The sequence below is a fragment of the Coloeus monedula genome (genome assembly GCF_965178545.1).
Source record: "Coloeus monedula genome assembly, chromosome: 2".
Lineage (NCBI taxonomy): Eukaryota > Metazoa > Chordata > Aves > Passeriformes > Corvidae > Coloeus > Coloeus monedula.
Genome location: NC_138782.1, coordinates 46,034,761 through 46,106,638, shown reverse-complemented (window position 1 = coordinate 46,106,638; position 71,878 = coordinate 46,034,761). Strand labels below are relative to the sequence as shown.

Below are 71,878 nucleotides of genomic sequence, written 5' to 3'. Positions count from 1 at the left end.
ACCTCAGCTCCTTCAGCCCTCTCCATCTACCCTGATCGGGTAATGGTTGTAAAATAACATTACTGAAGGGTTAGTTTCCTTCTGCAGATAGCCTGTCCATAGTTCAGCTGAGTCAAATTTTGGCCTGACAGTGAGGACTAGAGTGAAAGACTGGAGAAAAAGACCTGCAGGAAGAACAGGTCATGATCAGCAATCTACTGTCAGTCCTCAGACATTTCTATGAGCTTCAATGGAAGTTAAAGGCCCGTTGCAGATATGCTTCTCTGAAGATGTTTCTTACAGTACAATACTTTTAAATTTTGAAAGAAAAATACTGCTCTGCAGAAAATAACCCTTCATGTGGCACAAAACGCAATTCTGAGCAACAACCAGATTTGCATATGTTTGATTCTTTTGCACAATGTCTTACATCACCTTCCTCAGTTCTCTAGAAAATGCACAATGAAATACAAGCAAGTATATATATTTTATTTTTGTTGTGAAGCAATTCTTCTCATGAAAGATAGGAAGTCTGGAGAGTACTTCAGACTGTCTTTTATAGTTTCTGTAACTATAACTAAAACAGGTTTTCAACATAAATCAGAGTGATATGACTATTTACAAATCTTATACAGTGCATTTTTGTTCTTTCTATGCAAAATTCTTACAGGATCCAATAGGAAATTAGTCTTTTACATTCAGCTTCAAAGACAACATTCTCATTTATAGCAAACATTCTCATTTCTTGAAAAAAAAAAAGAAAAATATGAGAGCAGGTGATGGTGAAGGAAGCTGGGAGACTTGGGGTATTTGAGAGTTTTCCCTCTGTGCAACACACACATTTTGGTGAGGCTGTGAAACCATTTCATTATGAGGTGCCAACAGAAGCGCATGTTCCAGATTTACCCAGCTGGGTCACTGGAAGCCAGGGTGCAAATCCCCAGGTTATGCTGCATAGACTTTTACATGTGGCTGGTGTAGCCTGGCTTCCATCACTCTGATGGGAGAAAGGGTTGGCGACTCAGATATTGCAGAGAGGGAGAAGCACACATCATTAAAGGGTCTCTCAGATCAGCTTTGCTGCACTGTCCCACCCAGAGGCCCTGTGCTCTCTAGGTGAGTGATAAGGCAGGCATGTTTTGAAAAAGGTGGCTGTGATGGTACAAACATCCTCTGGTTGCTCTTCCCCTGCAGGGGTGAAGTCTCACTGCAGGCATGCATAGCCACCATGAGAAAGGGGAGTGTGGGGGCCACACAGCCTGGGCTTGGGTGGAGGAGCTGCCCAGCTGGTTCCTGCAACAGGGACTGAGAGAGAGCCTGTCCCACAAAGCTGAAGCACAACACTTTCTGGAAATGCATGACCACAAGATGAACTGGGAAGAGCTGTCAGCAGCAAGAAAGGCAAGAGGAGGTGGGGCTGTTTGACTTGGCTCTGGAATACTGGCAAACAGAAGGAAATGTCAGCAAATGTAAAAATGTCACTCTTAAAACAGTAATGGACATTGCTGCTCCCTCTTTCATCAGAAATCCCAAGCACTTGGAGGAATGATAAGAAGAACATTGTTTAACCCACCAGAAGCAGGCGGACAAATGCGAACCACAGCATGGGCAGTCTGGACACAGAAACACCTCAGATATCAGTGCAGAGACCACAAGAAAACACTAGAAACACCAGTCTTACCTTCATTTTCAACAACCAGCAGCAAGAGAATTTGAGACATGCAAAAAAGTAGAATGCAATTTTTGGGTCTAGCCCAAAAGAGTCTCTTCAGAGAGAAGGATCAGGAATTTTATTATTGGTTTCTGTGGGGCAGTAAGACATAACGTTCTCCAAGCTATCCACATTTAATGTGGAAAAGTATTTTGCTGCCACTGGTTGATGGAATTGCACTTCAGCAGAACAACAATCAGCTGTCCTAAAGGTTTTGTTTTCTTGCTTTTTAGACCACATTGATCCTCTTCCCAAAATCATACTCTCAGGCTTGACTGCTGCACATGGTGAAAGCTACAGCATGGAAATGTCAAAAGCGTCTCTGTGAAAGACCTGTTCTGAAACGATGCCCGGGCACCACTTTACCAGCAAGTGCCATTCCCGCCCATCCAGTTGCCAGGACACCTGGGGGTGCTGAGAACCTGCTGCTCCTGCTGGAGCTCTCTCAAAGGGGCTCTGGGGCAGTGACAGTAGCACTGACAGGACAGCGTGCCATGGCACAGCTGCTCCCTGTCCCCTGGCCTGCAGCACACAGCACATACTGCATTTGGCTGCCACCTGTGTGGAAGCAAAAAACTTCTGAGCACCCTCAGTTTGCTGTACCCAGAAGGGAAGTCTCCCTGCATTGTGGATGCTCAGCTGTTCTGAAAAACAAATGCACAGCCAGGAAAGCACATACATTCTTTTTCATGTGTTTTTTCCTTCAGACAGGGCCTATGGATGTTTCAGATCCAGTAGATGTGACATTTTGTGACAGGACCAGAATTGAGACATACAGCTAGCATGCACTTGTTAGAGATAGCCGTACTCCTGGCCATGTGAAAGAGCTAATATTCAGAGCTATTATTCTGGCAGGGAGCACAGAGGCAGCTTGCACCTCTGAGAGATATTCTTAGAGAGCAAGGAGTTTATATGCTGTTTACACTTGAAAGGATTTTCTTTGCAGCCTACACAAATACAAGCCTGCATATGTATGAAGGGTTGAGAAGTAGCTGTACGAATCTTCAATGATGAAAGATGCTAGGCTGGCATCCTCTGAAGTTTGCCAGCCAGACTCAGTCAGGCCTTTTCCTTGCTTTGTTCCTGCTCCCCATATATCTTGCACTGCATGATTTATTTATTAAGAATATTATGTTTCATTCAGTATATACACAGAGAGTGCTGAAAAAGGGGAAGGCTGCTCCCCGCTGTTGTGTCTGCAGCTTGCTGTTAGGACAAATGCACGTAAGCAGAAAAGCTATGTGAGCAAAGTGTCAGACAATAAAGTTCTATTAGAGAAAAAGCAATGCCACTGTGCACATTGAAATCAGTGCTAATATTTCCTTGGAAAGAGCTTGCAAGGTAAATGCTCCTGAGAAGTGCCTAGCAGACATCCTGGCTCACAGGAGCGGGCTATATTCTTTAGGGCTCCCAGGAACTTACTGATAATACTTGGATGAGACAAGCAGAGGTTTCTTGTTTATTGAGCTAGAGAAGAATATCTGTTCCAAAGTTTTCAGTGCTCATAATTTAGTTATGAATCTTATAATATTCTTTTTTTTCCTTCCCTCAAAGTCCATTCAGTTGAATTCCTGTGAATTCTGGTATCAGAGTCAGGGCTTTCCTTTCTTGGAAGGAGGAAGTGTGCATTTCTCATGTTTTGTGGGGGAAATCTTTAAAGGATGACCCATAAGCTAAAAAAACCCAACCAAACAAAACCCAAACAAGTGCACAAAACAAATCAAGTAAAATCCAATAATCACCTTCATCTGACAAGACTGAAGCAATATACACACACCATTTAGTCTGTATGAAGCAACTGATGGAGCTCTAATCTGCACATCACAATCACTCTGGTTCAGAATAGCAAAAACTATTTGAAATTATTGAAAAGATTACTCCAAACCTTTGTTTTGCTTCAGCTCATTTTCCCATTGAACATCTAGGTGCAACTTGAGGTTTTGTCTCCTGCACCTACCCTCCAACCTGCTGAGGTTTCCGTGGTGCTGGCCTGTGGCAGCCTGGTTCTCCCCCTTGCCGTTCTGGTCCTGCTCCCGCTGCTGCCTCCCAGCTGGAAGTACTGGCAGCCGTGCCAAGGGATGGTCCTCTCCAAGAGAGGGAAAGCTGAAATAGGAGTGCCAAGCCTGGCAGAGCAACAAACAAGGACAAAATGCCAAGGGGCCCAAATTCATTCCTCTCAGGGGTAGAACACTAATGCTCTGATTGGCATCTTTAAAAATGTCATGCACTATTGAACTCCTGGTAACCAAAGCATCTGATGGAGGGACATGAAAGATGTCACCACCGTGTGCCTTTTAACTTCTTCAAGGTTCCCTAAAACATGATATAAATGTCCCTTTAAGTGCAGCAGAAAAGTTTTCTTTGGTCGTTCTGCAGGGCGGGAGGGACTCCAGATTTCACAAGTTTATTGTCTTACTTTCATGCACTGTTAATTTTCTGTAGCATAGAGGTGCTGGAAAAAAGCACAAAAGCACTATTACATATTCTGAAAAGATGGTTTTGTATGCTGGGAATGGGCTTAGTACAACAAAACAGTCTCTGGTGCCCTGTGACCATGGTTCCTGGTGCTCTAGAAATTTGGATAGACTAAAAAATGGGGATTTTGACACACTGGTCTGCACAGTCTCATCAAAAAACTTGTCCTCTACCTAGGTCTTTCATATCAAGGGGGGCTGTGTTTTCCTCAGGGTCCATAAGAATGGGCCCAGCTCTGTCTCCTAGTCCTTTGGGCAGGGTTCATGACAGCTTCCCTGGGTAATCATCAAGAATATTTAATTATTATTCCCTGGTGGCATCATATCCTACTGTTTGGAAAGTGATTATTTCTGATGGATTAAGGCAGTTAGACATCTAATAGCAGAGAACTGTGCTCTCTCACTTTGCAGCACCAGCAGAATTTTGCCTTGTGAGTTAGAACTATGTCTGCACTCAAGGACTAAGGAATTGTCTCAAGGGCAATACAGGAATACCTGAAAAATTCTGGAGTCTGCACATAATGCAGGTCCCAGAGGCCTTAGCCTCCTCAGCAGAGTGAGGTTTGCCAAAACACATCATCTGCTGCTGGTGGATAGACAGCAATGGCAAAAAGCAGTGGAGTCCCATTCCGGCTGTTCGACTAGACAGTTTGGGAGCAGGAACTGTAGTATCATGATTTAGCCTTCAGCCACCACCTCTTGAACTGCTGGCTGATGCCCATGACTGTCATCCAGAAAAAAACATAGCAGTGCATTACTCAGTTAGTGTTAATGAGCCTTGAGTAATCAAAATTTTCAAGACAATTAGGTTGTCTCCATTTCTGGGCTTGTACCACAGCATCCTGCCTCTACAGAAATGAACCACAGTCTTTTCCTGTGTTATCCATGGCCTTTCCAGCTTATTCTGTAAAGACATCAACAGTGTGGCAGGCAAAAACACTCTCTGACTCCCGTTTAGATAGTGCTGTGTTCCTAAATTATAGTCTTCAGGTCCGTATCCAGATTAATAAACAGAGAGATCAAGGACTGCTCTCTGGCACTGAGGACAAGGTCCCAATGCAGCCCACGCTTGCTGGGCAAACTCCCCTTTCTAGGATAGCAAACTGCCCATTGGGAATGACCTGGGACATCCATATCCTAAGTCACACTTTGGGTGGATCCATTCCTCTAAGCGAGCTATTCACATGAGCACTTAATTATGCCTCCTTTTTTCTAACAAACCTCTTGGATCTAAATCCCCTTTCATAATGCTGTAATCTGATACCATAGAGCATGAACAGAGGAAATAATGAATAAAGCCTTGTTCTCCTGTGACACAAGCAAGTTTGTCTTTTTTAGGCATCTAGGAAAAAGATTCTTATTTCATTTTGATTTCTTCTCAATTTTTTATAGTTTTGCAACTCACAAAAATCATTAGTATTATTAGAATGCAATGCACAGAATGCTTTCAAATGAGTGATGACTGGTTGTATATGTATCCGCCCCAACATCTTGGCCTTGCTTTCTGTTACATGACAACATAAATCAGCAAAATCTCTATATAAAACCAGTGTGAGATCAGAATCGAGTCTATGTGTGGTGAACATTATTAAAGGGGGAAGAAAAAAAAGTGTTTCCTTCCCATCGTATCACACAGCATCATTTGCCAAACAACATGCCATGCTGCCTTCAGGCATATGATTAATGCCAATGCAGTTCCAATAAAGCTTACAAAGCACACAGCCCGGGTCTCCCTGGAGAGTTAACAGCAACAACGAGCAAAGCCTAAATGATGCTGTTCTTCATTTTTCAGTCACCAGGGTCTTCCAGCCTTTTCTTCATTTCTGAGCATTAATCTTTATTTCTTTTCCAGAGTAATGACATTTCTCAGCAGTGAATAATTTTATCAGCTGGCTACATCCACAAGACACAGAGTGTTGATAGGAGCTGTCTTGTTGAAAGGATTTTGCCTTGGAGTGCCTCTTCTACTTCCCTTTTTTCAATTTGCTTATTCTCTTATTTGCATATTGGTTTACAATTTGTTGTTCTCTGGGTTTTCTCTGCTCTTTTGCTGGGGCTAAGGGCTTTCTTTCAAAGTTATCTAAGGTGTTCTGTGTGTCTTTCCTGCACAGCACTAGGTGTAAGTCCCTTTGTGACTGGGATAGTAACTAGTCAGGGTTAGAACCAGCTAGAACATTAGTTTTAAATACAGTGAGGAGCAACAGTGAACCTAAATATATATTGAAACATGGGTTAGATCCAAGTACTTTAACAGTGGCAGAACTCCCAGGGCCCAAATTCTCAGTGCAGTGGCTGGATGTGGATGTAACAGTAAGGTCTCTGAAGTCTGAAAGACAAGAAGGAAAAAAATGTCTTTTCCCTTTGAATTTTCGGGGGGGTGTGTGAGGGCATTAATAGCATGCTTCCTCTGAGTCAATGAAATATGTTTCATTAGCCATTGACTAAGTCATGTGTGGCTATTCTTGTTTCTTACCCATTCTTCAACATGCTTATGAGAAAACTGTCACAACCTTGCAAGAAGAGATTTTTACAAAGGCTTCTAATAAAAATCTCCTAGCTGCTGTTTCCTGGGGAGCCCTGCATATGCACTGGAGACCTGTAGGGAATCAGGCACTTAAATCCTTGGTGGTACAGCTCCATGGAAATAAATACAAATTCAGTATGTTTGGTACCGTCAGCAAGATCTGACTTGATGCAAGACACTAGAAGTGCAGTGAAGCTTAATATGTTAGGGCATTAATTGAGCATGTGCAGGTGGTGAGACAAATAGGTAGCATTGTTTCACTGGATACATAAATTTTAAAGGAGCAAGTGAACAGCTGTTTTTTACAGCACTATCCACTGTCCACCCCTGGAGGCAGAAAACAAGATGTGATGAGCCAAAAGTCTGATCTAGGGTGACAGATCCATCTTTACCATGGGAAAAACAGACACTTCACTATGAAATGACATCATCTTTAATAGCGTGGGATCTGTCACCAGCAGTTGTAAACAGAAACTGATTTACAAGTCAAACAGCCTCCTTAGCCAGCAAGACTTGATTCAAATTTGCAATCCTAGACCATTTTAGAAGAGATCTTATAGTACCCTGATTTTTGCACCTCCTTTACTTAAGGTTACCTGGCAAAGAACTTTTGCAGAGTCAGCATATATGTCCATCTCACCAGGAGATTTCTACTTTAAAATAAGTTACTCAAGGAAATTTCCCTGATGATGGGGTCTTTAAAATGAAGGATCACAAGATGGGGGGGCAGCACTTCAGCACCTAAGGCTCCTGCTCAGTGCACACTATGCCATTTGTAGGACTCTAGCATGACCCTGTAACACATGGCGATGAATTTTGAACCCTGAGCACAGGCTTGAGCTCCAGCACTTGAAGTCCATGCTGTGGACTCCAGCCTCATACCTCCCTGGGGCTGGGAACACAGCTTGCACATTCAGAGTTCCTGTGACACAGCCTGTCCCCTGCTGCAGGGCTCTGCTGTCAGGCTGTGCTGACGTGGTCTGCCAACCCTGGTGTCCCTCCTGGTGTGTGTGTATAGTCACAAAGCGGGAGAACAACAGAAGTGCTGCCTTGCAGTTACAAGGGCTGCCCCATAAATTATCTTATGAGCCATCCTGGAAATCACCCTACAAGCCAGCCTGCCCCTAAGGGGCCACCAAGAGCCATTGGCCCTTTGCACCAGAGATGTCTGATGTATCCCCCACTGTGATGCCTCATACAGTGCTATCTCCCAGAGCACCGAGGGTAATGCTCAAGACAAATGTGCTACAGCATCTCTCTGAGAATGTGGTAGTGTGCAGATATGAGAAAATTGTCATCATAAGACAAGTTGCCGATTATATCAATGTTTTATTGCGCTGGAGCTTTCCAACTGAGCAAATGTAACGCTGTAGGAGTGACTTTTTTTGTCTTAGCTAAAGTTCCTCTAAATTTGACATAAGAAAAAACAGCATAGCTCTCATCTTAAAATAGCTTACATTACCAGATTGCCATAGATTTACACCTGAAATTATAGCAAATATATTTATATGTCAATATCTTACTTCCAAAAAACCAGTAGCATATAAAGGGAGACTCAAAATCAGCTCCTGACATTTTTAGAGACTATTCCCACAAAGAGGCTTATTAAATAAACCCTAAGGAAAGCCAGAAGGCAGATGACCCTCTACAGAAGATTGTTACTGATGATCTCTACCCGGTAGGAGGCTACGAGTGGAGAGCTTGAGCAGTGCTAGTGTTGCAGTTGAATTTTGAAATACTGCCACCTCATGTCAGTTTAGCACGAAGGTACAACCTAGGCCAGCTTCCCAGTGCCTTTTCCTCTGCTGTTTGCCTGGCAGCATATGGCAAAGCCTCACTCCCAGAGGCACTGTTGTCCACATCATTGTTGTTATTTTTCAACTGAAAATTAACTTTATGTTCTTAACACTAGAGGCAACGTCAGTTTATGCTCACTTTAGGAGGTATAATTCTCTCTTCACCTTGAGTAGTCACCTCCTTGATTCACTCTTCAGGCTTTCTGAGACAGCCTGGCACCTGCAGAGCCTGCAAACGTGACGTGCAAGGAGCACACTGAGCCTTGAAGTGCTCCTCTGGCTCCTGTGAGCAGTCGGTGAGGACAATTCCCTTTGCTGGCTGGCTCGTTCCCTGTCCTGGGGACTGCAGCCATGCCCAAGTGCCACCCGCCTGTGAGTGAGCAGAAGTGGCTTGTGGGATACAGGAGCAGAGAAATCCATCCGAAGAGAAATGGGCTAAGGGTCGGTAAATAGAACCTGCAGGAGCCATGAGATGGCTCTGGGGAACTGCACAGCACACAGAAAAGCCAGCAGATTAGGATGTAATTCAAAAAAACAACCTCAGGCTCTGTCCCAGACCTAGCAGCCCCAGCTAGGCAACAAACCCTGACTAAAAGTGTACATAAACAGCCTTGGAAGTTTTGTCAACAGCCTGAAGGTGGGAATTAAGGAGAAAGCAGCATCTTAACGCTGAATAGAGAGGTGTTTAAAATCTGCCTTAAATTAGGGAGATGATTACACAATTCCCAGAGCAGGTGTTGGACAGCCTTATCTCCTGGAAGGCTGCATTTTCCAGTCACCACACACTTTTCAGAGGGTCCGCATGGATGGCACCCATGGTCCCTCACTCTCAGACTGATGGAGAGACTCCTGCATGGAACAGTAAGTGTATTTGAAGGCGGGAGCCTGTCACAACCCAGCGTTATGCCAGTTTAAAATGTCAGGGAACTACATATTCCAGCAGCAAATGTTTTAGAACTAGAGACAAGAATTTTTGCCATGGAAAACTGAAGAATAATCTGCCCATCTGGCCATGGGGAAAATGTTTTCCAAACTCTAATCTGTTAGTAGCTGCCTTAGGTCATGCAACACAGTGATTCATATTTCCCATTACCCTATCAAATATAACAGCTTTCATTATCTACCTAAATGGTTAATTTGTCTTGACATACAGCCTCTATTACTGGACAGATCCTGACATGTTGTAGCTGCTTTGGGCCATTCTGTTCATCTCCAGTACCCAAAAATCTGGATTATCCTGCTAGATGTGGAATTTCCAGGTGGAATAGAATGCAACTGCCCTTCCATCCATGCAAGGATTGTTTGTGCCCTCTGCACAGGGATTCCTGTAAGAAATAAACTTGTCTTAGGTGGTCATTCTCTTACAGGGTCTCTGCTGTCTTTTTGACAGTAGATAGTCAGAAAAAGCAGAACCAGGATGAAAACCTAACTTCCAGAATGATAGCTTGCAAATACCCATGTCTGAAATCATATGCAGGTGTTGTTAATACCTTTGCCTGGACAAACAGGTTTTCCTGCTGCAATGAGACAAACCTCCCATGCAGGTGTGCAGAAGTTCCTTTTGCACAGTGGAAACATCTGGTAGTAGCTGTATTAATTAAGCCAGAAAATGACCTGGGAGGAGAGGAAGGAGACAAGGATAGGAAGGAAGCAAAGCCAGCAATTATGCCCAGAGAGCTGTTACTGTGCAAGCTGAAGTGGGAGGAGAGGGAATGAAACTGTTTGGATTGTCACAAAGAAGAGAAAATAAAAGCCATGGCAGAGGGGAAAGGACAATACATATAGATGGGTTCAAGTAGTCTACGTACCAGTTTTGAGACTGAAAAAGCTCACATCAGACCATAACTTCTCTGTCAACTCATCACAGTGACATCCTATTTTCAAAGGCAGGAGAAGAGTGACAATCCCCCCCTCAAGGCGAGTCCTGGAACTCTGTAGGCTGTGTACACACAAGCAAACAACAAACACACACAGGCACACCTTGTGATGGGAAAATGTTTAGAATTGCATCGAGGATCTCAAGGAGCCAAGAGATTACAGACTGGACTGTGAAAATAAATCTGTCCAGCCTGCAGTGGTGTTGAAAATCTATATCCACCAGTCACTGGGTAGCCACTGGTTCTTGCCACTGCATTCCAAGCAGGAGCTCTCTATATGTACCAGCTCAATTGCAATTCTGCTCATCTTAAGTTTGGGAAAAGCAGCAAATGCCATCAGAATGAGAAGCTGAGAGCAACAATACTACAACAGTATGCTGTGGGGGGAGGAAAAGGAGAGAAAGATAGGGCATTCCTAAAAGAGATCAAGACGTGATGTTGATGCTATCACACCACAGGGGGAGGACTGAAATCATACAACTTATTTCATTTAAAAACCTTACGTTCATTCACATTTCCATACCCAAAGGTAAGCAGGCAATTTCCTTTCTCCATGAATAATTCAGCCTTGCTGTGTATTTATTATTTCATATATCCTCTTCACCTTAGTGTGTACTAGTTCATTTTGGGCAATATTTCTTAAACATTCTGTAAAATATCTTTCTCTTTCCTATTACAAAACACTTGCAAATTTCTTAAGTTTCTAGATCAAAGCTATTTGAGTGAATCCAGGAAAAGTGTGGCATTTTTTAGCCAGTGGCTGTATATCAGTCAGCAGGTTACCAAAGGTTTCTGAATGAAATGTTATCATTGCTTGAGAGGACATCCATAAGTTATTGAACATTTCAGCACAGGAAGAAAGAAACAAAGAGTGACTCAAATAGAATCCAGGATTTCTTGGTTTTAGTAAGAGAGAACCAAATTTCTTCACAACTTTGCCAAAACCCCTGATTGAAGGCACATGGAAACACATGTCATAGCTTAAAGTAAGCTGTCCCTGAAGTCAATGAAGACGTCCTCATAAGGTGTTTGTGGTCTTTGGCTTGGACACAAAACCCACATGAAGTACAAATCAGAAAAAAGACTGTGCAGAACTCAGTAGAGAAATGAAACCCTACCAGGGCAGGATAATAGGTTAAAGATCAAACCAAATTGCATGTAAATTTCTCTGAAATGTAGGTTGAAGGGAAGTTTTTTATTCCTAGAGAAAAATGCTCTGAAAACTTTGGGGCCAGGTCCGACTTACCTCAACATTTGTGTTTAGGATTCTGTCTTACATTCATCCTAAGTAGAAGTAAGGGGAGTACCAAGAGGAAGAGTCATTTCAGTAGCCTAGCCAGTGGTACTGAGCACCAGCTGAAGCAAACTGGAAATTTGAACCAGATACCACACTTCGTGTTCAAGCTTGAAATTAAATTTCTGCCATGCTAAGTTTTAGCATCCAGCTCTCCCGAGTGTGAAATAAACCACGTTAACTGAGCCAAGAGATTCAAAAGAAGACACCCTTCTCATACTGATGGTATGAGAAACTGGTTGCATAGGACAGGTGTGCTTATTACTCTCTGCAACTATTAAAATAAAGGCCTAGCCATACCAACATTTGAGGTAACAACAGAGGTAAAATTCCCAAAGCTGTAGTTGAAGGATGTCTTTCTCTTTTTATGCTAGGACTAAGTTAGCCTTATAGAAACCAAGCTGGAACTTGTTGGAAGCTCCATCTATTTCCCAGACCAAAACACTTTCCTCCCACCCAGTTCATAGAAGTTCAGATAAGGATCTGCTATTTCTGTCTTTAAGCCTAGAGCTGACTGCTGTCAGTCTCATTAAATGTGTAACATGCTTGAGAACTTGTTCAGGGCAGAATTTTGCCATAGGGCAAAATCTGGACAAGGGTATAAAAGCTCCAAACATACAGGGCAGAAGAAAGCAGGCCTTGTGGTGAGGCATCCCTGAAAGCAGTAATAAAAAGGTAATCTTCCTTCCTTCCTTCCTTCCCATAAAATAAAGCAACAAATGGTATCTGCAGTGCTGACAGAACTTGCTGTTTGCCAAGGCTGAGATATAGCCATTGGCTGTTTATCTAATGCAGATTAAATAAGCAGATACTGGAGTAAAGGTCAATGAAGTATTTGTCCTATCCCTAAATTACACAAGAATGTGTCCTCATGCAGATCAACGTAGTTACCCTGGCTTGTGTCTTAGCTCATTCCTTTCATCCCAGAAGTGAACATTCCTGCTTTCGACAGGGTAGTGATCAAAGTTCAAGTGGAACTGCACAAAAGGAGAGCTTCCTAACGTTGTCATGGGAAAAGGGCTGCTGGCCAAAACAATGGTGTCAGCAGCATGTGTACATATTCAAAAAGTACATTTTACAAATCCATGGGTTTATATTCACAGAATGTCAGAAATAGAACACAGAAAACCCCTCTATGTAGTTTACTCAAATATGTGGCCCAGCATAGTCCAGGAGGAGAGGGGGAACTGGGAGGGAGGAGATTTACGTGACTGAAGGAGCATTTTTTTCAGTGTGTGGCCATACTAAATACAAAAATCATGAGTAAGAGCCATGGGAGAATATGAAGAAATCCCTTTGGAGCAGTTAGAGGTCAAACCCTGTTTCCTTGGACATGAATCTAAATGCAGGGTGCACGCTAGTGAACTTGCACGTGGGTGTGGTCCACTGGCTCTGTATTGGCCAGGACCAATGTGGCTGGACACAAATGCCAGTGTGTCACTCACACCTCCTGAGAGAGCCCTCCTGGGCTACTACAGTGCATTGTTTTATTTCTGCCTCACATACAGGGAAATTGCTACATTGAACAGGATATGGAAAAAAGTATTCTTACTTTTTATTTGACAAGTGCCACTGTGCCTGGAGGCCTGACTTGAAGCTGGAGCTGTGCCATGCAAAGCATCACACCACGTGGAACAAATACCCATTCTGGCTTTTGGCATCACTCTCTACCTCTGAGGCAGAGTCCCTCTCAGACTCTCACACTCCCGCTGTTCAAGATGAGAGTCCTCAGGTGGGCTCAGGACTCCAGCACAAGCCCTGCTCCAGGACGTGTTTGCGACCCCATACTCCAACTTTGCCTCTTCTCTGTTCAGCATCTATGACTTCCCAGGCCCTCATCAAAAAAAGAAAAGTAGCTGCTTCTTACCTCCCCGACTTTATGCAGTGAATTTCCTCCTACACCTGGCTCCATTTCCTATATTGCATCACTAGAAGATGGGATAATACAAGGACAGTCTATCTTCATACTGTATAAAGATGTTTGGAACAATAATGTTTTCCAAACCTCCTCCACTCATCTTTAGGAACTCCGAGCCTTGGAAAATCAGAGGGTCAGGCATATAATTCAGGCAGAAGGCTGGTGCAGTGAATTAAAATCAGACTCTTACTACAATGAATGAGTGAAAACTGAAAACTGTGGCACAAACCCTCAAGCATTTGTGCTCTGATATAACTGAAACCTCGCAGGAGATCCTGGGTCAAAATAGAAGAAATAGATCATTTATGATATTCCTAATGTGTCCATGTCCTCCCCCAGCACATACCTGTCATTTACATTTGTTGTGGACTTTAGTCAGACGAATTATTTTTCCTGCAAGATACTACGATGTTTTCTATTTCTTTGCATGAGAAACAAGAATACACACCAGAGAAGTGTCACATAGGAGTGAATAGAAACAAAAATAAACTTCATTAAAAATGATTATGTACTCACACCAAGAAGTTATTATGGAAGATATCAATAACTTCAGTCAGGGTGAAAAATGGTAGAGCAGTTACATGGTGCCAGCTGAACAGATGTAGTTGTTCTCAGAACCAAAATCTGCAAGACAGACCAGAACTGTTAAAATAACACCTTCTAACAACCAACATTCTTCTTCCCTAAGAAAGAAGATAAGAAATCACTTGCCACTTTTTTCTGTAAAAGGTCCTGCTACAGAAACTTCTCAGAGGCATGCTGGTGACCTCACGCCAGCAGGATCTGCAGGAGTCAGGTGATGTCTGTGTGGTGGATGCACTAAGGTGCTGTGTTCTTCCAGCTGGTGGGATGCTCAGCATGTGCTGTGGTTAAGAAAATACTACTTCCACCAGGAAACAACTTTGTAAAATTAGAAGCTTGCCCTTTCTGCCTGTCTGACCCCCACCCTGACTTTGAAGCCCTTATCTGTCAAAAGCCACAGCGCTTCTTCCTCTTCTTCCCTGTAAATGATTCATCTTCTGCCCCAATTATCTGATTGGATTATTCAGATCACTTACAGTGCCCAAGAGTGCCCAGTATCCCAAAGCTGGCCTCATGGTTCCCCTGCAATACCTCTTGCAGACTCATGTGAGAGCAAGTCATCACTCAGTCCCCAAAGAGGAAGGTTGTGCTCCTTGGCTGTCAGGAACATATCCCTCATACAGCAGAGTAGAAAATAACCCACTAGAAAATCACAGCCTTTTGTTTTACCAATTAACACTTCCCACTACAGCTGATCCAAGGCAATTGCTGAGTTATTTGTGGAAGGGTTTTTTTATCTCCTGCACTGTGGCAGCTGCCACTTCTTTTTCAGAGTCTGGTTTCTGGTCACCATTCAGCAGATGGCCAGTCAAGGAGTCGGGAGAGCCTGGAGGAGCAGGTTTCTTGTGCTTTTCTACAGCCTCACTTCTGAGAAATTACTAACATTGACTAAATACAAACACTTTGTGGATTTCACAGATACATGTGCTGTATATGCTTTCACAAAGGCTAGAAAAATTTACTCCTAGGACTTTCACAAGTTTCTCTTAATTAGTAAAATTGCATGAAAGAAGAGGTAGATTGTAGTTCAAGATTTTTCTCCATTTGCACATGAAGAAATTATTTATTAGGTACAATTAAAAAATATCATTACATCTCTTAAATTTCCATAAACCTTTCAGAAAGCAAGACCCAGCAGATTTATGAAGGACGTTCTGTTTAAGACATTTATATTTAACAAGAGATTGAGGTAGCAGCATTTTTGTTCTTAATAAATGTAATGTCATTAGACATTTTTCAGTTTATTAGGATGCTAATGAGAGATTATTAGCTTGATAATACACTTATGATTTCTCTATTTGAAAATGAAGTTTTGTTAGAAGAGATGTACAATTATATGCATCCACACAGGGAGTTCAGTATGTTTTATACGTAAGCAAGGCAAGCCTGGCCGCAGCTAAGGCATTGTTGAACAAAGGTTTGGGAGCATTTTTAGGAGTATTTGAGGAACTTTTCTTTACGGGTGATCACAATCATTCCTGATTCCAATCATAGTGGCCAGGTGTCTGAAACCACTGGAAGCCCAGTCTAAATTACCTGTTTTCTATGAGCCTTACTTTTCTGAAGGATGGATCAAATTAATCATATTATTTGAACAACAGTGAGGAAACCAGTGACTGCAAGCACAGGGCATTGGTCCAGGGAGAGTAAGATAATTAACAGGAGTTGCTATAAGCTGACTTGGGCACACCTGCTAAACCCAAGAAGCCAAACTAGTATTTATTTTGACACATTTTTGTGGAAGAATGCTTGGAAAGCTAAGGGTTTGTAACATTACCAGTTTATGTAGTCTGAAGTATGAAATGTCCACAAATGATTGAATTTCACTGAGTTGTTAATACATGAGAGGTGCATGTACCCAATTGGGGGTATTAAAAGCAAGAGCATTATGGATACAGTTTCCACTGTTAATTAATTGAAATAGAATCAGTTGGAGAATGCCCCTCTCAGAAGCTGCCTCAGCCAGCCCAGCCCCTATGCACTATGATTTATAGCCTCTTGGCCTGGAGGTGTGGAAATTTTGAAGAGCAAATTACTGCTGCAAGCTTATTCTTTAGCAGTGAAATTAGACCATAATTCTATACAATTTGTTAGGAATGAAATAAAGAAATATTTTTCTTTTAATAATGATGTTGGTTTATGCTGCTGTAAGGAGTTGCAAGTTGAAGCCCAAAGGATTTCTGTGATGATTACTTGAAGCAATCAGTAGGTAGCCTAAGTTTATTTAATTTAATTGAATCGTAGAATAGCTTGGGTTGGAAGGGACCTTTGTATATCATCTAGTCCAACTCCCTGATTCAATGGTTGCTGTGAAAATCAAAGTCACCAAGGGGGGAAAAAAAGGATCTCGAATTTGGAATGTACATGTTCAGCATTAGCTGGGGCAAGGGAGGGGCTTCCTGCATTTTGCCAAATACAAAGAACATGTATTAAGAGCCTATACATTGTGAAATACTTGAAAGAGCCTGAAACAGGAAAAAGATGCTCATTACTGGAAAACCTGAGGGGCAGGTTTTCTTTAACCCTACAAAAGGTTTGAGGCAAAACCATGAAGACATCCAGTAGGTGTTCTTTGAACAAAATTCTCATTTTAGATCGGTTTTGAGTTATAGAATCTGCTTATTTTAAAGGATTTTTAGATAGGAGAACCTGTTGTATACATTTGTATTTAAGAAGAACCTTTCCTGAAATTTCTTAGGCAAAGTTTTATGTGTAAAATGCATCAGTCACAAGGACAAACTTGTAATGGATTCAGTTTATAATATATCATCTGAATAAAAAAAGGGGATTAGGATAATTATTCAGCCAAATATAAATGGATAGGGAAATAAATCATTTACTTAGTTGATAATAGTTAAGATAATATACTAAAGTTTTACAGCTTAAGAATGAAAGACCACTTTCTAATTTTATTACTTATTTAAGTAATTTTAAATATAATTACATTCCCACGGTTTTATTATCTGCCATGTTGTTTCAGTACATAATTTAAGAATTATTTGCATTTTGGAAACCCTTCTACTTTATACAAAACAGTTCTTGCTGCTGCGACAAGAAGATCCTGTCTGTGTGTAACATTCTGGAGCTTCTACCTGTTCATGAGATGCTGACATTTATGCATAATCATCCATTTATGCTCATTTTGAAACCAGCACATTTAAGACCAAGGGCTAATTCAATGCCTCTCTTTTAAGTGAGTAGCAGGAAGATGTAAGCATTGCTCCCCAGCTTGAATTTTACATAAATGTACCCGGTTTAGAGGGGCAACTAAAGGGCAAGCTGTGCAAGCTAAGAGAAAAGCAATAATCAGAAAATATAATTAGAAAAGTTCTGCTCAGTGGTGTGCAATATATCACCCCAAAAAAGCTGGCAAAGAAAAAGACCCAAGTAAAGGTACCATTGGCATATTTGTTTAAAATACAACAAAGCCAAACAGAAAGTTTCAGCAAGTACTGTAAGTTTTCACTGACATTTTTAGTAAGCCCTGAGCGTATTGTCACTGCAGAATTTATGATTTAAATTGGAATATTAACAACCAATTGAATAGAAATACTTTAATAACAGTAATTAATAGTGACATGAAAATCTGATTACTATTACAGGACCAAAGTTGTTACCAACAATATCAAACACTGAAGATGTCCTAAAATTAATTCCAAAGAAAAGCTGCCTATCAGTGTGTAATCTTATCGTCAGCCCAGCCAGGACTCTCCCAACTCTGAAGGAATACTCTAATTTTTCAGAAATACAAGTTGGAATTATTTAGAGTTGAGATATTCACCTAATCTCAGTGAATATTAATGCAAAGTGTGCAAGTATGTTACTCAGAAAAGACAAAAGAAACCATTTCTCTGGCTAAGAAGAAAAATAAGTATGTGCTGGTCTTGTAAGTTTACTAGAATTCCTTTTGGTTAGTCACAAAGACAAGATAATACGAAAACATTGCCATGATTTATATTTTGTGGAAACCATTTGTAGAGTGACAAGACATTAACCACCTTGACTGATGTTAATTTGAAAGGGGCAATATAAAATCAAGAAAGCAGGGCCTAAACAGCATATTTAGGAGCAGGGCTCTTTTAAACCCTCCTAATGATGACACTTCTGAACTGCCCAGTAGTGCCTGGCTGTGTTGGAGTAGCCCAAGCAAACATCCACTTTGCTGATAGCAATAAAGAATATAAAGAACTCTATATTTAAATGTTAATGAATCCTCGAAGTTTCTCTAATAATTTTTCAATGACGAACCAGAAATGAAGATAGGAAAGGCAAGAGGTCTTAATTGGCTGGGTTTTTAATCTGAGGATGATACAGTGCAATTTTTGCTAATGTCTGCAACAGAGAAAGCTTCAGTATCCTGGCTCTGGACTTCTGCCTGATTTGTGTCTGGAATTTTTAAAGTATCTACAAATTGTTTATTCAGATGCAGGACCTTTTCCTATCACTATGGACCATGAGCATCATTTGAGTTATCCTATTAGATCACAACTGGAAGTCCAGACTAAGACTTTAAATCTTGTTAGAAGCCTTTCAGTATAATTTTAGCGTTGACAGGCTATAGGCAAATCTCCCAAAATCTCCTTTTACAATATCAGATGGAATGGCGTTTTAACTACTACTAACAAAAACATTCTGTGCTCTTCTGTGAAAGAAAGGTACCCAACCATGCACAAGGTGCAGAACCTGAAAGAAGAACACAGTATAAAGCACCCCAGCTGTGGAGCTCTCCCCCACGAGAAACAAGACCAGGCTTGTACTATGTACCCTTATCCCACGATGGAAACTATCTTTTTATATGTATGCAGCAGAAACCACCTAGGAGATCATCCAAAACAACTCTTCATTGGTCTCTGAAGGAGGGATTGAAATCAATCTTCTGTCTTAATCAGTGTGAATCTCCTTGATATACAAGGTGCTTAAACACTGCTGTAAAAGGCAAATTACAAAATATAGAGTCAGGCATGTTGGATCAATTGTAGCTTCTGCACAACTAACTCTGGTTGCTGCTTCAGGAAATAAATCCACTGGATTTATACTTTTATAGGATTTCCATTAAGTCCCACACTGTTTACATTAGCTTTACATTTAAGGACCTTATGCAGACCTAAATTTGATTTCTGGAACAGAGAGAGAGATTTTAAATCTCAGTAGCAGTAAAATTTAATCCTGAGCCAAAGCATTAGGCACAGACAGTGATATGTAGAGCATGGGCATCACCCCATTATTACCGCAGGCCTAGGCCCTAGGGTATATCACCGTGTCCTGCAGCCATAGGGAGGAGGAGGAAAGAAGATCCAGCAGGCAGGAATTGTGCAGCAAGATTGATTTATTTAATTATTTTACAAACTCTTTATAGACTTTTTTCTTCATAGTGTAATTGGACAAAGGATCAGCCGCCCCTTGGGATGATTGGCTAAAATCCTAAAACATGCATTGTCAAAATATTTTTCTACTGTACCATAAACAAGACTTTTCAAGGTTGCAGGTGGCTTGGTTGTTTACATAACTCTGGTACCTCTTATGTGAGAGAGAAAAGTCTCTCACGGACTTGGAAAATAGCAAGAAAATCCTTGCTAGCAGCATTTTTGTATCTACACTCCATCACCAAAGTGATGTCAGAAAATTATCCTCTTTGGTCTCCCAGAAGAAGCTGACCTACCTTGCTTCTCTTACATAGAATTGTTTTGAGTTTGTCCATCTAGACACTGCTGAAATCAACACACAGAGATTTCATGGCTTACTTGACAGAAGCCTGTAAACATGTATTTGTATAGCTTTAAAGGATGATGGTGGTCCTGTAGACAATCAATTGCAATTGTTATTTTCAGGTGTGACTAGAATTTTGTTCCATTCCACTTCTTTTTCACTTTACTTTCCAGCACAGAAAATCTCTACTGTTCTTTTGCTTATGGACAAGAACATCTATATTCTCAGGCAACACTTCATCCACTCAGCTATCAAAGAGTTCAATTTGTGCTTTGAACTCAGCATGATTTTCTCATTTTGTTTTTTAAAGTCACTGGTCTCCTATTGCTATGGACTGACAGTGGCATGACCTTCCTTGGAAAGGCCCAAGGCCTTTTCTGGCAAATGCTACCTCTCCCTTAAAAGCGGAAGGCTTGTGAGAGCTTTCAAGCTGCCTACTGCAAGGCAATGTATGTATCTGGCTAATGGCCCAAGCTCCTCAGTGCAGGGGAAGTCAGGGAAAGTGTGTTCAGGAGTGAAAAGACCTTGTTCAGATACGTATGTGGTAGCTGTTTGAGGAGTCACTTGCCCGGTTACGGAGGTCAGGCACCAGACACCATGTCTGGCACAGCAGCAGCGCCTGCGAAGAGGATCCAGCTGGTCTGGGCTCACTGCCATCCTGACAGATGGGCACATGTGCAAGTATCCAAGTAGATGTAGGCAGGTATCTGTTTTGAGATGCCTTAATGGAAATCTGTTCTGAATTTCTTTGGCCATGACTGAATGAAAGCACTGTCCCTGATCCAACATGGGACACAGCTACAGAAAAGCTACAAGCTCAATTCTGGACTCTGAGTCTTCCACCTATACCTGCTTCCAGGATATTTACATTGCCAGAGTGATCCAAAGAGATATTAATACAAAAGAATCAAGCTTAAACACATGGTTTTAAGCAGAAGGAGGGACTGCAGAATATACTTGCCCTCATGGCTGAGAAAGGTATTTGCTCTTGTCGTGGTTTAATCCCAGCAAGCCACCAAGAGCCACACAGTCGCTCACTCACTCCCCAACCAGTGAGACTGGAGAGAGAACAGGAAAGGTAAAAGCTGGAAAATTCATGGGTTGAGATAAAGACAGTTTAATAGGGAAAGCAAAAGCACACAAGGAAAGCAAAACAAGGAATTAATTCCCCATTCTCATGGGCAGGCAGGGGTTCAGCCATCCCCAGGAGAGCAGGGCCCCACCACACATAATGGTTACTTAGGAAGACAAACGCCATCAAACCAAACATCCCCCCACCTTCCTATTCTTCCCCCCAGTTCATATACTGAGCATGATGTCATATGGTCTGGAATATGTCTCCAGTCATTTGGGGTCACCTGTCCTGGATATGTCTCCTCCCAGCCTCTCGGGCACCCCCAATTCCCTCACCAGCATCAGAGTACAAAAAGTAGAAAACTTGGCTCTGTGTAAGCCCTGCTCAGGAATAACAAAAACATCCCTATATTATTAACCCTGTGTTCAGCACAAACCAAACAACACAGCCCGATACCAGCAACCGTGAAGAAAATCAACTCTACCCCAGTGAAAACCAGCACAGCCCTTCTGGTGCATTTGTAACAGCAAGAGTCATTTGCGAGGAGCTGGTGCCTCTGATGTACCTATTTGTAGGCATTGCTGTACATAAAATGCACTTCAAAAACTACAGGGAACAAAAACATTGAGCTGGCTTTGAAAGAGACACACAGTGAGGGTCAAGTCTCAAGACAGACTTACAAATTCTGTAACATCCGCTGAAAAATATATCTGACCAACCTCTCCTCTAACTGGTGATAACAGATCTGTGTGGGTTTTGTGTGACAGCAACAACCTGGAAGCTAGATAAGATCACGAAACACATTTTATATAAGCCATCAATAACAATATTCAGCCACTAGCACTGTAGGCTGGTGGAAATCCATGCCCATTCATTTCAATGAACACATCAGAATTATTTAAAAAAATAATAATAATCAAGGATGTTTCTTCATAAGCCACAAGTATTTTCTAATGTTTATTTTCAAAAAATTACTATGGAAAGGAATAGCTACAGGGCAAAACTAGCTACAAAGTTGTCTACAAGTGAAAGCGAACCATGCAGAAACACAGTCATGAAAAATGCCATGCATGACAGAATTGCATTTTGGGAACTAAGACTCACTTCCTACACAGACATCATTACATTTAGGCACAAATTCTTCCTGAAGACACTCATGAACATGTCTGGTGGTCCTTTTTGTAGCACAAGGGAGTTTGCACACCTCATCCACACGGAGCAGCTTGGTTACCTCTGTCCTAGCAAATGCGAGGTGAATACATTTATTTTATGCAAAAATTGTTGCGTATAAAAAATCCACTTTAGACCTCAGGTATTCTGAAATTTATGTCTGTCTAAAAAAGAAATAACCCAAAGTCTAATCCATTAAAATGTATCAGTTACGAAGAGATTTTCTTTTGTGGAATGCTTTATAAGTATATAATAGCAACTTGGAATATACTAACCTTGCAGTTTTTAAAACACAAATATTCTGTGGCTTTGGAGAAATTTATCACGTATTTAGCAGTGAAAGGCTTAACACTGCACTGCAGACTAGTCTTCTCAAACCATCTTGGCACAGATCACATCTCCAGGCTCAGGCAAAACCACAGCAAGATTTTAGCCACAGGGACATCCCCTCATGTATGACTGCCTTGTCTTCTCCCAGCCCTCTTCCAGCTGCTGAGCTCTCCTTACATCCATGACAGATGTGCAGTGTGACATTCTTTGGCCTCTTTACATGGAAGCTGGCCTCTTCCAGGCTGTATGGCTGCTTTCATGGCTGCATATCACTACATTCAAGACGGGGAGCAGCGTCAGGAAAGCATTACATGCAGTTGCAACTTATTTTAACTTACTTTAACAACACTGAGGCCTAAAACTACAGAAACTCATGACCAGAAAACTCTTTTACTGGTCAGAGACATCACTCCACTGAGCACAGCTTAGCACTGCCAGCCTGTGTCCCACCAGGTCTCCCTGTAATCACATCTGTGCACAAAACAAATGTATTCCAAGTTTCACAGTGTGTTTAGACTGTTTAATGAAAACCACTTTCAGAGGCAAGGATGCCACTACAGGCTGCATGTATCATGGAATGTAACAGTTTAGAGAGGAAGAGAAGTGTACTGAAATTTGGCTTTACTCACCAAACCTGAACAAAAGGTTGTCCATTTTAAATCCAATGGAAAAATGAACTGCCAGTAGCAAGCCTAAAAGCTGCAAAATAATGTAACATCAGCTTAGTTAACACACCCCCTGCTGCTTCCAAAACCAGGGGCAACCAGAAGTTGCTGTGAGCATGCTGGCAGCAATAAGTCACTGGGGAGCCAGAAAGGCAAGGGACAGAAAAAGGGCACTGGCTCAGGGAATTCTGTGGGTTTTCCCCACCAGTCTGGTGCCTCATCACTGTCCTTTCTCCATCAGCACAAGCAAGGCCTAGAGAAAGGAAGATGAAACCAAACCCCTTGGGGTAGGGTTTGATAGTTCCTACTTTTAGGTGTCTGTGCTGGTTTTTCAAAGCTTGCATTGGGCTCCCACTTAAAAGAGAGCCAGTGGAGAGACAGTGATCCACTCTGTCCTCAGACAGACAGTGGTGACCCATGGGCTGAAGATCCCTCTGGAGGTGCCTCCCATTCTCCACTGATACAGATGGTGCCCAGAAAGCCTGTGTGTGTTTAAGTTTTGGACAGGTCCCTGGTTCAGCTGGCTGGGAAACATGAAGTTTGGGAGCATGAGATGATGTGTCCACCATTAGTCACCTGCAACATGGGATGAGACCAGATAAATTCCTCCTTGAGCATGCAGCTCACACACTGACCCAGACAGAGGCACTATTTGCTGAGCCATCCAGGCCAACCATACGGGTTCAACACCTACGTTCAAAGCCAGCCTTGACTGCTTCCTGGTGCTGCATTCCATGAAACCAAAGAGTCGGAATTTAATCGAGGCTAATATATTGTGTCTTCAAGGATATGCACTTGAGAAACAGGACCCAAATAAGAGACCTTTTCATTATATATGAGTTCCTCTGAACAGGGAGAACCGATTTGAGCATGAAAGGGAGAACATGAACAAGACCTTGTGTGTTCCTGAGAAATCTCTTGACACATCTTCTAGTTCAAGTGTATGGTATTAAAAATATCAACCCCCTCAGTCATTTCCTATTGCTAAAAGTGAACATATGCAGCTGATTACCTCCCATTAGCATCATTTCACCAACAGAGAAGTTAATTGGTGACACCATGAGGCTAACTTCATAAAACAGGGGTGTCAAATCAATCTGCCTGTATTCCAGACACTGCCAGTGACTTATGTACACTAATAACATCCCAAATTTCTGTTGTTTTCATTTTTCTGTGCATCTCTTGACATGCTGAAATAAGTATTTAGGCGCCTTCACTCTATTTACAGTATTCCTGAAAAATTAAATCACTAATTGTTCTTAGAAGCTGCGGCCTATAGTCTGATTTGATTCAGGGTTTTTTTCTGTTCTGTGCATTTCTTTTCTAAATACAGCATATGTATATAGCTTTATGTTAGTAAAAGTGACTCCCTTGACACAACACCTAAAGCAGGGTTCTGCAAGAAAAAAAAAAGATGTCCAGTCCAACACCGGGGCAAATTTGTATCTCTGTGCTATAGCATAAAGCTATCCTAAAACGAGCTTATCCCCTCTTCTGGTGATTCTTCACAGTAACAGGTTGTGCAGTGTGGCTCCTTCTCCCTACTACTGGTGAAGAGAGCATGATGAAAGCTTAAAGCAGGTATTTAGCATACAGCATGGCAGACTCTAGCCATCACCAGCTGCCAGTGGCATAGCTTGTGGTCTTCATATTTACTCTTGGAAATGTTCACCAAAGGACAAGATAAAGGAGTTCAATTACAGCACCAATGTACCTTTGCAGTCTCCTTCATCAGCTCTCATCACTCTGGGCTAACAGCAGAGGGATGAGCCCATGATTTTAGAAGCATCCAACCCATAAATTTCCATACATAACTACAATTATATATCATCTTTCTCTGCCTGTGATATTTCTAGTGGTATAATATGGAGTACATATGAGTTTTTAAAGACTGCCCTGGTAACCCCAGCAGGGCAATTCTCTGATACCACACTGGTTTGATAGTTCTCTTGTTCTGCCTCGGGATCACCATGAGCAGGTGACAGCCTTGGTACAACAGGAGGTCACCCTCTCCCTGCTGTTGTGCCAGTGTAAACGCCCATCCCCTCAGCACTGCTGTGGCAAGTGGGACTGAACCAGTTAACACCTCTTAGGCACTTGGTCCCTTGAGGATCCTCAGATTCTTCTTGGATCCCTGAGGATGAGGAATTCAGACTACCTGCACACCACATGAAGTGGGCTGAAGTCCTTCTAAAAGCAAGGTACTAATCTAACAGAAAGACTGCTACATTTCTTATTATTTAAAATACATGGATGTCACTTTCATACTTGAAAGAGAGTGATGTAATGTCCACCTAATGCTGATTTCAGTGCTAGTTGCTCTTAGCTGTGAGCTGCACATGCACACACTGGCAAATGTGTTCACAGATTGAGGGCAGTTCCTGTGGAAGCTGAAGATGACAATGTTCAGATGATCGCAGTTGTTTTCAGCTGAAGTCAGCTGGTCAATGGCACTGAGCACAAGGAGGTCACGGCAATCTCAGAGGGTCCTCAGAGCATGAATCACTTGCCTTCAGATTTCATTTGGGTTGTTAGAGTCAGATTCATTGATGCTTCAGATCAAGCTGAAGCCAGCGGCTTCCGCATACGCTGAGTTGCTTTCCATATTCAGCATGCAAGGAACAGGGAAGAGCAGCAGAATAGATCATTCCTCATTTTACCTGAACATCCCATGTTGGACCGCGTGCCACACAGCCAAAACTAACTGAGAAAGCAGCAGCGTCCAGCTACTGTAGTGGCTTCCACATACAGCCCTGTAGTGCCATCTTCAGACCAGAGAGAGGCAACCCTACCACTCCCTCAAGGAAAAGCCCGTCCCACCTCTGGCTGCGCTCCAGTCCCGGACAGCAGCCTACGGTGAAGGTGAACCAAAAACACAGCCCAGCTTCAGTTACAAACTGAACTTTATTCCCCTACAATAAAAAGGAAAGGAAAGGCAAGAGAAAACAGAAGGATCTCGCCACTTGCAGTGCTCGGTCATCAAAGGCTGTGTCCAAATCTGCAAAGTCCTGAGTCATGTTATTTTGGAAGAGATTTCACAGAATACCCCACTCTGAGTCTGGCTCCCATGAGATCTTGTGGGTCCTCTTCCATTTCTATTATGGTACACTGGTTAGTAAGAACTAGCAAAAAATGAGATCAGCACTTTTAGAGAAAACTTAACATGATCATCTGAGCAGCAATTTTACAACCACAACCACTTATAGGCACAATAACTGTGGTAATTTGAGGTCCCTGATATGGAGATCCAATTTGACATAATATATCACTTTTTACATGCTCCAAACTTTTCTAGCAGATGTAATCAACAGAAATCAAGTGAATTAAATGTTTGGCTTTGGGGTTTTTTTTTCACCTTTGTACTCAAGATGGACACCGACAAGGCTGATTCTAGCTACTTATTGTTTATTAGTCAGAAAGAATGATTTCATTAACATACAGGCCTGACATTCTCAAATTACTCAGGTATCAGCTATATATTTTCTTGCCTAGTGCAGTCTTTATTATTTCTGAATTTTACTCTTTGTTCTAATTTATTCTTCAAGGCAAAATTTCTAAAACACCAAATCTTATTCCTGTCTCATGTTCTCCTGTCTTTGCTTTAACATTCTTCCAACCTCCACCTTCTTCTTTAGTATTAAACTAATAGCTTTTATGGAAACCTTTACAGTTTTGATGTACTTTATTGATAGGTGCATATAAACTTATCAGGAGTGATTGGAAGCAAAGGAATGTGGTATCAACACGATGACATATTTATCAAATATAAACTCCATACAGGCAAGGTCATCTTGCAAGATACACAGAATAAAAAAAACCAAGACTAATTTACCTCTTAACTTAAAGTTTATGCAGTGCAGGAGGTTTAAATCTCCTTGTTCTCTTACTCATAAAACATGACGTATTTTTTGTAATCTAGTAAAATCTGTCTACTTCAGTGTCTTTAGGGATTTTTTGATTAAGACATTTGGTTTGTTTTCTGGTTTGGTGGGGTTTTTTGATTGGTTAGTTTTGTTTTCTGGGGGTGGGGGCGGGGGGGGGGGGGGGGGAGTTGAGCAAAAATAACCAACATCTATCAGGGATTTGGTGATATTAGAACAAACTTCTTTAAAGCCCAACCTGAGCCTCAGAATGCACCATTTTGGGAGACAGCTTTCAGACACAAAGCTCACATCTGCAACATACCGGGGTCCGTGCAGCTCATGTGAAGGCTCCTCAGCTTTCCACAGTATTTTGGAGAGCAGATGCCCCAGAGAAATGCCCACATGTGGCATTTTAGGCCTCCATATCCTCTGCATATCGGGACTATGCTAAATCTGGGGACCTGTTTATACAACCTCTAATTACTGTAAACACTGTGAATTCATTAAGAAGCTGGTTCTTTGAAAACTGTGGCAAGTTTCTTTGTCTGTATATACCGACAACAAGAATAATCAGCAGATTCTCTGAGGGCTTCTTGGTGCTGGCTCAGTGCATGTTGTTCCACTGATTAGAGACGGGAACTTCAAAGCTGACCTCTGACCAGCAAAGGACTTGGCAAGTAGGTGGCTGGGACAGGCAGAGGCAGTTTTTCCTACAGCTTGGGAGATGAAGGAGAAGTGGAAAGGATGGGAAGCTATGAGCAATGAGATTTAAAAAGCCAGAAATAGCAGAAGAGGACATAAGAGGAATTTTTTTTAAGAACTGGAAGAAAGGAAAATGTGGAGGACACAGGTTGTGGTGGGAGCTGTATTGCCCTTTGCTCCCAGACTAACTAGGGTTGGCAGGGAAGTTAAGACAACCAATAAAGAATTATTAGAGGCGCTGTTGTCATCGGGCCCCTGAAGATTAGAATCAAACTTTGCAACTTCTTTTAGTTGTTATCAGTAGCTATAGCTGTACAGTTATGATTAAGCAATTCCATTGTGAGCATTGTATGCTCTAGGCTAATCTTTTAAGGAAAAGGGAAGACAATCCCAGGATGAATGGGCTGTCTGGATGACAGCCACCAGGAGTGAAGTCAGCAGGACTGAGCAGTACCTGGGGGAAAGGTAATTCCGGCAGTGGGTGATCACTACCACAGACTCAATGACCACTTACTCAAAACGGACCCCAGGCTCAAAAGGAGAGCAGAACTTAGCCTGTGGAATAATTACCATGAAAAGGAGAGGAATGACGAGCAAACAGGGGTTTGAGTACTAATTAATGGAAAAGGTATGTAATTTGTAACGAAGGAATGCTGACTTTTGTCCATTACAATGCATGAATAGCGTAACGTTTTGCTGACCGGGGAGCCAGCCTTTGGTGGGGCACCGCCCGGCTCCCTGCCTGGTGCAGACGGGAATAAAACGCAGAGAACGGCGGGAACACCGCCCCGGGTAAGGAGCCGGCGCTCGGGCCGCGCTCTCCAGAGGCCGCCCGCCGCGGGAGGGAAGGGGCGGGAGCTTCCCGGCGCACGTGCTCCTTGTTTGGGGGCGGGGCCGCCTGGGGGGCGGGGCCGCGGGGCGCGAGCCGCCGCGCCTGCGCGGGGAGCTGGGGCTCGCGCGGGGCCCGCGCGCGCCTGCGCGGGGCTGGGCGGGGCGGGGTGAGCCGGGCCCGGGCGGCGGGGCCTGTTCGGTTCCCTCCGCTGTCAGCGCCGACCCCGGGCGGGGCAGGCAGCGAGCAGCGGCGGCGGGGGTCACCCCTCCCGGGATGTCGCAGAGTGCCATGTCCGAGACCTACGGTAGGATCCGGGGGCGGGGTGAAAGGATCTCCCTCCTCCCCTCCGGGGGAGCGGGCCCGGGGCCGGGCAGTGCCCCGTGAGGAGCGGGGAAGGAGCCGGTGTGACGGGAGGGCTCCCCGGCTCGGGCGGGTCCCTCTGCCCGGCGCTGCCCTGAGCCCCGCAGCTCCTGCCCCGCCCGTGGCTGCCCGGCCGGCCCGGCAGGAGCCTTCCGAGTTATCCTTCAGGGTGAGCAGGCGCCGACTTGGGCGCTGCTTGTTGTGGTCCGGGGCGTCCAGAAGGAAACTTGCAGTGCATGTCCTCTGGGAGAAGCCGCCCGTTCCTTTACCTGGAGATGACGTGCGCTTCTGCGGGTCAGGTTAAGGTTTCGGTCCTGTTGTCTTAGACGTGCGGCGTCAAAAAGAGTTGACTTTGAGAGTGAGTTGGGGGTGAAAAGATCAGTGGGTATGTTCGTATGTCCCTATCTTGGCATGGATGTCTTACTACTACTGGTAGGAAAACATCTGGTGGGGTAAGTCGGAGTGCAGGCACTGACAGGGTGTGTCAGTGCCTCGCTGGGAGCATCGAAGAGAAGTGAGGAGTCGAAGAGGTAAGCAGAGCTGGTATTGCTGGCTAGGTGGAGGAGATGAGTAGCAACTGAATCGTTTTAATTTCTTTTCTTTATAATTGTACTTGAAATTCTGCTTGAATAGATTTCTTTTCTACCCTTTCCATGCCAAACAGTTCTGTAATATTTTCCAGTATAAAAATGCTGTTATACATGTAAACATATTCTAAATCCAGGTAATAGGTTCGTATTCATAGTCCATGAGAGTAAGATCAGAATTGAATACTGAATAATTAAAGCAAAATTGGACACAACTCTGGAAACCGTTTGGGGGCTGGGATGTCCATCAGGAGTAGGCCTAGTGACCTGATTGTTTCTACTGTGTAAGGCACTCTATTTTCAATACTGTAGTCATCAGTGCTTGATGTTCTGTCCTACTGGTCAGTGCTTCGGTGTACAGCAAATGCTCCGAACTAAGGGGCACAACAAGGCAAGAGTGTGGGGCAGCCCTTGAAGTGCCAACATGAGGATACTATAGACCCTGCTTCTTTTGTCCATACTTTCTAGAAACATGTAAGACTTACATGTAGAAATCAGACGGGTGTGCTTTGTCCATCTAGATTTGAGTTTGAAAAGTTCTTCGTGCTCTGAACTCTTGTGACCTAGAACTGGGATCACTTTGGCTATGCTTATGATGCTCTCTGAGCAAGAGACCTGGTAGAAAGCCAGAGATGACAGAATTTCAGTGGTGCTCCTCTTTTGATGCTGTAATACTAGATAAGCCAAATAGATGATTGGTATCTTAAACGAGAACATTGAAACATTTTTTGCATTGTTCTAGTGATGCAGAATAGGGAAAGTAAGCCCACTGGAGCTGTTGATACTTTCTGATTATTTTGGTATCCTAGAAAACAAGCCCTTGAAATGGAAGCCTTGTAGTTGTGGGTTGTTCCTTTTATTAGTTTAATTCTTGTTTGATATATTACCCTTTGGAATTTCTGTGTCTGTCCTATGCACACACAAGCTACAAAAAATTCTGTGTTAGAATGCTTGAGAGTTTCAAGTTCTAGAGTACACAGAAGAACAAAAGCTAAGTTATAGCATAAAATTTAACTAATGGGCTCTACAATCTCTGACTACAACAGTAGTCAGTATCTAATTTTGCAGTGTCCTGTCCACATATGTAGCAGCCCCATTGGCATATCAAAGTTAACAGTACAATGTGATTAAATTACAGATCTTCTGTGCTTGATGAACTCTCTGGATTTAATGTGCTCACTGTCCTAACAATGAGTGGTTTCTTTCTGACCAGCTGTTACAATGACCATGAAGGATGGGAGAAGTATTAGGTCAGTTTCTCCCTGCTGACTGAGATTAGTGGTCACTGTATCCCCCTCCTGGAATCCCTATGGCTTGTAAATGCTAAGTCATGAATTAGATTTTTCTTGTCGCCTGAATTATGACCCATTCTAATTATGTAACCTCAAGCTTTTCATCCCATACAGGTGGGCTCAGGAAGCTGGTTGGTGGTTGGGTTGGTGTTTTTCTTTCAAATGTCATTTTGCTGCCTGACTTTTATATGACTTTGATTTTGCTGTGAGGTTTCAACTTCTTTAGTTTGAAAGGGGGGTTATTTTTTTCAATATTTTTCTCAATCCGTAGGGAATAAACAGCCTTTCCTCTGGCCCCCACTGTTAATTTCATGTCTCCTCCTGGTTTTTTTCTCCCTTAGTTTCTTCCTCCATGTCAAATTCTATCTTCTCTGAAGGTTTTCTGTTCACTCACTTTTCACTCTTTCCATCCATTACTGAGATTCTTGTCTCTTTCCTCTTTTCAAACAAAGTTCTGCAGCTTCTCAGTCTTGGCACTAAATTTTCCTTACAATTCATATTTTCATTCCTGTAGATCTATTACATTGGTTGTGTATCTTCTGTTCTTAGCTTTCTTATCTGTTCAATTATTTATGTGTTCAATTCAATATCTGTTCAATTCTTATGTGTTCAATTTATTTCCCATACAAAGTGCCAAAACCAAACCAAACACGAATACAAGATAACTCCATGAATTTTGAGACTGGGTTTAGAAAGAACATTTTCCTGCTGCTTGTGGGAGAAGAGGGTCGTTCTTTAAAAAGTTTAACATGTGACATTGGAAACAAATCTCTTATTCACAGGAAAACTCTTTTTAACTCAAGTTTTGTGAGATGCAATGACCTTCTGTAGATAATTGCCATATAACAACACATGCATGTTTTAGCCTGCTTCCCAGTTCAAAATATACATGTTTTTGGGTTAAATACAGCCTGACATAAAAGTATCTTATATTTAATAAGTAAATGCAAAGCAACCATTGGATTTTAAATAGTAGAAGGATGGAAGTTGTATTGAATTGAGAATTTATTCAATTGAGCATTGAATAAATGCAATGTGTAAGATTCAAGTCAAATCTTTTCACTCCTTAGTTCCTTGTGTTTTCTCCACCAGCATCTACTGCTCCCAATCTGGTCACATAAGTTTACCAATCTCTATCATTGTCAGAGAATGTATAGTCTTTCCATCCATTTGAAAAGAATTCTTTTTGATCTGTACAATTTGACTCATCCTTTTCTTGCCATCCCATTCCCCACCATTTACCTGATGGTATTTGCATTTATCACCCTGGTCTTCAGTTTGTTTCAAATCTGATTTTATTTCTTAGAGAGCATTGCTCTTTTGCTTGTAAGGAAGCAGATCTTCCCTCTTTGAAGCATTCTTTATGCAGATTGGAATAGACCCAAGTTTATCTGTTCTACCTGTTTGTCTTGTTAACCTCCTGCTAGAGAAAGGAGTAAGCAGTGGGAATAGCTCCTCCTTTCATTTGAAGGCAGCAAATGCCAGTAGGAATGCTTCAGAGCACTCTTTCCTCCTGCCCTATGGCATGAATGAAAGACTTTCCTAAGGGTCAGCATTAGTGAATATAAATTCTACTCTATTACAAGGAGTTGGAAGGAGATCAAACTGAGATTGGGGATATAATTTGGTCTCCCCCCTACACTACTGTGTTAGCAGTCTAAGGGAAACAATTTAATTCTCATTGCATTTTAAAGACTAAGCTACAGCATCTCAGAAGCTGTTTGACTGTTCCTTCTACTGGATTAGGCTTCAGTCAAAGGAGGAGGTTGGATGTCTGGGGGTGGTTGCCACATCAACCATCTGTTTTTGCTGGTGCTTGAGTCAAAGCCCACAATTGTCTCTCTTCTCCTTTCCCCTCAGCTCACACTGCACCACCACCCCCAAAAGAAAAAAACAAACACAAAAGATGTGATATAATTCATGTTGTTTAACAGCTTGTGCTGCTGGTGCATCTTTAGAGTGAAGCCACAATTCACTCTAGCACTCCTGCACCCCCTACCCAGGTTGGGATCAGGTGATGCATGTAGCTCTCAGAGGGGAGTAAGCTGATTCTTTATATTCCCTTATTTCCTTAAACAGCCATGCTATGCTGTGTTTCATCTCCTTATGATTTCTGTAGGGCATATCCTGTAACCCTTTTTCCCTTTAGCACAGAGTTCGGTTTTCATCCTAAATATCTTCTGTATAAAGACGATCTTATTTAAAGGCGAAGTGCTTTAACTTTTCTAGACCTTTTCAGCACCCAGCATGGCAGCAAGCATTTGTAACATCTGAATGATGATGCTTTTCAGCTTTTCTATGAAGGAGGAACAACAGGATTCAAAAGAAAAGTTTCTCTAGGGTGACAGCCTTGGCTGCTGACTGGAATGCTGGAGCTCTGAGCTGCTTGGTCAATTGGAAAGAAAAGAGGAGATTAAAAAAAAGCTATGAAATGAAGTGAATTAACTCCTCTGGGAAGTTAAAAAAGAAAAACTAAAGCAATTAAGCAGTAGTGCAAACACTAGAATGTGAGTTGCATTTGCTGAAGTTGCAAAGAATGATTATATAAAGTTTGAGTCCACAGTGATGGTCTAAAAGAAGCCATCTGCCCAATCTCATTTGGTTTCTGTGCTTCCGAACTGTGCTGAATCTTACATACATCTGTATGGCTTAAAGGGAAAACATTTCATATCCTAAACTGCGTGCTAAAATAAGTAATAAAAATGTAGTTGATGTGGTACCAGTTGTCATACAGAATGACATTATAAGAAAGAAGTTGCAGAAAAACAAGATGAAAAATGTTCTCCTTGTTCTTATCTGGTATTACCTTATTCATTAATATGCTAGGCTGTGAACTTAAAAGTTTGTTAAATCTAGGTATTTTTAACTTTTGGTATTGGCAAAGCATTTTTCTTGTCCTTCCTTGCAGTTGATTAAATGTGCAGAGTATTCCATATTTCCTGAACCATGTTATCCAGTGCTTGTGGACAAACTGATAACTTAAGTCTAAAAGCTTTTTGCTAGTTTGAACAATTTGCATAAAATTTGAGTTTAAAATTATAGAAACATAGTTATATTTGTAAATGTAACAGTGTCTTTTACTCTGAGACTACGTGTGTCTGGAAACATTGCTGCTGCCTTTGGTGCAGAAAGGTTTTAGCTTTTTTTGTTAGAAGATTCTGACATTTTCATTTTATGAAATGTACTAAAAGACATTTCTCTTAGTTTGGTGGAATAAAAGACATTTCTCTTTGTTTCATACCGAGAAAAAGTTAATTGTAACTATTTCAAGTTTCATCTTAAAAGGCCCATTTACTATTTTTGTGAGAGGGATCTTTTTTTTCCTGCTAAGTAAGCAGGCGTTGAACTGGCAATTAAGTGGCTAATTTGTAGGAAAGATTCCCTTTTAAATTTGTCTGGCACAACTGAATCTCAATAGGAATTGGGAGTCTGTTATGAAGCGCTACTAGAATACGTTATCCATTTAAAGACATGAATATAAAATCCCCAAATAGCACTGTTGCTTTCAGAGCAAAATATAAAGCACCTCAACTTAAAACACCTCAGGGAAAAATACACTGCTGTTCTGATGCTCTTCCGGATCAGTCCCTGCCAGCGACATGATTGTCCCAAGGCCTCAGTGGCCTCCAGCCTGTCTGTGCAGAAAGGAGCAGTGTGTTGAATTTGCTGCTCAGTGTGGGTTTGTGGGTTGCACAAGTACGCCTTCGTGAGCCACATTTGACAACCAGTGCTTGCAGTTACAGTGCAAGTTAGTGGGGGAATAGAGTTTTGGTTTTAGTCTTTCCCTGGTTTAGGTTTGCAGTAGCTGTTGTACTGCTGTCAATAAAACGAGTCTTCCATGGACAAAAAAGGAAGGTAAACATGAATTTTATAGTTGTTTTTAAGGAGAAAATCTGACAAACAGCATTCACCAGATAAGAGGTAGAACCAGTTTTAACTGGGTTTCAGATTCATGTGTGGGAAAACGGCAGCATCAGAAACAGATTATTTTGATTGTGTCTGTGTCTCAGAATATCCTGCATTTTGAGGTACTCTGAAAGTGGTAAAACCAGTGAGATTACACACACACACAGACAGAGAGTAGTGTAAGTATACAAAATGGTGTCAAAGGCAGCTAACCAGTGATACTTGATCCATAAAAATTGAAACTCAACTTTCTTTGAGATGAATTTTTTCTTAACCTGACACTTTGCGCTATTTATGATACCTACATTTCATACTAACAGTGAAGACTTGATAGAATGAAGGGTTCTCAGCTTCAGTGTGTTTTGCAGTTGAGGTGACATGAAGGGCCCTTCCTTAGAGGAGATAACACAAAATTTTCATAACCTGGAGGAAAATCCTTTTTGTAATTATTTTTCTTTAATCCAGAAAGCATGAGCAGCTGGGTGGGGGCGTGAAGAACAAGAGGATTTTGAAACAGAAAGTCTTGAGCATGTAAATGGTCATATTTGTAAGCAGGAAACAGCCATCTTCTGAGAAGGGTAGAATTCAGAATCTATTCCAAGCCTGTTCCAGCATTTGAAGCAAGAAAATCATGCAAGGGCAAAATATAAAAAAGTGAAAATCCTTAGTAAAACATTAGCTCATTTTAAATATTAATAAAATCCAGAAGACAGGTGAAGACAAAGAACGGTAGACATTTCCAGGACTCATAGCCCTGTGTTTTACTACTGTCTTTTTAACAGTGGGAATCTTAGCATTTGAGAAACTTGTTTGTTCCTTTTGGCATTGCTAGGGAGTGTTTATGATATACCATAACAAATAACTCCTTCATGAAATGGAATGGACACATAGATTTGTGTGCGTCTTAAATTTGATTTTTAAAACTAAATACTCCAATGAGATCCTGATAGAGGATTTTTCAGTTCTTTGACTTACTTGGCATAATGTAGGTTTCTTTTTATTCTGCTATCCCCTGGGCCAATACCCATGTAGCCCATTTGACAGCTTTCAACACTCTTAACAAAATTAATGTTTTTGGTTTTGTTGATATTGCAAACTTAATCATTTTCCTTCCATGCTTACCAGATCTCTTCTGGAGACCTGCTGTGTTTATTAGAGAAACTGTGCAATAAAGAGTAAAAAATCTGCTGCTGGTAGAAACATAAATAGGGAATCTTGCATGAGCTGCAAATGTTGCCTTGGTGGCAGTGTATTGGAGGAAGCAGTTGTAAGCTTTCTAATCAGTTTATAATTTTTGAGATTAGTAAGACAGGAAAGCTTTCTTCGGTCTTTAGCAAAACTGAAAGCAGATTTGTGGTTGTAGAATTAAAGCATTATATGTAACTGTTAAAACAATAGAAATGGGCCATAAACCTTAAATATGTGTATTACCAATGAACATTGATACAAATGGCTCATAAATAGGTAACAGAAATAAATGTATATTAATTTAACATGCGGAGGAAATGTGAAACTAGGCATCCCACAATAGAAATTACTTCTTCCCTCTAAATATTGTAGAGAAATACTGTAGTTGTCCCAGCTGTACAAAGATTAAAACAAAGTATGAGTATTAAACTGTTAATAGAGAAGTTCAAATTAATGTAAATTTTAAACCTACAAAAATTAAAATCCAAAAAACCCACAAACAAGCACCGCCCCCCCCAAACCAAACCAAACCAACAACCCCTCCCCAAAAGTATCGATTTTAAGAAATGACATGATAATCTATTTGTGTTGACTATAGTTAATAGCTTACGTACTTTTGAAACAGGTTGCTGAAATACAAGCCAACTATTTACATGTGATTCAGCCTATTTTAACTGAATTCAGATTCAGCCATTTTCACCTCATTTTGTCTTTCTTGCATCTCCATAAACAACAATTCTTAGCTCTTGCTGTCTGACATCACTGTTGCAGATACTGGATTATTCTTCAGATTTATTGCTATTTTGCTAATTTTGTCATCTATTCCCTTCCCTTCGAAATAACAGCTACAAGAGAATAGTTGGCTTGTGAACTTGGTCTTGTAATAAAAATGTGAGTCCATACTAAAATTTAGCAATTTCTTCTTTTTTCTTTTTCTTTCAATCTTCAGATTTCCTGTTTAAGTTCTTGGTCATAGGAAATGCTGGAACTGGAAAATCCTGTTTGCTACACCAGTTTATTGAAAAGAAATGTAAGTACATGTGAAGGACAGTCAGAGTTCTCCATTGCTTTGTACCACAGGCAAAGGCTCTGTCTACATGAGTACCTATTATTGGTATGGAAGCTCCCCTAATTCTCTTATTTGTATAGGTGAGAATTTTAGTAAAGAATTATGTTCAGAACCATGCTGTAAATCCCTATTGCTCACTGTTTGTCTTTAATCTAAAGCCTAATATGAAGCATTATTCTGTATTCCTCTCAAATAAATATAACAGGATGTTGGTGAAAATAGGCTTACTTTTTGTGGGAGTTATAATTTGCAGCTACAAGCTTCCCTAGATATATAGCAGAGACTTGGATATTTAGAAAATTGAGGAAAGAAAAGTTGAATTGCTTGAGTCAATTTAGAAAGCCTGTAGTATCTTTTTAAGTAAATAGTAACCCCGTTTTCTTTGTTAAGGACTGTGGTCTATGATAAATACCGGTAGAGATTTCATTGTGAATGTTATTCAGAAGTGAGCAGATAACATAAAAGAAAAATTTCTGTTGGGCTGTACATTTAATACAATCCAACAAATATGCATTTAGAAACCTCTGTGAATCTAAGGTGGCTGTTACCTTTCTCAGCCGAACAGTAACCAAACAGTCACCTTATCTCTTGAGGAATACTTAAGGATACTGATGTGTAAAGCACTAAGGAACATGGCTTGATTCTGAGTGAACTCGAAACAAGCCCGTGCTTCAAGTAAGGGCAGCTGTAAATTGCTGGGATTCTGTGATATCAACAACATACATAGGGCAAGGATCTTAACTTTGTGCATTAAATAAGAATTGGCTCTTGCATATTCATGGACAAGACAGTGTCTTTTTTTGTTCTACATTCCATGAATTTTAATTTTAAATGGTATCAAGGTAATAGAAAACACAGTTGGAAAAAAATGTACAAAAAGTATCTTGCTACTTATTAAAGTGAACTGGAAATTATTTAAGGCAGGCCATTCTAGTAGTAATTTTGAATTGTCTAAGCTGTCAAAAATGGTAAGAACATTTATTTCTGTGTGGTGGCAGTAGGCTAATGAGTGACACTAAATTTGATGGTTCAGGAAGTAGTTTGTAATTTGAACACTTAGGAGTTTTGATAATACCTAAACAGTTTTATGTAAAAGCTGTTTATTCACTCTAAATATTCTTCAGATAAGTCTGATTTTATTTCTTTTTTTTCCGTAGTCAAAGATGACTCAAATCATACTATAGGAGTGGAATTCGGTTCAAAGATCATAAATGTTGGTGGTAAATATGTAAAATTGCAGATATGGGATACAGCAGGACAAGAAAGGTTCAGGTATGCTTTTCAGCCTTTTATTAAGTGTTACTAAATTGCTGCTGTGAGTGGTGGATATTATTTATCTCTGCTTGTAACTAGGCAAAGCTTCTTCATCAGTGGAATTGTTTGTCTCTTTCATATTAACCTTCCAACCTGGACAGACCACAGTAGAGCAGTACTGCCTTGCAGGATCTGAGTTCTGCCCTTTCTTTCATTGGGTATTTTCTCTTAAGGTATATGAGTAGAATAGGTGGCTAAAAGCTTTGTTCACCAGCCAAACTCATAATTGTTTTTTAACTAAGTGTATGTGCTCAACTCCATGTTTAGAAGACCTTCTATTGGTTGGTATAAGTAAACGTCAGGAAGTTGTAAACTGTTCAAAATCTGCATGAAAACAATTGCACTGTGTAATTCTATATACAGTTTGATTAGAGAAGAAAAAAAATCAGTCAAATTCATTAGGGTAAATATATTTCTAGAAAGACTGAGATATCTTAAGTTTCTTAGAGAAAAAGCAATCAATTTGTCAGCTTAGAACTTAGTACTTTTAATGCTGTATTTTAACAGTGTTCTGCATCTGAGGCATAGCTCAAACTCAGTAAAAATCTAATGTGTTCCTGGGTACATTCACCATCACATAGGACATCATTTTTTTTTTTTCTGTTTTTGGGAGGATGGAGTGTGTGCCTGAGGTTTCTTTGTTTTGGGAGAGGGGTTGGTTAACACAGATGAGTATGATGGTAGAAGTCTGAGTAATGGACAGCAATCCAGGTAAATGTCTTCTATTAGACTAGTCCTTTGGATATACTTCTGACTTGATAAAGCTGGGCTGTGATATGTAGTCTTCATTAATGAGATCTCTTCAGTGTGTTGGCCAGATATCAGCCTCAAGTTCTGTATCTGGTCATGGATTATGATGATTTGTGTACTTTCAGGAGCACATGGGTCATAATGGACTTTGAGAATCCTTGTGCAGCTATATTTAATGAAAGTGCTTCATCAAAATCATAGTTGTAATTAGTCTGCTGCTGCACAGCTGATAACATTGTCTAAAAACATGTTTTGTTTTAAATATGTAAATGAGAATTCTGTTTCATAATACAGATTGTGTTGTATTAACCCAGATTTTAAACAGCGAAGGGACCACAGAAATGTATATTTGTAATTCTGTTTCAGGTCTGTAACAAGGAGTTACTATAGAGGGGCTGCAGGTGCCTTGCTTGTCTATGATATAACCAGGTAAGAAAGCCAGCAGCTCTTTTGCTCATAGACTGCCAGATTCCATCAATGCACAATGATTCCTTTCCAAATACCTAATGCTCTAATCGAGATTGGGCAGGAAGAAAAGGAAGCATAAGAAGTACTTCTGTTTCAGTGCATATTTAGGTTTTGGAACTTGCTTACATGAGATATCTGAATGTCGTAAATGTGAACAATCCTAAAGGGTTACACAAATTTGTGGAGATTGGCTCCCAAGTTGCTGATCTAACCATGGTGGACTACACACAGCCACTCCCTCAGCAAGCCTTGCCACAGAAACAAGAGCGAACTTCAGCCATCCTTAACCAAGGCACTGCACCCTTACTTGTGGAAATTGCTGATTATTGTGCTGGGGTAGAAGATCATCCTCTGGAGAATCTAGCTCTGCATACAAATTCCTTAACTGTAGCCCAAAATTCTGTTCATTTCTTCATCTTTTAATATTTTAATATTATGGGCAGCCAATAAAACACCTTACCATTACACATGTCCACATTCTTCCTGCCACCATTGACTGATGCCTGTAAGATGAGTTTTGTGTTGCTTTATGGTGGTTCACTAGATTGCTGCTTGTTGTCCTGTGAGTGAAGGATTCTCTCAGCAGGCTTTGAAATTTGTGTTCTGTGCTTAAGGTCAGCTGGAGTCATCTGTCAGTCCTGCTGCTTGAAGGCTTTCTCTCTGACCACTGCTACAATGACAAATGGTGTGTGCAGGGTGACTGCCTGCAGTGTAGGTCCTGACAGCGGTGTGAAAGTTAAGGCATGCACATCTACACAGGCCTTGTAAATTCTAACTGTCCCACTGGTAATTTAAGTATCAGTTGAATTCCAAGTGGAACAATATCTCATTCTGTTATCCCAAAATATCATGCACAAAAGGTTAAAACTAGATTAGAGCTTAAAATTTTAGCTTTTCACATTAACATGGTGATTTATAATTGTGTGTTTATATTTTGTGATTGATTTAATTTTGATTTTTAAAAACTCAAGCTTTTAAATAGTTTCATGAAAGCATTTGATACTCTTCCCAGTTTATCAGTGGCACACTGAGATGTGTAGGTGCCTTGCCTGACTACCAGCAGTTTGTTGTTTGCCACAAACACCGATTTGCCTTCTGAGTTTTAATTCGGTGATCTGTTCAGGAGACATAAGTGTGTCCTAATAAAGGATGTTCTTTCCTACACAGCCGAGAAACCTACAATGCACTTACTAATTGGTTGACAGATGCAAGAATGTTAGCAAGTCAAAATATTGTGATAATACTGTGTGGAAACAAAAAGGATCTTGATGCAGATCGTGAGGTCACTTTTTTAGAAGCATCCCGGTTTGCACAGGAAAATGGTAAGTACTACAAAACCTTCACGTAGCATTCAAAAATGCATAGTATTTCAAATCATTAACATTTCTGTGCAGTTAAGCTGTACTTTGTACCTTGTCTACAGAAAAGGGTTCTGTCAGTACATGAGGCCCAGAGAGGCAGTGTCTGCAGTGCAAACTACATGTACTAGTTAAGTCTCATTACCAGTGATTCTTCCAGTCGCAGCTGCTCCTTTAAGAATATCCTCTGTGTGGAGATATATTCCATAGGAGATGTATTACAACTTCAGGTATTGCCGTGCCTCCAAAGGGCTGAGGAGAAAATGAAGAACATAAATTCCTATTTTTAAGCATCTTAAAGATTCTGTAGATAATAGACAAGGTTGTATGGGGTGTGCTGCAGTTTGGAGCAATGAGTTTTACTCATGGAAAGCTGAGTTCAGTGCAGGGTGTGGATCCAGAGGACTATTACCTGGTCTGTAGTATTCAGGATTTCCAGTCTGAGGACATGTTTCTGTGCCAGCTAAAGCCAGTCTCGGTCTGAGCTTCTGTGCTGCAGTCCTGCCATCAGCAAAATCTGGTTTTGACTTTGTAAATCAACTAAAGTCTTTTCTACCAAGTCTGGCTATTGACTTTGGTATTGAATATAACCTCTATTAATGGGAAACTGTATGAAGTTTGGTTTCAAGCGCTGTTTTGCATGCACAGCCCAGGTTATTATCTTTGGATTCCAGCATTCTAAGGTCCATGTGTAAATTTTAGAGGATGTTTTCTGTGGTTTTCCCATCAAAGGTTAGTTTTTCTGGACCATGCATTTTGACTGTAGATGTCTGTAGAAATATTTTTATTGCTCCTAGCTTTCATGGTTTGAATTGCTGTATCTGGTATTCCAGACTTGTTTTGAGGATTTTTTTTTTTTTTTTTTTTTTTTTTTTTTTTTTTTTTGGTGTCAAATGCAGAGCTGATGTTCTTGGAAACAAGTGCTCTAACGGGGGAAAATGTCGAAGAGGCCTTTGTACAGTGTGCAAGGAAAATACTCAATAAAATTGAATCAGGTAAATTTAGCTTTATAGTTTTTTTTTTAATGTGAAAACTAATAAAAGTGCACATGGAAGTATCCAAAAAGGGGTGGTGGTGTGAATTGTGGGTGATGCATACCTTAACAGTCAGGTCTGAGTGTAAATTGTGTGTTCTGTGGGGTACTGCATCCCTACAAATACCAAGCCTGCCATTAGACAGTTTTGTACTCCTGAATAGAAACCTAGTATCAGGGCAGACATAACTTTTAATTCTGCTTCTCATATATAACAGGAAATGCAGTATGAGAGAGAGTATGAACAGTAATACTAAAAATTTCAGGGATGTTTCCTAGCAACTGTTTCTCTGAAGTGACCTTCCTGCCTCTCAGTTGAAATCATTTTTACTTTTGCAGATCTAGAAATACACCAGAAGCTTCTCAACACAAGTGGGCAGGTTTCTGTTGGAGACAGGCTCCTGTGTGTTAGATGTCATTACAGCTAATTTGCATTCCAGTTTTCCTCTTTTCTAGCTGCTTGATATCTTCAAAGTTTCAAGTACTGGCCATATTGAAAAGTCTGTCTCAGATTCTAATTACATGTTTCAAATGCCAAAGACAAATTTTTCGATGAAAATATGATGTTTTCGTAGGAATTTTCTGATTACCACATCAAATCAATGCCAAACAGCAGCTTCCATTTTAAACAAATAAACAAAAAGAACCTAAACTAACCCAAAACCCAAATGAAAAAACAATGTATAGAGAGTTTCTCGTGATACTGTAGTTCCATGACTGCTTTCAAGAGACATTGCCACCACAGAATTAAGTCTTTTTTTCTGTGAACTGCTCCTGGGTTTTTTTGTGCCAGCACATATCTGTTGAATCATGCAAAAATGGACACTGTAAGGAACCTGTGGAGATCTCTAGTCCAGCCTGCTGTTTAAAGCACATTCAGGTTCAAAATGAGAGCAACCTGCCAAGGGCTAGAACAGAGATTCCACAGCCCCTCTGGGCAACGTGTCCCAGTACTGACAATTGCTGCTATCTTCCCACTCAGTCCCCAGCCCACACCTGTGCTTCTCTGTGTTCCACCACAGGTACAGAGCACTGCATGTGTAGTTGCAGAAATTAATGAGGTTCCTTCTGGTCTGTTCCTGTAGTTCAATCAAAGTCTTTTCTGAGTAACAGCTCAGCTCTGGAGCTATCCACTTGTCCCTTCAACATGGTGCCATTGGCTAACTTAACAAAGGGCTCATGTGTGCAGTGAACCCAAATAAGTGATTCAGAGGGATTCCTGGTTGGTTGGTTTTTTAAGATTAAGTAGATTAAGTAATTCTAATCTTGGCCAGACCACCATACAGCCATAAGAACAGTTCTGAAGGCACAGGGTATGAAGTAGGCAGAAATGGATACCAGGAGTTGTGGAGGTTGATCATTTTCCCTGGGGGCAGTTCTTTTTGGAATTCTATCAGATTGATCCATTTTTGTTTGGTTTGATGTCTACAGTACTATTTTCTTTGCTTATGAGCCTCTGAAAGGAAGTTTTTAACTGTGTTTGCAGAAAACATTTTAGACTCTTCTTTTGTTCAAAGTAGTGCAAATGCATTTCTTGTTTGCAGCCTAACTCTGAGACAGATTGCTTTGTCATCATGATCAAGGACACATGGTTAAATTAGAGGAAAAAGTGATTCGGGTTTGAAATTGCCTAAAAGTAGACAGAATTGAGATAATCTCTCCATAAATAGATCAGAATGTGGTTATGCAATTTTTTATCTAATGTTATCAGTTAATTTGGAATATATTATTTGCACATGATCTATGTTCTTGTGACCATTTTGTTTCTTATCAGGAGAATTGGATCCAGAAAGAATGGGCTCAGGTATTCAGTATGGAGATGCTGCCTTGAGACAGCTGAGATCACCACGTAGAGCACAAGCACAAAGTGCTCAAGAATGTGGGTGTTAGAGAAAGAAAACACAAAATCCCAAATACTTACTTTAGATACAGAAGGTAAGGTTACAAAATAATTTCAGGGTGGTGGGCAAATTAGCATATTTCATAAATGTGCTGTATTGAGTGCTTGGCTTTTCCACAGTTAGCCTGTAAAGTTACAGAGAATCTGTTGAAATAATGCACAGTAGGGTGGATTTGGGTTTTTATAGTTTGATTTCTCTCATCTGGTCACTAAAGGAAGACTAGTGCTCTTACTGAAGTATTTCTAGATCTTAGCTTACTCTGAGTAATGCTGTGGAAAACATTTTAGAATTCTCAATTTCTGAAATGCATTATGGGCCTAATAGCTACCTAATGCACTGTAGAGAAAGTGAATCAGTTCTGTTGCATTGAGAACAAACATTAATAGAAATGAGCATTCACAAAATGTGTGGTACAGTGTCTTGTCCTAAGCTATTATAAAGTGAAAATATGAGGCTTAAACACTGAGGCTCAAAAATAAAAGATAATACTACATTTCAAACTTCCACTGACTTTTTTGCCCCTACCTAAAAGCAACCTGAAGTTATTCTGATTTCTGTCTGCTATTAGCAGAAATGTAAACAAGAGAATAGTAGTATTTGCTGCTCAAGCAGTGCTGTCATCTAAAGTAGTTCTTCTGGGGCTGTTGCAGCCTAGGAAGCATGTGTGCAGTGTTCTAAAGTCTTCCAAAGATGTTTTTCAGAGAAAGTGAGGAAAAAAAATTTCCCTATAGTAGCTGTAGGGGAAGAGACATAAAAGTCACATAAACTCCTAAGTAGAACAGCTCTGTGGTTAGTCTTTCTTATAAACAGTTGTCCTTAAGACACCTCTCAGTATTCACTGGATTTTACATAACTCCTTGCAGTATGCAGTGGCTCTTAGCACAGTTCTTTCTCCCTGTGTAGTTAATTATTCTGATGTAATTAATCCTTATTTGTCTAATACAAGGACAGTGATATCAAATTAAATAAGTACTGCAGGCATAGTTACTGCATCACTTCTGCTGTAGTCATTCATCAGCTTGAGCAGTGCAAACAGCAGAAGCTTTATAGAACATTAAATAAGGCAGCACATAATTCTACATTCTCATATTTTTTCCTGTGTTCTGGGAGCTTATTTCCCAATTAAAGCTGGGAATTTTAAATAATGGATAGGAATTCTTGAACTGCTTTCCTCCTACAAAATGCCATTCTTCAACTAAGAGACTGCTAGAAAAGGGCTTTAATTTAGTTCAGTTTTGGTATGGCTCTACAGAAATGAATATTTATTGATCTTATTTCAAGAGATGACTTTTCAGATGGATCAGATATGAGTAATTAATGGAGTTCTTGTGTATTTTACAGCTCTCCTTGCAAGTGGTGTTTGAAGAAAGAGAAAAGCTTGAAGGCTATGCAGTTTTTAAAAACATCTTTCCACTATCTACAAGCAGAGCAGACCACTGCTGACAGAAAGGTGTCCTGTGGTAGGGGGCAGGAATGTGCACAGCACACAAGTCTGCAAAGCAAACTTGGTAGTTTGGTGGACAATATTAAGACTCAGACCTGTATGTAAATGTTTTCCATTACCTGTTTTTGTTCTTTCACCTCTAGTTTAAAGCATTGCAATGTACTGTAAATAATGTAATAGTAAATTTACAAAGCATGGTATACTTATGTATGCTATTAGAATGTTGCACTATAAGCAGTTTAATATTTTATTTTTTTACCATATAAACAAATTTAAACAAGGTAGGCTTTGTCACGTTTGTTTGTTGCACAATAGTTTGTATTTACAGGCTGAATTATAAAACCACTGGCACCTGTCAGTGGGAGGTTGTTGGTTTATTTTTTCCTACTCAGTTTGCCACATTCTAACAAGCTGGTGACAGGATCAATTCTTAATGTGTGGTTGTGACCCATGCTTCTGTATCCTGATATGTCAAGGTGGAAAAGTCAAGTTAAAGCACAAGAGCAGAGCAAGAATGCTACACAAAGCTATACCATCTTTCATGAAATTAGACTTGTGTTTATTCCCTTTGTCCTGACATTTTTGGTTCAAATGGATGCTTATCTGAAAAGTATGCACCTTAGGTTGTCTCTGAATTAAATGGAATTAAGCATGCTTTGTACTTGAAAAGCCTGGGTTTAGGTTTAAAAAGGCTGTTGGGTCCAAAAACTTCGATGTTATATCACTCCTCTGTTGTATTTACGATTGGATTTGTTACAGAACTGATAACAATTATTCACAATGGTATTCTCTTCCTGGTAAGAGGGTGAAGTGTTTTTTGAAGCAGCATAACTGTATTTTCAAGAACATCTGAGAACTCTGAAGAAATTTACCTGTCTTAATCCTCATTCAGTTCACTTTGGCTTTCAGAACTGCAAATGCTTACCAAAAGCAAGTCCTCTGGAATAGGAAGGTGGATGGAGCTGTCTCCTCCACCAGTCCAAATAGCCAGTTATGAATTGGGATGTGTTGTCTGCCAGAGCTGGGGAGGGGTATTGGTTCCAAAACCCCAACCCAGTTCTGGAATGCTGGGAAAAGATGAGGTACTGGGTAGTCTGTTCCGCCACACACCATTCCACAACCCAATCAGGTTTCTTGGCACGCTGACAAAAGCTGAGCACTGGCACAGCACAAGTAGAGTTAAAGGTTGCTCTCCTGTCACTGTTAGAGTGGTGGAAGGGGTGTTGGCTGTTGATGAAAACCTCTTTCCTTTATTACAGTAGCAGTTGAAAAGGAGCAGAGGACTGTTGCTTATAAATAGAAATTTCAGGGGTTTCACAGGGATTTTCTTCTACTTCTTTCTGTCCCTTTTGCATAGAAGACTGGCCTCTTTTATACTTGGTTCTTATGATCATTTTGGTCAAGTGTCTCTGGTTTAAAAAGCAGTAAGCAGTTTTATTCTTTCAGTAACTGTCTTAAAGCTGTCCCCTTCCTCCCTGGAAGGAAAGAGTAGTGTCATTATAATGAGTTTGAACATGTTTTTACCATTTTTTAATGTATACTCTTACTGTATACACATTAACCTGGTTAATGTGCATGTTTTGTAGTATCTCAGCCTTTTATGCTGCATATCTTGCTGACATTCTAAAAAGAAATTTTCTAAAATTGCAACTCCTTAGAGAAATACTGTTGGAAGCAATAGCTCTCAGCAGTGCAAACTCTATTGTTTACTATAGCTCCTCTGAGGGTCTTTTATTTCTAAAAATAAACATCATGCCAATATCAGCCCTAGAGTAGATTTCAAGCTTTAGCATTATAGTTGACACAGCAAACCAAACCTAGCTCACCTGAACAGTAAATGATAAATAGGTTATGTATGTTTTTAGGGTAAAATTCTTACCTTACCAAAGCAAGATGGCTGGAAGTTTTACATAAAGTACCACCAGGTACCTATATCTGAGGTTTCATTGGATGTGGAGCTTTAGCTGTTCAGCCCATTAAATGTCTTATTAAAGTCTGTGTCTTGCCTTTTAATGAGTCTGTTGGCCTACACTATTTTATTTAAGGCTTGTATCTAGCACCAAATAAAGATTCTTCCTTGATTTTCTAGGTGTCTTACACCAAATCCTGTTTACTTATGCAAGCTTTGTCTGGTAAGTGGAGTCAATAATGTGACTGTTAGGCAACTCACACAGAATTCACAGTTGTCCCATCTTATCCATTCTTTGTATTCAACCAAGTATGCAGTATGGCTCAAGTAGGTCCTATAAAAAGTGAATGCACCAGAAAAACCTGATTTTTCTGTGTACCTCATTTCCATTATATTTTAGATGCTAAAAGAATTAACCCTATAAAAATATCAAGAAATACATTGTAATCCCACAAATATTCATTTATTGTACAACCCATGGCATAGAGAATTTTAGTGTAGCCAGCACTTAATAGCTTAACTTTTCCTGTTTGCATGAGTATACCTGTTCTTAGTGATACAGCTTCCTGTTTTTATCTGTTACTCTTTTTCTTCCAAAGCTCTAAATTCATGTTCTCAAAGGCATAGCATTTCAGATAGCTTTTACAGCTGGGTTCTTTTCTTATCACAGTAGGGGTAAAAATGTGATTCAAGTTGGGAAAGGGTGTTAAGAATCTCTGGGAGAGTTACAGGAGGAACATAAGAGACTGGAATGGTAACTGTAATCTAACTTCATACCTGACCTTAGTCATTACAGAAGCCTGTCACTTACATTCTAGGAGATAATAGCTGGGACAAGCAGAAGCCACAGTTTGCATGCAGGGACTAAAGTGCCCTGTAAGGGAGAAAAAAAAAAATCTGGGACCCCAAAAAGCACAGTACAAGCAGTCCAGGCACTTTGTGTCACTCATTTTATTCACATGTACAAGTTGACACTACACTATTAATAATAGACAATACAGAAGCATTAAAAACAAATACTGTTTAAAAACTTTAAAAAACACATATTGCTTCAAGCTTAGATGGTATTTCCCTATTGTTTTTAAAGTGAATTCAGTGCTAACAATAGCTGAGGCAGCTTCCCATTTACTTGTACCCCTAATTTCATGAGGCTACTTGTCAAGGTGTTGAGTCAGGCTCCATTTATGGCTTTGCTGCTGAGTGCACTGAGCTGGAAACTGGAACATCCAGGTTACCACACATTAGGCCCTCAGATTGCTAGCATTTGGTCCCTATCACAGTAAAAAAAAAGTCAGGCCTTTATAGTTCAGTGGCACTACATTATACCATAAAAAATGAGAACAGATACACTTCCCTATGTGTTAAAAATTGAATTTAAATGTGCATGTGCTACCTGGATAAAATTCTTACCAGAAATTCAGGTCTGTCCCTCAGTTTTGTTGAAGTTGGCTCTAAGTTTAGCTATAACCTTGACTATCTCAGCTTCCTGTGAAAAAGTCTGTATTTCATAGTTGCAAAGATGTGACAGCAGTGACTGAACAGGCATGCTACTGTATTTTACAGGACATTCTTACGCAGGTTTCATGGTAACATTTTACACTCTAAACACTAGTCTTCACAACACTATAGTTAAACTGCAGCATAATATATTGTAAAATTCTTGCTCCACTTAGCTAAGTACTTTCAGAAACATAAAGGAATAAACAGTATTTTTAATGAAGACTTTGGACAATTGAGTATTTACTGTGTTCTTGGCAAAAAGTTTTATTTCTAAAACAGGAGTGAGAAGTGTTCACCACTTGGCTAAATTCAAGAGTCCATGCAAGACAAAGTTCAGAAATTCCTTAATTGGTAGGGAGACATTCACCAGGTTTTCTATTTTCTAGTGAGTCCAATTTGAAGCAAAATGGCCACCTCCTGTAGGAATCTACGGAATACAGTTAAAGCTTTTACATCTGGAAAGTTCTGCTTTACAATTCTACTGGCTTTTCATTTGTTGACATCAAAACACCAGCAGTTTTCCAGGCCAAATACTTTGCACACAGAGGTTGCAGTGATCAAAACTATACTATTTCCTGTAGTCTAAGCAAAATAGTAGCTTTTTAGTCAAGTAATGCCCAAATGCAGGAAGGCTACCTGATTTGCAGAATAATTTACTCCTCACTTCAGGCATTGTATTACTTAAACCCCGATAGTACCAACATAGCACCCAGGATTGTTTTGGCTACCGACCATTTGAAAAAACACAACAGCAACAACTCACAAGACCTTATCAGTGTCTCTGCTGTCTTCTAGTAAATGATCTTTGTGGGGGACAGCTCTTGACCAGACAAGGATTAGAGCTAGACAATTTCCTCGGTATACAGCAGCCTTGGTGCTGTTGAAAATTTTCATGCTCTGCTGAACACCTAAACCAGCCTGTTGGAGATGTTTTAAGTTTGGTTCCCAGTATCCAAGGCAGAAGACACTTAAGCCTCCAGTAATTACTGAAAACACCAACACCTAATGGGAGATATACACCTTATCCAAATATGGGTACTTAAGGCAGGCACACAGTCATCCTAGCTCCTCCATTCCCTGTGGGAAGAGAGAACTGTAGAAGCTGTCTTCGAAAGCATGGCAAGATGAGTCCTGCCCTACACAATCAAGGAAACTGTTGAGTGTGAATGTGACAAAATGCACTGAGGGCACAATCCATCCGCTGTAGTTACATAAAGCCTACAAAGCCTGTGGGCAACAGGAACAGGCAAGTTTTTATTGAATAAGGCTGTTAAACACTACTGAGTTGGTGCTTTGACACTGTTGTTCAAAGCTTGAGTGGCTTCTGGAATTGCAACAGCATCAGAAGCAAACTAAGCATATTTACAGCAGTTATTTAAAGAGGAAAACAGCATAAAAGGAAATCAAAAGAATCTCATATGGAGTAAAGGCATCCTCTGGAATAGTTTTCCCCAGTTTGGGGCACTGTTCTAAAGTTTCAGGAAGTTCTAGCCTGTACTTTAGGTAGCAATTGAAATACAGGGGTTCTTAATCATACTGTGCTTTCCCAGACTTAAAAGCTGTAAGATCTTAAATAGGTAGCCTTCAACAAGAGTTGTCTGTATTTTCATAGCTTTATGCTTAAAAGACAGGTTTTTTTAAAAAGCGCAGATTATAATTTCATATTCTAGGACATTTTAACAAAATTGTGGGTAATGAAACCTTTAGTGGTGTAATAGACACTAGGAGGCAGCAGTGCTTGGACCCTTTGCACAATATTACATTCTTCAAGAGTACAATCAGACTTTTCACTAAGCATGTGTACTCTGTTGCAATAGTAATTCTAGAGTCCTGCTTACTCACTGAGATTGTGGAATGAAGCTAAAACTAATGCAGGTTTCTGCTACAGAAGTGCAAGTATGCTTCCTGTGGGAAAGTGTCCAGCCTGTAAAGCACAAGCTTCAAAACAACTAAACCGAGATAACCAACATATGTAACTAACACGCTACACATCTGAACAAAACTTTGAAGCTCACAACTACAGCAATCATCTGCCTAAAGCGTAGTTAGCAAACTGAAAAAAAAATTTACAGCCACCTGAGGGAAACAAAACCACCAAGGATATCACAATGTCTTACTATGTAGAAGTAGGACCTACAAAACAAAAGTATTCAAACTTCATATGTTCTTGTTTACTAAAGGATACACCCCTCCTTTCCCTAGCCCTTACCCCCTCCCCATCCCCCCACAAGTGAGGGGCTCTGCACCAATTTCAAGAGGCAGCAAGTTTCTCAGGACTTCATCTGCAAGTTTTATCAACACAAATTTCAAGTTTAAACCCTTTAACAATATACTTGTACAATACCTCCAAGTGGAATGCATATTGCACTCTGACCCCCACTGAGCTTAATAGATACTCTAAAGTGTTAAAAATAGACCTCACCAGAAAGGAGCCAGCCCTCTCCTTCAATAAATGCATTTACATGATTAAGTACAGACTAAGTGTGACCACAAGGATAGTACAGTGGTACAATTCTATGTTTGTAGAACAAGTAACTGCTTATTGGGCGGCAGCTATTAGATAATGATTGTCTACATTAGTTTTTTGGTACAACAGGAACAGCTACAGCAAAACCATCCTGTAGCTGTTTCTTGCCCTGAAAATGAGTAGTTTATTCTAATGACCTTAGAAACAGTGATAAATGTTAGCATCAGCAGATTCACTAATCAAACAAGATTGGGGTTTTTTGTTGTTGTTTCTGAAGTTTCTGTATACAGACAATGCTTGGTATTTGTCTGCCTAAAGCATCTACATTTATTAGTGCTAATTACCAGACATACTGGCATCCTGTTGCCTGTCTTCATATGCTTATTTTCATAAAAGTGTTAAATCATTTTATAAATACAAAGGCACCTCCATCACTCCTTTAAAGTCTTTCCCCAATACCATCTCCCCATGACTTGTACTTCAAATAAGGGAAAACAGATTATTTGCGACCATGATCAAAAAAGTGTTTGCTTTGACTCCCTGTATGCTAAGGTTCCCCCTCCCACCCTCAAAACAAGCTCACTGAAGCATTAGAAAAATTCCCAAAAGGGGAATTATTTAAAAGTTTGGGTAGTTATATCTAAAAGCCTCTTCAAATGTTATGGCTCCAAGGATACACCCCACTGTGAGGTAGGTAGCCAAGATAAAAACATTGTAACAAATATTTTAACAGCTGGAAACTCCCTATAAAAACCTTGCATAAGTAGTTTGGTTCCTTGCACCAGTGTCCTGATATGCGTAACTTCTTCTGAGGATGCCTAAGGGAATCCGGGTTCAGAGAGCTCTTGCTGAGTAGCATCTCATGTACTCTGTCATCCAGGGGTTGTCTGGTGGGGAGGGCTTTGTTCGCCAAGTGTTTTCTGCCTCTGCTGATCGCACTCGCCTCTGAGAAAGCTTCCTTTTCTCCACTTGTCTCCTGTTCTTTGCTCGTAGAGCAGATTCGTGAATCTAAAAGACCAGAGTTACCATTACAGAGGGAAAACAGCCTAGGAACCTGTCAGGAATGATGAGGATCGCTTTTTATTTGTCCCAGTCCCCATCCTGAAGGAACAGGGATTGTGAGCAAGGTTGTATTTTCTTCTGAAATTTGTACCACTAACTGAACACAGATTTTTTTTTTTTCATGAAAAGTGCTTCAAATCCTGTTCTGCATTATCTTTCACATTTCAAACTATTACATGATTGCAAAAATCTTGAATGTTTCATAGTCTTACTCAGATGTATTCTAAAACCTTCAATTCTCTATTTCTATCATTTAAAATCTTAAACACCCCTCAATATGCCCAAGCATCCCTTAAAACCTAAGCCATATTAGTAAGATCAAACCCTGGAGATCCCTTACTAGAGACTAAAGATCTTAATTTTGAACAATATGCTGAACACACAATTACATACATTTTTATATTAATGAATTATATTTCCCCCAAAATTTAATAGGAAGAGTCAGTCTCTATGTTTGCTTGCTTATATCTCCAGATTGAAAACTCTGTCTCCCATCTCAGTTAGGAAAAAGTAACACCTTTCAGGCATGCAAAGACAAGTAACCTGAGCAGGCTGTAAGTAGTCATACATAAAGAAGCATCCTCAGTGACAAAACACTACATAATTGGGAGTGTTTCAGGAGTGTTCTGCCCACTCAGTCCAAACTCAAGACCCAAGCTGAGGTGTTGCATTACTGTTTCTAGCATAAGAAATGTTAGAAGTCTAAGATAAAGTATAAATATATCTGACCAAGTCAGGCTTCAGCCTCTTCTAGGCTTCAACATAAAGCACCAGTCAACTATTTTGAGCACTGAACAAAACTTATCAATTCTGCATTAGTGTCCATTATCAAGAAAGGCAGCTTCTTTCCAAAGCTGTGAGGCCCAAGTTCCTCATTTTGCTCAAAGGGTTGAGCTGTCCAGGAAGGAAAAGCCTGGGCTTCAAACCCATTCCAAGACAGCCCGTTAAAGGCCAGCTCCATCCTGCACATTGTGACAACCCCCACCTCAGTCCTCAGGTATTTGTGTCATAGATTCAGACTGTACATTAGTAGTAAGATAAGTAAAACAAGATGCTGCCAGGGGTGCATTAATGATTATGTTTTACCAGCCTAGGAGAGTTATAGAGAAGAAAGAAGTGGATCTGTTATAACACTCCCTTGCTGTTTCTAAGCCAGGAAACAGAGCCCCAGTACAGCAGAATCCTGGTGCAGTCCATGACCACATGAATTTTATTTGTGCTATTTTGGTAATATTTACACCAGCCTTGTAATCCATCAGCCATCTGATAGACCATTCTGCTGCGAGCAACGTTTCCTACTGGCAACCCACCAAACAGGCTGCTAGACAAGACATTTTAGCAGAAAAGCGTTTGTACCATCTCAGTGAGGCTCTTAGTCTAGGAGGTGCTCCTGCAGAAGTCACTCTTTCAAAGCACAAGTGTTTCTATACCCCAGTGTTTATATACCTGCCTGCTGTGGGGTGCCTGGTGCCAGCTACCTGCTTTTCTCTTGTTTCCATGAAGTTCAGAATGCAGAGATACTTTTATACCAGCCAGTTTTGCTGGTAACACTGTAACAGCCAGAAACAGACAGCCAGGTTGTAATTAGAACTGCAAGTATTAGTCAAACCTGGGAAGTATCCAAACCAGCTAACAGTAAGAGCTCTTATTTGGGCATCTCAAGACTCTTCAGGTTTATTGCTAGGATCTACTGCTGGAATCTCCATACATTCAAGTAAAGGGACCCCTTAGAAGTTTTACCTAGATACTAAGACATCTCTGGGCACTAAGTAGTCACTGCCTTTTAATGAAACAGAAGTTCTTACTTACTTCATTCACCGAAGCAGAAGCACAGACATTGTGAGTTTTCTGGCTTCCAGTATCCGTCTGTCTTTCTCCCCACCCATACAGAGCAAATGGATGTTTATTCTCCTTTGGTGCATCTGTCCTTTGGGGACTTTTGGCTGATTTTCGATCATTACGACTGGACAAGGCACTTCGACTCGGACGTCGTCCTGTACGGCTGGTTTTGTCTGCTTCCTTTACAGGAGCATGTTCTACAGTTTTCTCTTGCTCTTCCTTCTCCTGCTTTTCCTGCTCTTCTTTTTCTTTCTCTAAAGAAAAAAAAGGTATGCTTTAAGCTCCCAATGACAGCATATTAATGTCTGTTTTGCACAGCCTCTCAATACATCATTGAAGCTGTGCTTTTTTTAGAAATGCAAGAAGTCATTACTTCCTTAGTAGCAGACATATACCTTGCTTAAATGTCTTCATTCTTTCTTTAGCGACTACAATACAGCTTTTACACATTTAAAAATGCCTTTCACCAGTGAGGTTACAGATAATCTACAGCTCCAGGCAGAATTTAAAGACTGTTTCCAGTGATGTTCTGTCTTTGCTATTTCATCTTTGCATCTCTCAGACAGCAACCAGATGGAGCACTGAATGCCACATAGATGCTGCTAGCCAGTCAGAGATGAAGTCTGGTAAGAGTATGTGCAATATTAAATCCCTCGTATTACCAGCTTCCTCTGGAAAAAGTGACTCATTTTCAACCTCCCTGTTTATACATATATCTCTGTTATGGTTTTCTGCTTGTGAAAGAGAGGAGAGCGTGAAGCAAAAACCCACAAAGTGGTGGACATCACCCTTGCTACCTGATCAGTGAATTATGTTGTATATTTAAAGTACCTCACTCTGCAGGCATTACTCTCCAAGGCTCATTTCTCCCACACATTTAAGCCTTCCATAGCAAGGAGCCAGCAAAAGTCCTCCAGACACTGGGTATGGAGAGTAGGGTTTGTGGAAGAGCATTTAAAGGCTGAATCACCACAGTTTTAGATCACCACTGAGGGCTGAATCAGCATTATATAAAATATTAATTAATAAAAACACAGAGAAACAACAGTTCCATAAGATCCAATCTTCTTGCACTATAGTGCTAGGGAGGAACTAGTTTTCCTTTGTTTGTGGCACCAGTGAAGCCACATCTGTGTTCAGTTCTGGGACCCCCACTACAAGAAAGACATTGAGGTGCTGGAGCATGTTCAGAGAAGGGCAACAGAGCTGGGGAAGGGTCTGGAGCACAAGTCCTTTGAGGAGCAGCTGAGGGAGTTGGGGCTGTTTAGCCTGGAGAAAAGGAGGCTCAGGGGAGACCTCATCTCTCTACAACTGCCTGAAAGGAGGCTGTAGCTGGGAGGTGGGGGGGAGATCCATCTCTTCTTCCAGGGAAGAAGTGACAGGAAAAGAGGAAGTGGCCTCAAATTGCGTCAGAGGAAGTTTACACTAGATATGAAGAAAAATGTATTCACCTAAATTGTTGCCAGGCATAGGAACAGGCTGCCCAGGGAAGTGGTTGGGTCCCCATGCATGGAGGTATTTAAAGATATGTAGATGAGTCACTTTGAGACATAGATTTTAGAGGTGGATTTGGCAGTGCTGTGTTCATGGCTGGATTCAATTTTAAAGGTCTTTTCCAACCTAAACAATTCCATTACTCTATAATGAGCAAGTTAATCAGATATACTGCTTACAGTACATTAGTGAAAAATTACCATGGAAAAAAGTACATACAAAGAACCCTGTTTTCATTCTCCATCCTGCAAATCTTCAGCAGTAGTATGGACAAGCTGGAAGTGTATGCCAGACATTGAACGTGGCCCCTAGACATTGTGGGCAGGCACAGGCAGACACTGTGATCTGACATCTCTGTGACTTCTAGGCCAACCATGCCTTTTATGCACAAGGCAACTAAAGACTTTTCTTCACCTAAGAGCATAGGAGTCCACCAATTCCCTTCCAGTAACCAATTCCCTTCAAGTCTCCACCTTTGATCATTAGATGCTGCTTTCTGACACACACAGTGATCACTCAAACTCTGCTGATATAAACACACCAAACTTGCGAGTTTCCTACCACACCATCTTCTGGTGGGGACCAGCTCCAAGCCACCTCTGTTCCAAGTCTCAGCACTTTCAGCCACCACCAGCATATGCTGGTATGGACAGAAGGAATTCCTTCACTGTCATAGGGAGTTCATCCGTTTTAGGGCTTGCTTACATATTGACAGGTTGACCATGGACAAGTAGCACAATTTTTACCCAAGTGTCTTCATCATTAAAGGCAGAAGGTCTTGCCAATCCTGTGATGAAATTGCAACCATTCCTGCTAATTGCTGTGATTTCAAGCATGTACATGCCCAATCTGACACTGCTTTAATTTCAATTCTGCATCCATCCAGTTCTGATGAAATAGAAGTTACCTGCCTGGCACATTGGTTAAGCACCCATTTACTCTTGCACTCACTCACTCACTTCACACTTGCAGGGTAAAGATATTAAGACTTGTTCCATGCCCCAGAGTTCCCCTAAGGCAAGCCTTATGCTCTCTTGCTAGATGTTAGCCTTGCCAGCATGCTTTCTACTTGCTGTCAACCAGCACAGAGGCCCTGGTGCTGGGCCTTGTTCAGGCTTGCCTATACCCATCTTCCAAGATGTGCAGGTGTAGCATTTATCTACAGGTGATACTGCAACACAGCTGAGTATTGGGTCAAGAGTGGCCAGCAATGTTTAAGTATTTAGAGCTGTATTTGTTAAGAATTCAGTTGAATGACCCCACAAAAGAACAAAAAAAAAAAAAAAAACAAAAAAAAAACAAAAAAAAAAAATCAGTCAAGGCCAAAGCAGAAGCATACTGAGAGTAAAAATGGCTAGATGAATTTTACATACCTAGATATTGGCTGGACTTAGTTTCAGTTACTATAGCCAAGGCTGGTAAAAGACAGCAGCAGTGACCTCAGTGTGGCAGTAGACTTGTTTTGCATTGCGTCCTGGGCTCTGGGATGCACAGCTTCACCTCTGAAACAAGGCAGCTCATTCATCAAGGCCACAAACAGGCAGCACAGAGCTATCCCCTTACAAAATATTATCTGAGCATCTCCCTGCAGAGCCACTCCAAAGGAGAGACTGCCTGGGTCCATTATCAGAAGGAAGCACTGTTTTGAGAAAATTAAGCACTGGAAGGGAACATATTGCTGTTGATTCTGCTTTCAGGAGTGCTTTCATTTTGGAAAGCTGTTCCATCCTCCATTCAAGGGAAAATGGCATCTTCCCTCTCTGCAAAGGAGGATGGAGCAACACAGACTTCATAAACAGCAGAAGTGGCATTTAGAGACTTAAAAATACAGGAAAGAGGGGGCTCTGCAGTTATATGGATAGTTTAGCTTTAAAAAACAAGGCACCAGCCATGCCTGGGGATGCTGCTCACTAGGATATAGCTCCAGCTGGTCCAGAAATGATTGAGCCAGCTTGTCCCAAAATAGCAATAAAAGCATATGGGTAAATGGCATGCAGAGTCCTGTGCACAGCCTTGCAGTAAATGCTGTATGCCAGAGTGCACTGTAGCACTTATGAACACCTGCTATTAGAGCAGGTATTTCCATGAACCCACTCCTAGAGAGCATTTACACAGGACACAGCTGGGGAAGGCTCAAGATCTCTAAGTTATTGAAGCCTTTTATTTAAAACTATGGTTTATATCCAAGTCATTTTTTTTAGGCAACACTTTTCACAGGCAGTCAGAAAAGCAGCAGTTGACAGCAGGACCTAGACCCGGCTGCTCAGGGAGTCCAGGCACCAGCAACACCTACCCATCTTCTCCTTCCCATGCAGAGCACCAGCTCCAGCAGACACAGGAAACTCAGAACTGACCAGCTTGCAGCATTTACAGGGATTAGACAGGAGAGGGGGAAAGCTAGAAACGTTTAAAACTGCATCATGGATGCTAAGCAGAGCACACTGGATGGACAGGAGGGGATTAAGTGCTTAACAGGCAGAACAAGTCTGCCAGGCCCACCCAACACGGCTGCTGAAAGCTCCTGCCCAGAAGAGGTCACTTAACCCTGCTGCATCGCCCCGCTTGCGTAACAGCTCCGCTCCTGGCTCAAGCGGGAAGGGCTCCAGAGGAGCTGCTCTCTCCCACAACACTGCATGCCCCGGGGGACAGACAGGACCCCCATTTCAAGGGCCCTGCTGACTTACTGCAAGTATCAGCAGCCTTCTGATTAAACCTACAGGCCAGGTCACAGGGGTCAGCAGTATTATCTCTGTATGGAGATGTCGGCTCCTTACAGCAGTACCCCAGCATCAGGAGAAGCACTTTGTGCTGGGATTGCTGCAGGCAGAACGTGGAGTTTCCTGCTTTTGTGCCAACACCTCCCCAAATGGGGCAGGTCTCCAACACCTCTTGAAGGTGCTACATAACCAGTTGTGGGTATCGACAAACTGCCGCTAGGTAGAAAGTAAATTACTACAGATGAAACAGATTGCAGCATCATTCTTCAAGGCAGATCTTGTGTGAGGCAACACTGGAGCTAGCAGCCACACAGCAGCTCAGAGCTGGTTAGATTCACACAAGCTTCATCTGCAGCAGAGTTTGGAAAGCAATTACTGGATTGGCTTGACAGCAAAGCTTGTTTCCAAAGGAAAAAAAAATTGGAGCAACTTTAAGTAACAGTACTATAAACCCCTGAATTGATAGCCTTGCCTTCTTTCCCCACCACAAGCTATTCTTTCCCACGTACATGGGCCAGCAAATACACCTGCGACATGATGACAGACAAGATCAGGGAACAAGTCTGAAATTGGATCTTCTGTTTAGTTCCACTAATCCAGATCAGTCGCTTTACAAATACTGTTGGGGCAACTCCTTTGATGGCAGCTTGTCACTGCTGTCACTTAAGACCACTGCACAAAATTGCTGAAGGCAAAATGGCAATAAGGACTGAAAGATGCCTTCATCCTGCATGTGTGTGCAGCAGTGTCATTTCACAAGCAACAAGTCTGACAGCAGCACCGCTGCCAAGAACTTCTGTCTTCTACTTACCAGCCCACTGGGCTCTGTTGACAGCTTTGAGGATGTGTCTACACCACAACTGCACCAGTTGATTTAGGTCAAGATTTTGCTGGATTATGTTTAAAGCACATCTGCGCCTGGGCATGTTCCATAGAACAATCTCACAAACAGCTGCTGCAAGTGGAGGCCCAGAAGGAATTAACCCAAAGTTGCCTCCGAGCACACCTTGGTATCATATGGCTACTCAGCCATAGCTTCAGTGCAAGACACAGTGACAAAGCACCTTTGTCCCACGTGCTGCCCCAGGGGTTCACATTGGTACTGCTTTAGACCAACACCACTGAACCTTAAAGCCAAGCTGCCTACATCCACTTTCTCTACACGCACCAGAAGCATTCACGACTTTTACAAACACACACGGGCTCATCTCAGCAGGAGAAAGAGGAAACCAGGGTTGCACACACCATTATGAACTGCATTTACCTCAGATATTAACAACATAAGTGCTGACCAACCATCTTGGCAACAGGCACTGTCAATACCACTCAGGCAGAAATCAGATTCTACACAAAACAGCAGGGAGCAGCAGTAGCCAAGTAACAGCTAGGATGCTCCAGCATGTGGGAGGATGTCAGATTCAGAAGACAAAAGATGTCATCAACATGAGCACACTCAGCTACCCCCACAGCACTTCAGTGTAATTAAGTTCTTTCAAAGTTTAAAAAAAAAAAAAAAAAAAAAAGCAGTTTAATAGTAGAAGCTTCAGAGTGGTAGTTTCTATGTTATCTCCTCCACATGCTTTAATTAGCCAGCCAGCAAGCAGAAGAAAAATACATCCTTATAATTGTCCAATACTAAATGAGTCACCTCCTTATATTATATGTGCACTAAGATACAATAAATATCCACTAAATCCAGCTGCCTAAGCAGAGCTGTTTTCAGTCTTTTTGCTAAGGACTTAGCAAAGCTCTTAAATACTTGCAGAAGTTAAGAAATGTTTGTCCTAAGCTATTTGGCAAAGAAGCAAATATTAAGTACAGATTTTTCTCCCACTGTAAGTATCACATAGCAAGGACCTAGCAGAACGTTAGGCATTCCTTTACAGCATCCATGGCAAAGGTGTATCAGCTACAGAAGCACAACTGCCCAAAACCCTGCAGCCTGCCAGGCCACTGGTGCTCCACAGTCCCTTTGCCACTGATACAGGCCTGAGGACACGACTATGCACACACTGGATAGTCACACACACCATCACTGACCACAGAAAGTGCCTGCACAGCCAACAAGCTTTTATTCCCTGTGAAATCCCAACCAGAATCAGGCTACCAAGTAACTCCAGCTGGATCTTTCCCTAGACAGAAGTCGGGAAGGGCATCAGAGAGCAGGCTAAGGAGTGAGCAGAGCACGCTGGCCAGCAGTCTCTAGCCTTGGCAACTGCCAGTGTCATCAGATTGTAGCAGGTTTACGTGCTCTATCCACAGGCTCAACAAGAAGAATGAAAAGAAATTCAGGTTCCTACCTCAACTGCCCCAGGCTTGTACATATTCAAACTGCATCAGAAAAGTTGGGAATGCCAGGTTCTGAGTGCAGCTTCAACAGCTTTCATCTCCTGCCACTAAAAGCCAAGCCTTCAGACAGCATCGACTTTTCCCATGCAACCACTCCCTGATCTGTTGCAATTCCTTAGTTCTGCTTCTCACTGAGATACTATGTAGTTCTTCCACACGTGCTCCCAGTCTAACTTCCTTAAGGCCTGATTGAGGAGAGCAAGACTAGGCCTGCTAATACTCTGTACCGCACTGGTGAGCTGGGTGCTTCCACCACTGCACAGCTGTTGTGCTTCAACCTCAGCCAGCAACTAAGTGTCACATAGTCACACACTCCCTCCCCCCACCGAGGGATGGGAACCGGAATCAGAAAAACTCAGGGTCTGAGGTAAGAACCACTCAATAATTGAAATAAAGTAAAATTCATAATAGTAATGAAAAGGGAAGAATAAAACACAAGAGAAGCCAGTGATGCACTGTCAGTGGCTCCTAGGCAACTCTGCCCAGTTTATACACTGGGCATGACTTCCTGGCTGTGGAATATCCCTTTGGCCAGTTTGGGTCAGTTGTCCTCGCTATGCTTCCTCCCAGCTTCTGGTGCACCTGCTGGCTGGCAGAGCGTGGGAAACTGAGAAGTCCTTTATTTAGGGTAAGTACTACTGAGCAACTATTAAAAACATCAGTGTGTTATCAATGTTATTCTCATACTGAATCCAACGCACAGCACTGTACCAGATACTGGTATAAAATTATCCCAGCTGGAATCAGAGCAACAGCTTTGGGGAGGTGGAGTGTATTACCCCAGCAGCTGTGTGCACCCCATGGGAGGCCTGGGTGCCAAAGGCCCACCCAGCTCACTGCAGAGCCCCACATCGCTAATATGCTCTGAAACACCAAGCCTCTGGAACAGATTGACAACGTAGCTGAAGCTTTCGTGTAATGTGGTATTCTTAAGGTCTGTGAATGCAGTTTAGTCTTGAATATCAGAACACAGATCATTCTGGAAAGCTCAGGCCCCAAAGGGCTTTGAATCAGATTAGTTTCCCCACTCCAAACAAGCACATCTAACTCCAAGAGGAAAAAAAAAAAAAAAAAAAAAAAACACAAAACCAAACAACAAACAAACAAGCAGCACGAGGCTTAACTGACCAGTTCTCAAGGATTTTCCCTGCTACTGTACAACAGATAGACAGATGATTCAAAAGACATGTCAAAACACTAATCAATGGCTGCCAGATAGAGTAATTCTTTCACTACAGGTAAGAAGCAATATCTTATGGGATAAAAAAATACCAGCTTGGGAAGCTTGACAGTGTTATTATCTGCCTAACCACTCTCTTAGTTAGACGGTGAGACACCAAAAGGGAATTATTCAATGCTAGAAGAGAACAGAATGTTATCAGCTCTGCACCTGTTCAGACTATGAAGTTGTCCGCACTCAGCTGTGCGCCCAAGATCAAACCTCAGGCGGCATTAAAAACCAAGTGTTCAGCCGAGACACATTACACGTGCAGATCCAGGAAAGCAATTGCGTTAAGCGCCAGCCACTGGCATACAGTCCAATTTGCCGCTGCTTTTGCCCGAGAACCTGCTTATATAATTGCAGAGATGCTCGGCTCCCATGGCAACAGTTTACATAAGTGGCTGTGACTCAGGATGAGAGTTACCACCACTCGGCTCTTTAAAGGGACACCTCCGATGCCGCAGCTATGGCTTCTCCGCAGGCCTAGCCAGGATCCGGCTGGCTGATGAGCCGTTCCACCCCCGGGTCATGTCCTGGGGGCGGGCAAGACGGGCCAGGCGGCGGCCGGGTGCCCCCGCACGGCCACTCCGCCGGGCCCGGGCACCCCCGCTTCGGGGATCGGCCCTCAAGCCGCGGCAGGGCGGCCCAAGCAGAGCCATCTCTGCCGAACCCCGCGGAGAAGGGCAGGGCAGCACGGCCCCGCCGCGGGGAGGGGGCTCGGGCCGCACCGGACACACGTGTCCCCCCCGCCGCCGCCGCGCTCCCTACCGGGGCTGGCCCGTCCCGCCTCGCTCGGCGCTGCCGCTCCCGCCGCCTCCTCCTCCTGCGCGGCCGCGGGGCTGCCGGCTCCCGGCGGCGAAGGGGACCCGGCGGTGCTGCCGCCGCCGCTGCCGCTGTCCTGCTCCCAGCCGTCCCAGAGCCAGGGCCGGTGCGCCTGCTCCAGGAGCCGGCGGCTGAGGCGGTAGTGCAGCAGCTCCAGGTAGCAGGCGCCGCACGACTCCCACTTGGGCTCCTTGAAGCGCTTCATGTACTCCGTCTTCACGCGCCGCGCCGGCACCACCATGGCGGAGCCGGGAGCGGGAGCCGCAGCCGGGAACCGGGAGCCGGGATCCGCCGGCCGAGCCCGCCCCCTCCCGCTGCAACGTTTAAATCCAAACAGCGGCGTCCGGCCCCGCCCCGCGCGGGGAGGGATGCTTGGAGCGGGGGGACGGCGCATGAGGCACAGCGAACAGGGTGAGAGAGGATGACAATTAAATTCAATTAAGTTAAATTAAATTCAATTCAATATAAAATAATTAATAAATACACCAAAGCACCGCAGCCCTGGGCCCAGCAGTAGGGGTGCTGGGCCCCGGTGTTCCCTGCACCAAGGGAGGCTCCGGGAAAGCCTCCCCGCCGCGCCGCGGAGGGGCAGCCTGGCGCTGCCCAGCGCCTGCCGGGGCCCGCTGAGACCGCGCGAGTCCGTGCGGTGCGGCAGGGCCGATGCGGCAGCAGCAGCAGCGCCTTCTGCGTGCGGCGCCCCGGGCCGCGGGGTAACCGCGGGGGAGCTGCTGCCTCCCGTTCTGCTTCTGTAAGAGCACAAGGATGGGCAGCAGCCAGGGCCGGCCGGAGGGAGGTGAACGCCTCTGCAACAACAGGGCAACGCTGCAGCAACACTCTCCATTTTGCGCTAATCTGCTTTAAAAACCTGTCTCCAGGGAGCGCCAGAACAGATTGGCCTAATCCAGCCCTGAGCTGGGCGGCCGCCGTCGCTTGGGATATGAAATGCTTTAGAGACAAATGCAGAAACCGGGGCGGCCTCTGCAGCCGCCCTCCGCCCTCTTGCCTGTCCGCACACGGACACGCACCCCCGGCTCTTCGGCGATTTCTGGATGTTTCCTTCTCCCGCACACCGTTTCTAGGGCATCGCAGCGAGTCGTGCCCCTGTGGGACATGACTGTCCTTGAAAAGGGTTTGCTGCAGAGCCTCTGCCACAGTGTCGCGCACACTCTGGGAGGGGACAGCGTGATCCCCCCGCCCGACGGGCTGCGAGCGCCCCGTTTTGGACACCTGCAAACCTGACTCTCCTTGCCATGCGCAGGCTCGGCACAGAGGCTCTCCGGCCTCCTCGCCAGGCGCCGCTCCGACACACGGGGGCACTGACGGATTTTCAGAAACAGTTCTAGGAAACTGCTTTTTTTTTTTTTTAACTAATAAGGAAGCAAACAGGTTCTTTTCCTTGCCTTGCCCTGTGCGTCCCCTGACTGAGATAAATGAAAAAACACAAGCTGGCGCCGATTCCCGGGAGGGTGAACGCTGGCCCACACTCTTCCAGTGAAACAAAAGTGTTGGTGGCTTTAAGGTGAGGGGGCGGGTGTTACACTCAGCACCTCTGCCTGCGCGGCAGAGTGATGCAATCCTCAATACGGCTAACGTAACCAAATTGACTTAGCTTAATCGATGCTCAGATCGAGCAGAATTTAGCCCTGGTTTTGCGTGGACTGGCTGAGGCTTTCCAACCCCGTGGTGCTCAGGCACGAGTGAGAGGGACGGAGATGTTGCCTGACCTTTCCAGAAGTACCTGGATACCTCCCTTCAGCCCTCACAATGCCCCAACCCTTGCAGTTATGTCAACAGTCCGATGACAGCAGGATATTGGACAAATCCCGGGTGTTCTTTGCGGTTCAGGAAAATGCAGTCAGGAGAGGCCAGTTGCAGTGACAGCTAGCGCCTGGTGCTTCAGGCAGACACGTTGTACCTCTGCATCCATCAACTTGTTAAGTTCCATTTAAAAACCCATCGTAACTCCCCCAGCTCCCTTCGGCTCTGCCTTCTGCGCTCAGGTTGGGTGGTGATAGGGCTACCAGGGAGCAGAGTCTGGGCAGTGTATTTACTGGGAAGAGAGGCACCGAAATAGCAGGGCACCTACTCCCACTCAACTGCCGCAAAAACGAGACAGGAGCTCCTTCTGAGGGCTCCTTCTCTCCATGCTGTGACACTCACAGTGCCCTGCCCGAGGCAGACGAGCAGGAGCCTTGCCCACATACTGCACCGGAATAAAACCAGGCAGATGCAGCAGTTTTCTCCCCTCGCCCAGTGCTATCCTGAGGATTATATTTGGGAGCTGCCTCGCTCATTTATTACCCGCACTGAGGGCTCGAGTTGCATCTGGGTTGTCCCTGATGCCTTCTCCTTTTGCCTTTAGTGGTCCCGCTGGGATCCAGCCACGTCCTCAGCACCACCTGCTCTAAGAGAGGGCATTTCTTGGAAAATAACAGGGAACAATAGATTTTAAAACACCTGTAACTGAAGACAGGACTAGAGAAAGCAGCTGTAGCAGTGCTGTCTAGAGAGGAGAGCAGATTGCTCCGCAATTAACCTGGACTCTGTTTTCTTACTCTGATACACTTCTCAGTCTATATGAGGAGATGACATAAGTGGATTTCATATAAGCAAGCAAGGTCTGGGGGTTGCAGAATTTCCTTTCCTTTTATAGAATGTTATTTTGTACAAAATGTCATTTTGAATCAACCTGCACAGTTTTAGCTGGTCACTTGTGGTTATGAAAATGCTGCCGCTTTTTTCACGTATTTTATTATATCAATCTTTCCTTTCTCAAAGGACTTCTGTTCCCTGTTGTCCTGGTTTCTGCTGAGATAATTTTCTTCTTAGTAACTGGTGCAGTGCTGTGTGTTGGATTAAGTATGAGAATAATGTTGGAAATACACTGATATTTTAGCTGTTGGTCAGTAGTGCTTACTCTAAATCAAGCACTTTTCAGTTTCCCATGCTCTGCCAGCCAGCAGGTGCACCAGAAGCTGGGAGGGAGAACAGCCAGGACAGCTGACCCAAACTGGACAAAGGGATGCTCCACACCATAAAACATCATTCCCAGTATGTAAACTGGGGGGAGTTACCTGGGAGCCACTGATTGCTGCTTGGGGGTGGGCTGAGCATCAGTCCTTGGATGGTGAGCAATTATACTGTGCAGCACTGGCTTCTCTTGGGTTTTGTCTCTCTCTTCCTCCCAGTTTTATTACTATCATTATATGTTATTATTGTTATTATTATAATTGGAACTATATTTCACTTTATTTCAATTATTGAGCTGTTCTTATCTCAACCCGCAAGTTTTACCTGTTCTTTTCTCCTGATTCTCCTCTCCACCCCACCAAGGAGTGAGGGGAGTGTCCAAGTAACTGCACAGTACTGGGTTGCCAGCTGGGGTTGAACCATGACATCAGTTCAAGAAGACACAGCTATATCAGAGGTACATGGACACTCTCTGTTGACTTCTCTATCAGGTAGGGATCCCCTTTTGCAGAACCAAACTTCTCTTGGGGTGCTCATAAACCTACTGCCCAGTCATTGATCCATGTCTCAGCCATCACACAGGAAATGCCAGTATGATAAGCTCCAGATCCTGGCACACAGTCTGTGAGTTCCCATTTTCTGCAATTTTTTCCCTAAATTCTGCACTCTTCAGAGGAGGCACCTAATCTTCACAAGAGCCTGCAAGGTGTCAATACTTCATGAATAACACAGTAGTGTTAGTAGCTGCCTCCACCCATCCTCTCTATTGTACTGCACAGGCTTAGTACTCCTGCTGACATGAAAATGAGCACCCAGCTGCCCGTGTGCTACTGTGCTACGAGGTAAGCTGCACCTCCACACTCCTGCTTAAGTTTCTCCTTCGCAGGTCAACCCTCCCATCCAACAGTTTGCGTGTACATCCCGCAGTGCCTGGGGAAGGAGCTGCAGCAAGGCTTGGAAAGCAACTGGGGACCACTTGTGTAAGAAGACTTGTGACAGAAGTGTGCAGAGACACCCAGCAGAGCTGATGCTGTAATTCACACATTACCTGAGGCTGAGGCAAGCAAGAGGCTGAATGTGGCTGTCAGCCACATTCCCCATGCCCTGCCACAATCTAATCTTGACACATACAGTGCAGAAACCTCCAGGCCACAGCGCCCAACATCCCAAACCAGCTCCAGAGACATTCAGCAGCTCTGGGGCAGGATGCTGAGACTGTCCTGGGTGAAGAACAACTCCTCCCTCACCCCTCCAGCTACAGCCAAGCAGCTCTGTATGTGCCAGACAAGAATCATTCCCCGTCCTCGACACAGCAGCTCTGGATATTCTCAGTGTAGCTGTATAAACATTATTATTAATTTAATCCTAATGAGTTTTGGCTTCAATACCTCATGGCAGAGACTTTCATGTACTGAGAATAGCCAGTTATTAAATGATTCCTGGATGAGGAAGTACAACATTTATGAGGCTGATACTAACATTAGAATTTCCTCCCTTGTATACTTTGCTGCATTTTTGCCTTCATTAAAAAATGAAATAAAGACACCATTTGAATCATAACACTGAAATTCTAAGCACGCTTTTTCCTTTTAAAGCACTTTCCCCCTGAGGATCTTATTGCTGCCTCCTAATTCTTATTATTTTTCTTCTACACGTAGCAAACCAGGTGGCCAGGTAGGTCTAGAGTTTCTGACCAGATCCATGACAGATGACTGATTGATGACAAACCTCAGTTTCCTCCACTACCTCCATTTCAATGGGAGTACCATTCCCACTAGGGAGGACAGCAGCCTGGTCTGGGAAACAGCCTTATTTCTGTCTGAAACAACCACAGCAAAGTCAAGAGCAGAGACATAGCCTGAGTTTTACACAAAAATTAGCAGGTAATGAAAAATGAGCATGGATGTTATTTTGCAGAGTACAGTCCAGAAAAACACTGGGTAGTCACATGGGTAGTTTACACATGGTTTTGTCTTGCAGTCTTTTGCTGTTGCACCTCTCTCTAGCTCCAGGAAATAATGGGGAATAGTGGACAGTTTATATGCAGTAGGAGTGGAAAAATTACATGTCAACACATCTTTCATATCCACAGACTGGCTTCCAGCCGAATCAGGAGCTGTCAGAGTCTGAAACTGGGCTGCTGAGTTTGCTTGGGTAAAGTTTGGAGGAGAGAGAAGCCAGGGAAAAGGAATAAGCTGCTTCTCAAAGAGGAATGTATTTTTAAAGTATTTAAAAGCATAAAATCCAAATCAGCAAGAAAATTTTCCCAGATAGGGAAAAAAGCAGTCTTCCTAGACTTGTAAACTCTGTTTTCACCTAGATCAGTGAATCTTTGCCAATACTGGGGGTAGCTGTCCCAGTCACTTCACAAAACAAGCCATCATGCTGTCAATAGTAGCCTGGTTAATCCTGCAGATGCAGGTTCTTTGGTTTCATGGGTTATTATCCTTTTTAGGTCTACAGCAGCTGCCCATAGAGTAACACTGTCTTGGGAGAAGGATCAGAAGAGCTGGTTCAAATGTTCTTAGGGGCAGGTTAGTCAGCAGCAGTGCACTTGGCTGCAGAAGTCTCCCAGAATGGCCTGATCCCAGTATCCAGAGCTCTGCAAAACTTGACCACGGCCATTGTGAGTTGCAACCAGTTGGGAAAGCCCTGCACCCCCTCTTCTGGCAGCTCTGACCACAAATCCTGTTATTTGCAAAAATCTGACATTTTTCTTGGAACAGCTTGAAGCTTTTTGCCATTACAGCTGAGTGGCTGTGCCTCCAAGCACCCACAGCAGCAGAGTTCACAGCAACCTTAGCAGCTCCTCTGAGCCTTGTCAAAGGTCCACACTTTCCATTCACCTTTCTAAAAGATGAAAAGAGAGATGTGGTTCCTTGTGTTGTGTGCTAGTAATTTGGCCAGGAGCAGGGAGAGACATTTCCCACTCCTGAGTGTCTTCTCGTTGCTGCAGTTCTGAATCCTAAACTGGGCACCCAGAGAGGCTGACTGTTGCCCACATGGTGTGAACACAGCTCAGCTCCTAGTTTTAAATTGTTACAGTGGCAAAGAACAAAGTCCATACTGGTATCAGTTCTTTTTTTCCCCCATTTTTTTTGTGTCCTTAAGGTTGCAAGGTTGCACACCACTGTTGACTGGTCAAGTGGGTCATAGCACAGAACCTGATCTTACAGTCTGCAGTAACAGGGTGCTTGTCAAGACACTGTCCCCAGCAACACGTTTGCAGGCTGCCTACTCCCTCTGAGAAAAATCAAGTTTATGCACCAGGTGAGTAAGAGGCAGGAGAATCAGGAGACATTTCCCACCTGTCCCTTTTTGTCTCCTGCTTGAGCAGCCCCAGTGACCAGCAGGCTGGCTGGTGACCCTGCTCAGCAGCTGCCTGTCCCATGGCCAAGGCAAGGACCTGGCTCCCAGATGTACTGCTCCATGGGCAGTGCAGGAGATCCCACTCTCAGCTACATGCCAGTTCAAGTTCATATTTCCAAATCTGGTTTTAGAGGACAAACAGGGGTTGAGGCAGTTCACCATGTGGTGGGATCTCACTCCCAAAAAGTCATCAAGGCAGACCTGCATCACGCTCCAAGTGGCAGAGTCCAGCACAGCCACTTGCAACATGCAAGACATTGTTGAGTTCATGGTCTCAGTAACACCTGCAGGATGCCACCTCCACAATTTGAGGCAGGAGGCAGCCCAAGTGCACCCACTCAGGGAGACACAGGTGATGGAGAAGTATCTGAGCCCACTCACTTTCCTTCAGCCTTATCTCAAGCTCATATTGCTACACAAAGCTGCTCTCAGCTCATACTCCCTTCCCTCTGGAGCTCTGGGGCAGCAATCCAGCCACTGGTCAGGATTACTTTTGCTGTTGGTTCTGCTCATGTTCCTTTTGCAATCCCAGATGCATCTTCCTCTCCTTCTTTTGGCCCTGGACAACACCCAAGAGGCTGGAACAGCATTTGCCACAAGCAAGGGATTCAAAATCTCCATCATTTAATGGCTACCTCAGAGAGCCCATCTGTCACTGAGAGAACATAAAATTTCTGGGGTGAAACACAAACACCTGTGTTGTAACCTGCTCCCTACCTCACAGCAGTAAGGGAGTGCTGCTGAAATGATAAACTTTGAAAGGTCAGTCCTTCAGACCACCACTGCTGGGCTAGAGTCAGCCTCTAGGTGATGGGGACAGAAGCCGTTTCTGTGGCTTTGGGATGTTACTTCCAGCATCGGAACCCACATGCCTCACAGTTCACCATATGGTGGCCCAGTGCCAGTCCTGTACCTAACAGCAGCCTGCACAGTGATGGATCTCAAGCAGTGAATTGATGGGTAATAACAAATGATCTGTAGAAAATAATTCAATACTTGAAAAAACTTCACAGAATCTGAAATGAGAAGGCTTGGGAACAAGGCCGGCTCAAGTTCTTATTTCCAAATCTGCTTTTAAACACCAGAAATTATTGGTAACTCAGTGCTGACTCTGGGCTGATTTCACCGTCAGTTTGTGAAGTCTCTGTAAACTAATCTCATTGATCCTCCCCCTGCAAACAAGTGGCTCTTCAACAAAAAACCCCTCATCCCAGCATAAACTCCATTGAAGGATCTCAGTGCCATGACCATGTGCTTTGAGACCATTCACTGAAGGTTGCCACAACTATCTCACTTTTTTCTGAAGCACCTCCAGCACCAGTTCAGAAGAAGTAGTGTATTAGAAGTTCTTCCCCAGATCACCTAGAGAAACAGTTCCAAAGGACCCCCCGGCTCCTGGTGAGGACACAGGGTGGAGGAGGATGCCACGATGGGGACAGGAGGAAGACTATGCAGGGAGCTCCTGAGAGGGGTTTACCTGCCCTCAGCAGTACCCTGCAGGTGAGCAGGACTCCCAGCCTCTTGGTGGGGGGCTGCAAAGATTTCATCCCAAATAAAGCCAGTCACATCAAGGGTTCAGCTCTGAGCAGGGGTAGGGCTCAGCTGCCAAGCTGAGCTTCTAAACTGCTTCCAAAATTTCACAGGGGCAGCAGAAAAAACTGGGAAATGGTGGTGAGGAAGGCAAAGGCAAGCTGGAAAATCACATGCAGGCTGACAGCTCCCCCTTCTCTCCCTGCTGGCACCTTGGCTTGTCCTCACTTATACCCATTTGGGATAAGTGCTGGCTTGGAGGATGAGCAATAGGGCCCCATCGTCCCTGCTTCTCACCCCAAAGATGTTACCTTCACTGACTCTTTAAGACAGTGTAGGGGGAAACCTTGCAGGGAGCCTTCTTGTGGGGAATGTGATGGAAACACGTAGTTCAGACTCAGGGAAAGGCATCCCTAATATGGTCTCAGCTACACTGACTGGCTGGGGGCTCTTGGGGGAGGAATGGAACCCCTTATAAAAGTACCCAGGTCCTCCCACAAAGGCAAACTTCCCTGGACTTTAGCAGAGCTACAGTGAAGCTTGCTTGATATGGGAATTTCATCCACCCTTTGGAGATTATCCAAGCTTTCTTGGGTTTCATATGGCATGAAGTGGTGGCCTGGTCTGTGCATGACCTGGTGGTTGCCAGCAGAGAAAGGCCCCTTGCAAGCAGCACACGGCTCCTGCCAGCATCACTCTGGGAAGGAAACCTGTTGGCATCCCCCTGTTGTGGGCTCCTGCCTTGCTCCCTGCTCTCCTCTCCCTGTCAGCGCAGCAGCAGCACCACATCCTTCAAAGGGTACAGGGCAGTGCCACCACTCCAGCCCCCCCTCACTGCTCCTCTCCATAGCAGAACCCGCAGTAGCTCCTCTTTGCTTTCGCTTCTTACAAATACGCTCAGGTGCCTGTTTACGTGCTACAACCACGCCATCTGCACCCCAAGCAGCCTCCTCGGCGCCAGGAGCCATGGGTGGGAAATTCCCTGACCTGCAGTGCTGACCAGGGCCGGGCCCTATCTGACACAGGTTAGACCCCTGCCCACCGGCGGTAGGGAGGTGGCAGCACTGCGGGGGCCGACCCCTGCAGCTCCAAAGGGGCCGGGCCAGGGCTGGGTCCCACACGAGCTGCGGTGGCTGGGGCACAGACGTCCAGCCCCAGATGTTTCCTCGAGCGCACGTGGAAGACGCTTGGAGGAACACATGTGCCAGACGGCACACTGCTGGGATGTTCACCCCAAAAAGTAGCACAACCACCCCACACGGCCAGCACGAACAAGTCGCAGAAAGGATGTCGCTTTTCTAACAGGTATTCTCCGGCTTATTGGAAAAAAAAAATAAAAAGAATGTTTTACTCATTTAGAGAACAGCTCCCTGCCTTGCTCAGAAATATAAACTCATTATGTGCTGTGTGTCAGCAATCGCACTGCAGTTGCTCGTTCAGAACAGGGCAGCTGGGGGCAA

At 42.7% G+C, this 71,878-nt stretch overlaps 2 protein-coding genes across 2 annotated transcripts; one reads left to right on the top strand and one right to left on the bottom strand.

The window, feature by feature from the left end:
- The first annotated feature begins 28,668 nt into the window (after window positions 1-28,668).
- RAB4A (RAB4A, member RAS oncogene family) lies at window positions 28,669-47,216 on the top strand. Its single transcript, XM_082302402.1, has 8 exons — window positions 28,669-28,802; window positions 36,781-36,861; window positions 38,058-38,172; window positions 39,331-39,393; window positions 40,600-40,754; window positions 41,690-41,785; window positions 43,598-43,758; window positions 45,066-47,216. Exons 1-7 carry the CDS (start codon window positions 28,772-28,774, stop codon window positions 43,711-43,713), a joined length of 657 nt encoding a protein of 218 aa, XP_082158528.1. The 5' UTR covers window positions 28,669-28,771; the 3' UTR covers window positions 43,714-43,758; window positions 45,066-47,216.
- A 757-nt stretch (window positions 47,217-47,973) lies between these two features.
- CCSAP (centriole, cilia and spindle associated protein) lies at window positions 47,974-62,829 on the bottom strand. The gene is made up of 3 exons (XM_082303412.1): window positions 62,496-62,829; window positions 53,916-54,199; window positions 47,974-52,052 (listed from the first exon to the last, which is right to left on the bottom strand). Exons 1-3 carry the CDS (start codon window positions 62,788-62,790, stop codon window positions 51,879-51,881), a joined length of 753 nt encoding a protein of 250 aa, XP_082159538.1. The 5' UTR covers window positions 62,791-62,829; the 3' UTR covers window positions 47,974-51,878.
- Window positions 62,830-71,878: the final 9,049 nt, after the last annotated feature.

What these genes read in the sequence shown, in the direction of transcription:
- RAB4A (XM_082302402.1), top strand. Translation starts at nt 28,772, where the DNA reads ATGTCGCAGAGTGCCATGTCCGAGACCTACG. An exon ending in GCAGGACAAGAAAGGTTCAG is followed by an intron (nt 38,173 to 39,330) that starts GTATGCTTTTCA and finishes ATTCTGTTTCAG; the next exon opens with GTCTGTAACAAGGAGTTACT. An exon ending in ACTCAATAAAATTGAATCAG is followed by an intron (nt 41,786 to 43,597) that starts GTAAATTTAGCT and finishes GTTTCTTATCAG; the next exon opens with GAGAATTGGATCCAGAAAGA.
- CCSAP (XM_082303412.1), bottom strand. Translation starts at nt 62,790, where the DNA reads ATGGTGGTGCCGGCGCGGCGCGTGAAGACGGAGTACATGAAGCGCTTC. An exon ending in GGCGGGACGGGCCAGCCCCG is followed by an intron (nt 54,200 to 62,495) that starts GTAGGGAGCGCG and finishes TTTTTTCTTTAG; the next exon opens with AGAAAGAAAAAGAAGAGCAG. An exon ending in CTTCTGCTTCGGTGAATGAA is followed by an intron (nt 52,053 to 53,915) that starts GTAAGTAAGAAC and finishes CTGGTCTTTTAG; the next exon opens with ATTCACGAATCTGCTCTACG.